Consider the following 72,089-nt stretch of genomic DNA (forward strand, 5'->3'; position numbering starts at 1 on the left):
ATCTATGGGTGGAGCCAGAGGACATCGGTAGAGTGTTGAACAAATACTTCACATCCGTCTTCACCCAAAGAATGAGGATGAAGGTATGGAACTCGGGGAGAGAGACTGCGAGGTTCTTGAGCAAATTGATATAGGGAGTGATAAGGTATTGGAGGTATTGGCAGGCTCAAAGATGGACAAATCTCCAGGTCCGGATGATTTGTGTCCCAGACTGCTGAGGGAGGCAAGGGAGGAGATCGCAGGGGCTCTGACTCAAATTTTTAATTCCTCTCTGGCCACAGGGGAAGTGCCAGAGGACTGGAGAACAGCTAATGTGGGTTCCGCTATTTAAGAAGGGTTGTAGAGATAAGCCAGGGAACTACAGGCCAGTGAGTCTCACATCACTGGTAGGGAAACTATTGGAGAAAATTCTTAAGGAGACAATCTATCTCCACTTGGAGAGGCAAGGTTTGATCAGGGATAGTCAGCATGGCTTTGTCAGAGGGTGGTCATGCCTAACAAATTTGATTGAATTTTTTGAGGAGGTGACCGGGTTTGTAGATGAGGGTAGTGCAGTTGATGTAGTTTATACTTACAGAATATCTTGGGATTTTCCTTACTTTTACCAGCAAAGCCTTTGACAAGGCTCCACATGGGAGACTTATAAAGAAAGCAAATGCACGTGGGATACAGGGTAATTTGATAAGGTGGATTCAAAATTGGCTTAGTTGTAGGAGACAGAGGGTGATGACAGAAGGATGCTTTAGTGACTGGAAGCCAGTGTCCAGTGGCGTACCACAGAGATCTGTGCTGGGCCCCTATTATTCGTCATTTATATAAACAACATAGATGACTATGTTGGGGATAGGATTAGTAAGTTTGCGGATGACACAAAGATTGGCCTTGTGGTCAACAGTGAGGTTGAGTGTCTTGGGCTACAGGAAGATATAGATGGGATGGTCAAATGGGCAGCTAAGTGGCAGATGGAATTTAACCCTTAAAAGTGTGAGGTGATACACTTTGGAAGAAGTAATTTGACAAGGATGTATTCAATGAACGGCATGACACTAGGAAGTTCTGAGGAACAAAGGGACCTTAGCGTGTGTGTCCATCGATCTCTGAAGGCGGAGGGGCATGTTAATAGGGTGGTGACAAACGCATATGAGACACTTGCCTTTATCAATTGAGGCATAGATTACAAAAGTACGGGGATCATGTTGGAGTTGTATAGAACCTTGGCGAGGCCACAGCTGGAGTATTCTGTGCGGTTCTGGTCACCACATTATAGGAAGGATGTGATTGCACTGGAGGGGGTACAGAGAAGATTCACCAGGATGTTGCCTGGGATGAAACATTTAAGTTATGAAGAGAGATGGGATAGACTTGGGTTGTTTTCGTTGGAGCAGAGAAGACTGAGGGGCAATCTGATCGAGGTGTACAAGATGATGAGGGGCATGGACTGGGTTGTTAGGGAGCACTGTTCCCCTTAGTTGAAGGGTCAGTCACAAGGGGACATAAGTTCAAAGTAATGGGCAGGAGGTTTAGAGGGGGATGTGAGGAAAAACTTTTTTACCCAGAGGGTGGTGACAGTCTGGAATGCACTGCCTGGGAGAGTGATGGAGGCGGGTTGTCTCACATCCTTTAAAATCCTTTAATTCGTTGCTCCCAATGCAGTTTCCTCTACATTGGAGAGACCAAATGCAGACTGGGTGACCGTTTTGCAGAAGATCTTCAGTCTGTCCACAAGCATGACCCAGACCTCCCTGTCGCTTGCCATTTCAACACTCCACCCTGCTCTCATGCCCATATGTCCATCCTTGGCCTACTGCATTGTTCCAGTGAAGCTCAATGCAAACTGGAGGAACAGCACCTCATCTTCTGACTAGGCACATTACAGCCTTCTGGACTGACTATTGAGTTCAATAATTTTAGATCATGAGCTCTCTCCTCCATCCCCACCCCCTTTCCAATACCCCCCTTTTTTTCCAATAATTTATATAGATTTTTCTTTTCCCACCTATTTCCATTATTTTTAAATGTTTTTCCATCCATTGTTTTATCTCTACCTTTTAGCCTGTTTCGATCCCTTCCCTTCAACAGACCCTACCCCCACTAGGGCTATCTGTACATTGCTTGTCCTACTTTCTACCCTTAGTTAGCACATTCCTTAGATAATATCACCACCTTCAACACCTTTTTGTCCTTTTGTCTATGACATCTTTTGGCTATCGCCACCTATCACTGGCCCTCTATCCAGCTGTACCTGTACCACCCCACCCCTTAAACCAGCTTATATTTCACCTTTTTTCTATTTTTACTTAGTTCTGTTGAAGAGTCGTATGGACTCAAAATGTTAACTGTGTTCCTCTCCGCAGATGCTGCCAGAGCTGCTGAGTTTTTCCAGGTATTTTTATTTTTGTTTTGGATTTCCAGCATCCGCAGGTTTTTGCTTTTATCCTTTAAAAAGTACCTGAATGAGCACTTGGCATGTCATTCCATTCAAGGCTATCAGCCAAGTGTTGGTAAATGGGACTAGGTAGGTAGGTCAGATGTTTCTCACGTGTCAGTGCAGACTCGATGAGCCGAAGGGCCTCTTCTGCACTGTGTGATTCTGTGAAGTTGGAGTGGCTTTTGGAGAGAATTCCAAGACTAGATCTTTGAAGATAAAGAATAGAATCCTTCATGAGAGACACAAGAGTTTCAGTGAGATTTTTGACTCACAATGTTTTACTGACATCTGGGTGGATTGCTGAGAATTCTGTGGGGTCTGTCTTGGTCATATTTGCCATTTATTGTGCAGTGTGGTGTGTTCAACCACAGTTAACCTGTTAATTCATATTAACCATGCATGTTGGATTACAAGATAGATATTGAAAATTGTTTTCTGACCTCATATAGTAAAGTTTATTTTATTTGTTCAAAAATTGTGGTTTATTCTTTCGGCAGGTATCTTGAATCTCAGACTTTGTCTATTTTAAATAAAATGTTACTGGTCCCTAACCAGATCGTACTTGTGGGCGGGGGGTGATGGGATCTGGTCCTGGACCATAGCAGGATAATCGGGAGACCTGTATGGTATATTGCAGTTAGCAGGACAAAGCTACATTGAAGCACTAGCAAATGCCCCATTTGTTTGTGTGGGGTATCACATTAATTTCCCTATACATCTGGTGTATCAGATACAGAGAGCCACAGTCTTTGCCCAATGAGCAGGCTTCTCTCAGGTACAACCCATGTTGCCATAAAGGCCCCAACTCAACATACGGACACCTTTGAGTGGAAGAATTTTCAGTTGACAATTTACAAGTCATTTGTGACCACCAAAAAGTCTTCCTTCAGGTATGTGCAGGTTCCCTGGCAGCTGCCACGACTCCTTCATAGTAAGGAATTCCCTTGGCTATTTCAGCCACCAACACAGATTTTTGGTTGGCTTCTCGGGAGAAGGGCTACCCCTTAAGGAGTTGGATGATGATTCCCCCTTTAAGAGCCCACAAACAGGCAGAAAGCAACTCCAACAATATTTATGTCATCACGAGGAGTACAATCAAGTGGGCAATTGGCATTTTAAAAGTGCGCTTCAGGTGCCTCAATTGGTGAGGTGGAGTTCTGCAATATGCCCAAGCAAGGGTATCAAAAATAGTATTGTTGCTGGACCAGTAATCCAGAGACCCAGGGTAATGCTCTGGGGATCCGGGTTCGAATCCCGCCATGGCACTTGGTGGAATTTGAATTTAATAAAAATTTAGAATAAAAAGTCTGATGATCACCATGAAACCATTGTCGATTATTGTAAAAACCCATCTGCTTCACTAATGTTGTTTAGGGAAGGAAATCTGTCGTCCTTACCTTGTCTGGCCTACACAAGACTCCAGACCCACAGCAATGTGGTTGACTCTTAAAATGCCCTTTGAAATGGCCTAGCAAACCACTCAGTTGTAACAAACAGTGAAAAAATCACAAAAAAGGAATGAAACCGGACGAACAACCTAGGCACCAGAAACGACAACTGCAATCTCAGCCCTGTTGACCCTGCAAAGTCCTCCTTATTAACATCTGGGGGCTAGTGTCAAAATTTGGAGAGCTGTCTTATAGACTAGTCAAGCAACAGCCTGACATAGTCATCCTCACGGAATCATACCTTACAGATAATGTCCCAGACACCACCATCACTATCCCTGGGTAAGTCCTGTCCTACTGGCAGGAGAGGTCCAGCAGAGAAGTCCTCAACATTGACTCTGGACCCCATGAAGCATCAGGTCAAACATGGGCAAGGAAACCTGCTGATTACCACGAGTCTCCCTCCCTCAGCTGATGAATCAGTACTCCTCCAAGTTGAACAACTCTTGGAGAAGCACTGAGGCTGGCAGGGGCGCAGAATGTACTCTGGGTAAGGGACTTCAATGTCCATCACCAAGAATGGCTCAGAAGCACCACTACTGACCGAGCTGGCTGAATCCTAAATGACATAGGTGCTAGATTGGGTCTGTGGCAGGTGGTGAGAGAACCAATGAAAGGGAAAAACATACTTGACCTCATCCTCATCAACCTGCCTGTCGCAGATGCATCTGTCCATGACAGTATCGGTAGGTGTGGCCGCCGCACAGTCACTGTGGAGACGAAGTCCTGCCTTCACATTGAGGATACCCTCCAACGTGTTGTGTGGCACTACCATTGTCCTAAATGGGATACAGTTCGAACAGATCTAACAACTCGAAACTAGGCATCCATGAGTTGCTGTGGGCCATCCACAGCAGCAGAATTGTACTCGAGCACAATCTGTAACCTCATGGCCTGGCATATCCCCCACTCTACCATTGCCATCAAGCCAGGGGATCAATCCTGGTTCAATGAAGAGTGCAGGAGGGCATGCCAGGAGCAGCACCAGGCATACCTAAAAATGAGGTGTCAAGCTGGTGAAGCTATAACACAGGACTACTTGTCTGCCAAACAGCATAAGTAACAAGTGAAAGACAGAGCTAAGTGATCCCACAACCAATGGATCAGACCTAAGTTCTGCAGTCCTGCCACATCCAGCTGTGAATGGTGGTCGACAATTAAACAATTCACTGGAGGAAGAGGCTCCACAAATATCCCAATCCTCAATGATGGAGGAGCCCAGCACATCAGTGCAAAAGATAAGGCTGAAGCATTTGCTACAATCTTGAGCCAGAAGTGCCAAGTGGATGATCCATCTCGGCCTCCTCCAGAGGTCCCTAGCATCACAGATGCTAGTCTTCAGCCAATTCAATTCACTCCATGTGATAACAAGAAACGCTGAAGGCACAGAATCCTGCAAAGGTTATGGGGCCTGACAATATTCTGGCAATAGTACTGAAGATTTGTGCTCCAGAACTTGCCGCACCCCTGGCCAAGCTGTTCCAGTACAGCTACAACACTGGTATCCATCAAGCTATGTGAAAAATTGCCCAGGTAAGTCCTGTAACAAAAAGCAGGACAAATCTAACCTGGCCAATTACTAATCAGTCTACTCCCCATCATCAGTAAAGTAATGGAAGGGGTAATGAACAGTGCTATCAAGCGGCACTTGCTTAGCAATAACCTGCTCACTGACATCCAGTTTGGGTTCCACCAGGGCCATTCAGCTCCTGACCAAATTACAGCCTTGCTTCAAACATGGACAAAAGAGCTGATCTCCCGAGGTGAGGTGAGAGTGACTGCTCTTGACATCAAGGCTGCATTTGACCGAGTGTGGCATCAAGGAGCCCTAGCAAACCTGGAGTCAATGGGAATCAGAAGGGAACATCTCTGCTGGTTGGAGTTATAACTAGCACAAAGGAAGATGGTTGTGGTTGTTGGAGGTCAGTCGTCTCAGCTCCTAGACATCACCGCAGGAGTTCCTCAGTGTAGTGTCCTCGGCCCAAACATTTTCAGATGCTTCATCAATGACCTTCCTTCCAACATAAGGTCAGAAGTGGGAATTGCACAATGTTCAGCACCATTCATGACTCCTCAGATACTGAAGCAGTCCATGTCCAAATGCAGCAAGTCCTGGACAATATCCAGATTTGGGCTGACAAGTGGCAAGTAACACTTGTGCTACACAAGTGTCAGGCAATGGTCATCTCCAACAAGAGAGAATCCAACCTTCACCCCTTGATGTTCAATGGCATTACCATCACTGAATCCCCACTATCAACATCCTGGGGGTTACCATTGACAAGAAACTGAACTGGACTAGCCATATAAATACTGTGGCTACAAGAGTAGGTCAGAGGCTAGGAATTGGATGACGAGTAACCCACCTCCTGACTCGCCAAAGCCTGTCCACCATCTACAAGGTACTAGTCAGGAGTGTGATGGAATACTCTCCCCTTGCCTGGATGAGTGCAGCTCCCACAACACTCAAGAAGCTTGACACCATCCAGCACAAAGCAGCCCACTTGAATGGCACCACATCCACAAACATTCACACCCTCCACCACCGATGCACAGTAGCAGCCGTGTGTACCATCTACAAGATGCACTGCAGGAATTCACTAAGGCTCCTTCGATGGCACCTTCCAAACCCACGACCACAACCATCTAGAAGAACAAGAACAGATAGATGGGAACACCACCACCTGGAAGTTCCCCTCCAAGTCAGTCACCATTCTGACTTGGAAATATATCAGCATTCCTTCATTCTCGCTGGATCAAAATCCTGGAACTCCCTTCCTAACAGCACTTTGGGTGTACTTACACCACATGGAATAGAACGGTTCAAGAAGAAAGCTCACCACCACCTTCTCAAGGGCAATTAGGGATGGGCAATAAATGCTGGTGCAGCCAGCCAAGCCCACATCCCATGAATGAAAGAAAATGCTGTATGCTGCACCACATTGCACAGTGGAGGAACTTACAAATTGATGACAATGACTCCATGGGCAGAGCTCCAACCTCTGAGGAGGAGGAAGATAAGGGAGATGAGAAGGAGAATATGAAGCCTCTGTCCATTGAGAAGATTCTGAAATGGATGTGGATGAAGAAGCCACTAATAGCAGAGCTGCTGTGAGACATAGCTGTGTACCAGTACTGACTCTGTGCAGGAAGGGATCATTACCAGATGGGTCCTTGTGCAAAACAGATTCTCATAAGGTCCAGCGGTATCACAGTTGCCATCAACCAGTTCCTGGTGACATACTTCCATCTAAAGAATCTTGTATATTGACTTCACAATTACTTAAGGGACTGCCCATCCCCCACAAGGGAGAGGATAAACATCAATGTGTTGGACTCAGTCACATTCATGTGGCTGAAGCCCTCACCATCATAACCATGGGCCTCATCATATTGCAACATGGTAATAAGTCATTAACAACCTGGCCCCTGCACACAAACACCAATGACTGGAAATAAGGGACCCAAGCTGCCAAATTGTCCATAGTCAAACCATGCCCACAATGCTGAGAGTGACACAATGTCAGATTTCAAACCTTATACATGCAGATAGGATTGTATGTTGCTGTATACATATAGATATGGCATCTTGCGCATGAGGAACACATGACTGTGCAACAAAGCTTTTTGAAATAGTTTGTACACCATCCATTCTGGCCAATAGTCCAGTTTCTGATGTGGGCGCCACATACAACATTCCTGGCTTCTATATACCTCTGTTTGCTGCACAAAGCACATCCTGTGACACCTGGAATGCAAACACAGCTAAAGTAGTGGGTACAACAGACGATCAATGTTGCCTGCGCGTTACATGGTTTCTCGAGCTGTAATGCCTACATCTAGGCCAATGTGCAACACTGCAGTGCAGATGAATGCCTTGCACCCAGCACACATGCTTGAGATGTACCTGCTGCCCAGCTTCTGTTGATGGAGTCTAATCATTGAGCCTCCCTTCAACTCAAGCTTGGATGGACAATGAAAGATACAAGGAGCATCTCAGTGCTCGAGCCTTTGAATATTGGAATCTTATGTGACACAGCAGAGAAGGAAGAAGCCCTCCGAAGCACCACAAATCAACTGACAATTTTGATCTTGCTGATAGCCTGTTGAGATGGGACCTCAGCATGCCACTCTCACTGACAGTTAAGAACCACCTTCATAACATTACCATTCTTCTTGAGCTCTCCAGTATACAGACACATGCCGAGTCATGGAGAAGTGTAAGTAAATATATTCAAGCAGTGCTCATAAGTTCTATTTACAATGTGAACAGTGTAACCATGGTAATCCCAATAGTTTTGTAGGCGAGATGGCGCCCTTCACTCTTGCACACTCCTACGAGGTGTCCCCCTTTGTTGCCTCAGAGGAGATGGAGGCAAGCTGTTCATTTCTCTATCTAAACAGCAATAAGGAGTCTGGTGGCCAGCCTTGTCATGCAGGTAACTGTTGGGGTCCTCCTTCAGACTGTGGCCTCTGCATCTTTGTATAGGCAGCTGTGGTCACTGGCACATGGGCAGTAGACAACTGGCAGAATTGTCCCAGATTTACACTAAATGCAGTAGCGGGCAGGTAAAACGTCATTTTACCCAGCAGCAGCAATGGTGGCTTCTCACGCCGTATCATCCCTAACCTGCCACCTCAATTATGCGTTTCTGGGAAACATGCCGCTTCAAAAGTGGGCAGGCTCTCATTTGCCCGCCATGCCATCACCTTGCTGCTTCATCATGCCAGACGCCATATTTAAAGTGCAGCCATGCGCACACCTCTCAGCGCTTCCAGCTCACAACAGCTGCATGGAAGACAGGATGGCCTAGAAAGGCAAAAAAGTCTGTAGCACCCAGCTCCATGTGTCCTGTTCACACTCTCTCCATCCATTTCCATGCAGGAGAAGCTGGCTCACAACAGCAGAGAGAGATCCCAGACTGATGGTGGAGTGGCACACATTAGGCCCCTTACTCGAGAAGTGTGCCATCATGCTGACTGGTGAGAACATGGACCATGCCTGCTGTGACAGTGAGATAGGTGCCAGATACTCTCATGAGCATCCTGCACTGCATCATTCTTCTTTCAATACTACTAGGAGTGCTCTCTCTCCTGCTTTTGACTCTGCTGACATGCACTAATTATCTCTACTTTGGTTCACAGGGACCTTTGCCAAGCAACCGACACCCTCAGCCAGCCAGTTCCCTCAGCTCCATCCACATCCTCACCTCCAGCTAAGAGGACACCTCCTCCTTTGAAGAACTAGAAAGAAGCAGTCTGGAAGACCTGTCACAGCGCTCACCCACACCCTGTGCCAGCGCAGAGACACACCTCAGTGGGACCTAGATCTTGAGCAAGCTCGGGTTCACAATCTGGTGGTCACCACATGGATACGTGTCCAATACAGGAGGCAGGTATGGCTGAATTCCCCAGCACTCAGAAGAACGCTGGGGAAGAGGCATACGTGAGGTCCCAGTCAGATGATGAGCCTCTGGATTTGGCATTCCAACTCATCCTGGATAGTCAGCAGAAGGTGTAGGAATATCACGCAGAGCTGTTGGAAGCCCTCAACAGAGTGGCCCATAAGTCGACATCCTTCCAGGTGCTCCTTCCCCTCAAGAGGTAAGGCTGGGTCCCCCGAACCCGAAGGGAGGAGGAGTGGTATCTGGACACCCCTGGGTCATCCACCACTGCATCTCCGCCCACCCAATGTCCACGCTCCCATGCAGCACCTGATCTCACCCACCACTACTGTCATTTCACTGTTGATTTAGACAGCATGGTCTTGATTCAGTTTCTTGTGTGTTCCCCCACCTTTTCCCCTCCCCCAGTCACCCTTTTCCTTTCCCCCATCACTGTTGACTCCTGGCACCTCCTTCCACCTCCCCTCCGTGACCTACCAGCCACAACCCTGTACCTTTGGGGATGTCCATGTGAACTTGCATGTTCCCTTCCTTCCCGAAAATCTCACTACCACCCACAATCACCACCCTTCCCTCCTCCTTCCCACCCCCAGGGTCCATGTCTGCCTCTGAGTCCACACCAACTACCCTCACTGTCCCTTCTACTGATGCCGTTGAAACATCACCCTCCCAACCTATGGCCTCACTCTGCCCTTGGCCATTCTCACCATTCCCTCATTCCACACCCACTTTCAGTTCACTCCTCAGGAGGCAGTCATGGACTCATCAGAGCTCTCCCTAGCATGCTCACCTGGGCAGTTCCTCCCCTCCGGACTCTTTCCTCTTTGGAACCCCTTCCCCCCTGGGAACCCCTTGTCCCTCCAGACCCCTTCCCCCCTTGGAACCCCTCACCACCTTGGAACTCCTTCCCCCCACCCTGGAATCCCCTCCTTGGCCTTCCCCCCACCCACCCCGGACTCCACCGCCGTTTAGTCCTTCCCCCTTCCTGACTCCTTCAGACACCCTTATTTCTTCCACCACTCTTAGTCCTTCCCCCCCTTCTGACTCTTTCCTCCAGCCTTACTCCTTCCCCTTTCCTGAGTCCTTCAGACACCTTTATTTCTTCCTCCAGACTTACTTCTTCCTGCACCTTTAGTCTTTCCCCCTTCCCAAATCCTTCCTCCACCCTTACTTCTTCCTCCAGCCTTACTCCCTCCCTTCTCCGCACTCCTCCCTTCTCCCGGACTCCCGCCCCACTCCACACTCTTTCCCCCCTCCAAACCCCTTCCCTTACACCTTCCACTCCCTTTACACCTACCTCCCCAGTTGCCATCTTCTCCCCTGTTACCTCCTCCCCATACTCCCTCCCCCTCCCAACCTGAACACATCCTGACACCTCTTCCTCTCCCCGTTGATCCCAGACCTTCCTCTCCCAAATACAGGGAGACCTTCCTCTCCACCCTCTTGACCATTATCCATTGTGAGCAGACCCTCAATGGTGACTTTTCCAACTTCTATGAGCTGCTTCGCAGCTGAGCCATGTCCATGAGGATCCAACCAACATGCCATGGATATTCCTCCAGTGTGCCTTTGCTGTCGTGCTTCAGCATCTTCTGCTCCTCAGACGTCTGTGATGTGAGCAAGGCCCTGGTGATAAGTCCCGACTTCTGCACATCACACTTGTCAAGATGTGTTCTGCACTGGTGTGCAATCACACTGACCGTGGGTGAATGATCCAGCGGGGGAGGGGATGATTCCGGCAGGCTGGCCTTATAGTGATAGCTGTATTATAATGAGGTTCCCGATGTCCAATGGCAGGGAACGTGGCCTGCCATCAATGGGCTTAGCGAACAATCACAAACTGGTTTCACAACATGGTGAAACAAATTTCTGGCCTTCTCACCATTTTGTCCGCTCACACCACCAAACATGCCTGATGCCAGCAGGCACGGAAAATTCGGCCTGAGGGATCTGCTGGTGTGGCTAGGGGGTTGGAGGAAGATGAGGGTGCTGAGGAGCTCTCAGTACCTTCACCTTCCTCAGTGCCTTACAGAGCCCTGGGTTGGTCTTCAGGTGGGGTTGATGGGGCTGCACTGCTAATGCACAGCAGATGCCCATTCCAACAGTGTGACCAACCTTTTAAGGAGGCGCAGCTCCTCATGTATTCCATGGATGTCGGTGCTCCTGCTCTGAGTGGCTTGATCCAGGCTACTGAGGGAGGCTTGCACCCTTTCCTGGCCAAAAGGATGCTCTTGCATCCACTCCGACTGCTGTTGTATGTGTCTCTGTCCATGAGATTGGCCAATCTCTCATGGTCAGAGCTCACATAGATGAACTCCCAGGACAATGTGGAGCTCATGACAGTGATAGACTCCTCCATTTACAGTCCAAAAGCTCCCACTGCCTCAGGGAACTCTGCCAGATGTCTACACTTCTGCTGCTGATTACCTAAATATTCTGCCGCAAATGGTGACCCCTGAGGCTCCATGTTCTTGCCAATGGAACATCAAGATGACTTTCCTTCCTTCTCAGAATGGAACTGTGTGCAGATGTCTCTGACTCAGATACCTTCTCCTGCAGCCTGTGCAGTACTCTTCACCCTATGCCACCAACTCTACATGTGCGCTACATCCCTCTGAAGGGCTTGTATCTGGATGGCAGAATGTGGGCTAGTATGATGTGATGCTGCTCCTTGGATATCTCTTCCTCCTTTTGACGTCCGAAGAATGATCCAGTCCGGATGCATTTGGGAGCAGAGCTGACACCTGTGTAGGACATGAAAGGAATTATTTAGGTCTCGTACTTCTCATTGTGAAAGCCCCGATGCACACCATTGCCTTAAACATGCTCTTATGATGCAGCCCTACCCTTGCACTCCCTCTCATGTCAACGTCTCCTTGTGCTTAGCAAAGTGACAGCATGACCTCCACCATAACCATCACATGCCAAGTTGATTTCAACACTGCCTTTCTCACTTGCTCATACTGATTCACCAATCACCAACAAACACCTTTCAGGCACCCTGTCAATCTCTATGGCCATCTGCTCCATGGGTTCAATGCATATCAGTGAGGCTGACTCATCCCAGTCTGGGCTAGTTCTGTGGCATTCTTTGTCCTTTTGTTCTGTAGCGCCAACATGAATTTACATTAGAGATAAAAACAAAAAACTACGGATGCTGGAAATCCAAAACAAAAACAGAATTAACTGGAAAAACTCAGCAGGTCTGGCAGCATCGGTGGAGAAGAAAAGAGTTGACGTTTTGAGTCCTCATGACCCTCCAGCAGAACTAGGTGAATCCAAGGAGTGGGGTGAAATATAAGCTGGTTTAAGGGGTGGAGGGGGGTGGGGTTGGGTGGGGGGAGAGAAGTGAAGGGGGTGGTGTGGTTGTTGGGATAAGCAAGCAGTGATAGGAGCAGATCATCAAAAGATGTCACAGACAAAAGAACAAAAGAACACAGAGGTGTTGAAGTTGGTGATATTATCTAAACGAATGTGCTAATTAAGAATGGATTGTCTCAATCTCTGGTGATAGACTGTCCACCAATATCCATTACAAACCTACCGACTCCCACAGCTACCTCGACTACAGCTCCTCACACCCAGCTTCCTGTAAGGACTCCATCCCATTCTCTCAGTTCCTTCGACTCCGTCGCATCTGTTCCGATGATGCTACCTTCAAAAACAGTTCCTCTGACATGTCCTCCTTCTTCCTTAACCGAGGTTTTCCACCCACGGTCGTTGACAGGGCCCTCAACTGTGTCCGGCCCATCTCCCGCGCATCCGCCCTCACGCCTTCTCCTCCCTCCCAGAAACATGATAGGGTCCCCCTTGTCCTCACTTATCACGCCACCAGCCTCCACATTCAAAGGATCATCCTCTGCCATTTCCACCAACTCCAGCATGATGCCACCACCAAACACAACTTCCTTTCACCCCCCCTGTCGGCATTCCGTAGGGATCGTTACCTCCAGGACACCCTGGTCCACTCCTCCATCACCCCCTACTCCTCAACCCCCACCTATGGCACCTTCCCATGCCCACGCAAAAGATGTAACACCTGCCCCTTCATTTCCTCTCTCCTCACTGTCCAAGGGCCCAAACACTCCTTTCAAGTGAAGCAGCATTTCACTTGCATTTCCCCCAACTTAGTCTACTGTATTCGTTGCTCCCAATGCAGTCTCCTCTACATTGGAGAGACCAAGCATAAACTGGGCGACCGCTTTGCAGAACACCTGCGGTCTGTCCGCAAGAATGACCCAAACCTCCCTGTCGCTTGCCATTTTAACACTCCACCGTGCTCTCTTGCCCACATGTCTGTCCTTGGCTTGCTGCATTGTTCCAGTGAAGCCCAACGCAAACTGGAGGAACAGCACCTCATCTTCCGATTAGGCACTTTACAGCCTTCCGGACTGAATATTGAATTCAACAACTTTAGGTCTTGAACTGCCTCCTCCAGCCCCACCCCCTTTCTGTTTCTTCCCCCTTCCTTTTGTTTTTTCCAATAATTTATATAGATTTTTCTTTTCCCACCTATTTCCATTATTTTTAAATCTTTTATGGTCCCCCCACCCCCACTAGAGCTGTACCTTGAGTGCCCTACCATCCATTCTTAATTAGCACATTCATTTAGATAATATCACCAACTTCAACACCTCTGTGTTCTTTTGTTCTTTTGTCTGTGACATCTTTTGATGATCTGCTCCTATCACTGCTTGCTTGTCCCTACAACCACACCACCCCCCTTCACTTCTCTCCCCCCACCCAAACCCCACACCCCCCCACCCACCCCCACCCACCACCACCTTAAACCAGCTTATATTTCACCCCTCTCCTTGGATTCACCTAGTTCTGTTGAAGGGTCATGAGGACTCGAAACGTCAACTCTTTTCTTCTCCACCGATGCTGCCAGACCTGTTGAGTTTTTCCAGTTAATTCTGTTTTTGTTTTGAATTTACATTAACCCGATATGTAGTGCATGGAGGGATATTGCTTTTCACTGTGCCTGTGCATCAGAGTGCTCATTCATATGTGTTCTATGCACACCTACATGAGCTGTGTATACATACAAGGCTCAGTGCTGAAGCAGAGATATGTGCCTTGTCTTGCACCTTAGCTGCAGCATATAGATATGACCCTTCCATGGGAGCTTTGTGTGAATGTGCTAAGTTACTTGCCTTTCTGGAATCCAGCAGGTCATTTAACCTTTTCCTGCATTGAATCCATGAGTGCTGATGGTCTCCTGCTGCACTCATTACAGCCGCAGCTTGAATCCAGATATTCTTGGTTCCTTCAGTGTCATCATGGTGGCCAGCAAGGTAGAGGACTGGTCTCTTCTTCTGGTCCTGTTCCACCAAAATATAAAGGTCCTAGCCAGAAAAGTATGGGGCAGCTGTAGAGTATTGGGTTAACATCAGAAGCACCTGATGCTGATGTAAACATGATGCAATTTTACATGACCAAGTAACAGTGATCTGGAGGAAAGGAGAAGTCTAATCTTGTGTAGAGTTACTGAGATGTACAAAGAGATTTAAATAGTAATGCATTTACAAACTACAGTCTTAGCTAGATTTCTTAGAGAAACAGTCAAACTCTGAAGAACCCCATCTATACCCCAAACACAAGATAAAACATTATGGCAGCAGACAGTGAGTAAAAGACTCAAAAAAACTCCAAGAGAAGACATGACGGACTTACAGATCCTTAGAAAATGGATAAAAAGAAAATTGATTGAAGACTCATTGAGAACCCGGATCACTGAGCAGATGTTTGGAAGTTAACTGTCAGTCACCATTAGCTGGTGCATTCTCCATGGCAATGCCTGTACCAATCAGAATCCACTTGCCAACAAATCAGCACTCTTTTCTCATACAGTATGAATATGTTGTTTCCCTGACATTGTATTTTCTTGTGAATTGCCCTGCTGAGTGCAAGATGAAAAACTTCAACAAAAATATCTCTTTGTTCAGCAATACTCATGATTATACATTGAAAAAATCTGGTGCCAAGGTGATTTCTAGTGGTAGGCGGTTGAAGTATAATCTGCCAAAGTGGGTAATGAATGTGGTTAGTCACCTGGAATCTTCAATTAGAAGTTGCCAAAAGCCAATGTTGGCATCCAATTTTGAAAGCACCTTGTCTTTAGGAGTTTAGTCAGGCTTTCGTCCTCTAACGTTATCAAGTGTACTTCTCTGGCTACAGCTTTATTGAGCTGTATCAAGTCAACGCAAATACGGATGGACCCATTCAGTTTTGGGACTGGGGCCATCCTGGAACACCATACAGTTGCTTGTGTGACCGGGGAGATAACCTCCATGTTTGTCATCTTGTCTAGCTGCTGCTGCACTTGCTTCATGAGTGGATGAGGAATCTTTCTGTGTCGTGAACAGGCACACAGGCTTAGCATCCTCCCTCAGTGTGATCTTATATGCATTCTTCAGTCACCGCAAAGCTGTAAAGAGCTTCGGGAAATTCTTTTTATACTTGGAGCCAGGTTCTTGTTGGTTGAGCTCATCAAAATTTTGTGAAAGGTTAAGGTCAGCACAAGCTTTCCAGCTGAGCAGTGAACAGTCCTGGTTGTGGACCATGAACGGGGTCTCTCAGATTGTTTCGCCTTAGTACCTGAGTGTTGCCTGCAGAGTACCTTTCACCAAGAGTTTGATGTCTCCTGCTCTGTACAGATGTGTTGTGTATCACTTGTTGGGTTACCAGCCACAGTTCTTCGTCCAATAGGACTGTAACACCGGCTCCCATGTCCAATTTAAAGTTAATGAGATAGCCATTAACTGAGATGTCCGCATTCCAGAATGAAAATCCAGGATCTTTGACCTCACCCAAGAAGTATGGTTGTGTGACTTCCTGATGTGCTGTCTCAATTGCGTGAATCATTTTGGGATCTTCCATATGGTTAGATGTTTTGGCTTTGTACAGCTTCCCGAAGTGTCCTATTCAGTTACATTAAAGCATTGGGCTAAAATTGTTGGACATCGGTCATGCATGTGGGGACACTTTGCTCCACAGCGCTGGCACGGTTGCTCTACTGATCGGTTAGGGTATTGCTACCCTTGGCCTGGAGTAGAATCAAAGACATTTACAGCACAGGAGGAGGCCATTCGGCCCATTGTGTCCACACCAGTCAACAAAGATCTGACCACAATAATCCCATTTTCCAGCACTTGGCCCATAGCCCTGGAGGTTATGGCAGTGCAAGTCAATATCTAAATACTTCTTAAATGTTACGAGTGTTTCTGACTCAACCACCCTTTCAGGCAGTGAGTTCCAGACTCCCACCACCCTCTGGATGAAAGAATTTCTCCTCAACTCCCCTCTTAGCCTTCTAACTCTTACCTTAAATCTATGCCCCCTGGTTATTGACCCCTCTACTAATGGAAGAAGTGCCTCCCTTTCCACCCGATCTATGCCCCTCATAATCTTATACACCTCTTTCAGGTCCCCTCTCAACCTTCGCTGCTCCAGGGAAAACAACCCCAGCCTATCCAATCTTTCCTCATAGCTCAGACCCTCCAGCCCAGGCAGCATCCTGGTAAATCTCCTCTGCACCCTCTCCAATGCAATCACATCCTTCCTATAATGTGGTGACCAGAACTGCACGCAGTACTTCAGTTGTGGCTTAACTTGTGTTTTATACGGTTCCAGCATAACCTCCCTGCTCTTGTATTCTATGCCTCGACTAACAAAGGCCTTTGTATCTGTCCATATGCCTTCTTAACCACCTTATCTACCTGCCCTGCTACCTTCAGGGATCTTTGGATATACACATCAATGTCCTTCTGATCTTCAGTACCTTTCAGGGCTCTACCATTCATAGCGTAATCCCTTGCCTTGTTGGCCCTCCCCGTTCCAATAGTTGTTTAGAAATGAAAACCAAAACCAAGACAGACTCCTTCAGTCAGAGTTTTATTGCTCGTCATAAAACTCTTCACAGGCAGCATCCCTTTTATACAACCAAATGGGTACTTTGTTAAACAATCTAATAATTAGCAAATTAACTCCTTTAACTGCTTCCTTCCCTAACAGATTCCCCTCTTTTTAAAAAGTAAGTAACCCTGTGTTTATATAATCACACAAAAAAGGTAATAACAAGCATCAATATAAATTTTTCATGCAATAATTTGAATCCCTATTCCCCTCCTTAAAAATAAAAAACTCACACAAAAGTAGAATTTTTTCTTAAAGAAAAGACGTCCCTCTTTGAGGATCTTGAGTAATTTCTTGGAGCTCACTCCTCTTTGGGTGAAGCAGTCCGATAACTGGTAGCTGCTATCAATCCATTTGAACTTGGCAATCTCCTTATTCTTGAGCATCTGTTTTAAGCTTGCAATGTCAATTCGCAATCTCTTCTCGTTAATGCACTTTGTAGAGTGAACATTTTCTCAAAGTGACTTGTTACCAATAAGACATTTAATAGGTACCATTCCTTAATACCTTTCTCCATTTAAAAAACTTCAGCCAGTATCTTTGATATAAAGAATGCCACATCTACCACCTCAACAAGGGTGAGAGTCTCCGCTGCTAATGTACTTTTAACAACTCTTCGTATCTTTTTAGTTTCCCATGCCAAAGGGCAGCATTTGCCTTTTACCCCATGAGAAATATTATAAATCCTCCAGCACTCAAAAATCCATCACATCATTTTGCATAAGATGCATCACCAAACACAATCAGTTTCATTTTTCTAACATCACCCAAAATTGGGAATTTCAAAACACACTACTCCATTTTTAATTTTGTCAATGTTTTGTTTGCCCGAATGATTTCTTCAACCTTGGGATCGTTCATTTTAGTACTCAATTCCAAAACTTCAAAACTGACGTCTGGTCTTGTTTGTTTGCCTAGCCAACTGAGTTGCCCAATTAGAATTCTGAGTTCCTCTTTTTCTGTTTCAGAAGCCACTGTATCTTTTTGGGAGGCCCTGCCATGACTAATTGCAATGAGATTGACGTTTCTAAATAGGATTGCTGATGTAAAAGGATGTGTGATCTACTCTGCCTGATTTCCAAACCAATGTACTTAAATGCACCAGAGCCTGACTTCCAATTTTAAACTCCATTCTGAGCCCATTAACAAAAACAGTTTCAAATTCACTACTACCATCCCACAAAAAATCATCTACATGCATCATTAACATGCCTGCAAATTTCCCTCCATGGTGCCAATAAAACATTGCCGGGTCTGCTTCCAGCTGAAGACTTCTACCTTAACAAAACTGACCTCACCAAGAAATACCAAACACCGGAGGGGTCATTTAGCTTCCCTTCTGAGTTTTGGCACCTCTTTGAGGACAAAGACTTCCCTTTGAAGTTGGTGCTTCTACAAAAAAGCAGCTTTAATATCAATGGACTTACATTCCCAAGCATTTGGAGCTAATAGAGCTAAAAAGACCTGTTTGTGGTTTATATAAATGATTTAGACTTGAACGTAGTAGTGTTGATCAGTAAGTTTGCGGATGACACGAAAATTGGTGGGGTGATAAATAGTGAGGAGGATAGCCTTAGATTACAGGAAGAAATAGATGGGCTGGTCAGATGGGCTGATTAGTGGCAAATGGAATTTAATCCAGATAAGTGTGAGGTGATGCACTTGGGCAGGACAAACAAGGCACAGGAATACACAATGAATGGTAGGACCCTGGGAAGTACCAAGGATCAGAGCGACATTGTGTACATGTCCACTGGTCCCTTAAGATAGTGGGAAAGGTAGATAAGGTGGTTAAGAAGGCATTGCCTTTATTAGCTGAGGCGTAGAATATAAGAGCAGGGAGGTTATGCAGGAACTGTATAGAATGCTGGTTAGGCCACAGCTAGAGTATTGCATGCAGTTCTGGAATCCGCATTATGGGAAGGATGTGATTGCACTAGACAGAGTGCAGAGGAGATTTACGAAGATGTTGCCTGGGCTAGAGAGTTTTAGTTATGAGGAAAGATTGGATAGACTGGGGTTATTTTCCCTGGAGCAGAGGAGATTGAGGGGGAACATGATTGAGGTGCATAAAATTATGAGCAGCATAGAAAGGGTAGACAGGAAGGAATGTTTCCCCTTAGTGGAGGGATCAATAACCAGGGGGCATAGATTTAAGGTGCCAGATAGGGGACAACCAGCTCTGTCTCATAGATGGATATATATGGAAAAGGTGCTTCCTAATGGGATTTATAAAGCTAAAGCCAGGCTCGTGGCACGAGAGTTTGAAGAAAAATTGGGATATAAGAGTAGATTCAACTGCAGTAGGGAAAGTGATGCTCAACATACAGTCATAGAGGTCGACAGCACAGAAAAAGGCCCTTCGGCCCATCGGGTCTGCGCCAGGCAAACAAGTGCCTAACTATTCTAATCCCATTTTCCAGCACTAGACCCATAGCCTTGTATGCCACAGCATCACAAGTGTACATCCACGTACTTCTTAAATGTTATGAGGGTTTCTGCCTCTACCACCCTTTCAGGCAGTAAGTTCCAGATTCCCACCACCCTCTGGGTGAAAAAACTCTTCTTCACATCCCCTCTAAACTTCCTGCCCCTTACCTTAAATCTATGCCTCCTGGTTATTGATCCCTCCACTAAGGAGAAAAGTTCCTTCACAGAGAACATCTTCTGTCTGGCGGTCACCCATTCCCTCTCTGCTTGCACTTCCTTAAGCTGCAGGGTGACCATGTCCTAAAATGTGTTATCCACAAACCTCTCAGCCTCGTGAATGCACTGTAGTGCCTCCAGCAGCTGCTGAAACTCCAAAACCCGGAGCTCGAGTTGCTCCAGTCGGAGGCACCTCCTGCACACATGGTCATCCAGAACACCAGGAGCGTCTAGGATTTCCCACATAATACAGTATGTGCAAATCATGGGACTGAGCTCCCCAGACATATCTTAGCTATATAGAGTATGCACCCTTGCTTTTATTTTACCCTTATTCCTACTTGAGTATGGACTAGATGCTAGATCCTCTAGGTGCTGCTGGCTGCCTGTCCCAGGGTCCTTTTCTCGCACTCTCCTTGGTGTCCCTGTTTCTGTGCTGTTTTACTTTGTACCATGGGTTGCTTTCTCTCCTTAATGTAGATCTGTGCAGGAAGCCAATTTCAAATTGCCTGGCAGTCTGGATGGCTTTCTCAAGGGTTAGATCTTCCTTCGCTTGAGGCAAGTTTGAGAGTGCATTGTCTAACACTCCTACTGTTGTAAAATTGGTACTTTAGATGTCTCAATGATGAGATCTTGAGACTTGTGTATTTAAACTTGAACCATTTATTGTTAATCTTTAACAATTTACAAATCCTAGGTCACTGTCATGCATGGCACTGTTACCTCCTTGGAGGCTGCTTCCAGAGTTATCTTTCTAGACTGTTCTCTCTGAGTCTATTACCATATGACTCTATACATCATACTGTGGGCAGTGCTATTTTCCAGTTCCACATTAAGTCTTGCTCTTCAGAGCACCTTTACATTAGCGTGGCATGTAGGCACACACAACATCCCCCTTTCTTCGTCTAAGAGAACTTTCCTTTCCAATGGAGTATTAATATAAATACAATTTTTATTTGCCATCCCTGCTCAAGTCTCTGACATGATAAATTCAGATGGTCTTGAGGCTTGAATGTTCTTCCACATCTAGGTCTGTCACCTTTGCAGGAATGGTAGTAGTACTCTATGGGCAAAATTTTACCCTTGGCGAGTGGGCTTGTCAGGGAGGTGGTCAGGAACCACCCATGACCAGGACCAGATTGTGATTTCACGCTGAAAGGCCAACTAAGGCCCGCTCAGCGTGAAACATGAGTGGCAGTGCTAAACACTGCCATTGTTGCGGGGAGGAGGGTGAGTGGGCTGAGCGCAAACTTCCCACATGCGTGCGAGTGAACACAGCATAATCTCCCTGAGGCATGGAGCTGCCTCAGGGAGATGAAGTGTTTTTAAAAAAGAAAATAAAGAAAATAAAAATGTAATAAAAGATGTCCCCTCATGACTCTGTCACATGAGCAAGGACATGTTATTAATTAAATTTTAAAACTTTCATTTATTATTATTTGCTTTTATTTGCATCCCTCCCGTGAATGAGGTTTCCAAAAATATGCAAAGGCAGCTTGGCCTTTTCACCTGCCCACCAACCATTAGGTTGGACGAAAAGCGAAAAATTTAATTTAATTGATTATTTAATGGCCTTAACAGGCCTTTTGATTGTTGGCAGGCGTGCTGCTGATTCCGGCGTGTGCCCACTGACCACGCTAGAGCATGAGTACGCATTGACGAGGCCACACTTGTCTGATGTCAACACACGTCATTTCACGCTCTAGTGGGTCGGGCGCACGCCCACCCCCCCGAGTGAAAATTTCTGCCCTATGTTTCTGGTACTTGGCTATCTTTATTTGATTCACTTTTTGCCTTCGAATTGCATTTCTCTTTATTTACAACTCGTCTGCTTTTTTTTTGGACACTGTGGGTTTGTCCCCTTCCTTCTGAAGGAAATGTGCACTCTGTCCACTCCTACAACAATTGGAAACATTGCCATTTGTGATGGCAATAGTCTTGAACTTCAAAAAGACATAAACATATTGGCGGATTGGGCAGAGAAATGGCAGATGAAGTTCAATGCACAGAAGTGTGAAGTGATTCGTTTTGGTAGGAAGAATATGGAGAGACAGTATAAAATAAAGAGAGAAACTCTAAAGGATGTGCAGGAACAGAGGGACTTTGGCGTATATATACATAACTCATTGAAGATGGCAGAGCATGTTGAGAGAGCAGTTAATAAAGCATATAGTATCTTCAGCTTTATTAATAGGGGCATTGAGTACAAGAGTAAGGAGGTCATTTTGAACTTGTATAAGACACTAGTTAGGCCTCATCTGGAGTACTGCATCCAGTTCTGGGCACCATACTTGAGGAAGGATGTGAAGGCAGTGGTGAGAGCACAGGGAAGATTCACAAGAATGATTCCAGGGATAAAGAATTGTAGCTATGAGGATAGATTGTGAGAGGTTGGGATCTTTTCCTTGGAGAAAAGAAGGCTGAGAGGAGACTTGATAGAAGCTTTTGAGATCCTGAGGGATATGGACAGGGTAAATAGTGAGAAACTGTTCCCACACAAAGGAATACAAAGAATTAGAGGGCATAGATTCAAAATAATTGGCAAAAGGAGTAAAAGTGATGTGAGGAAAATTTTTTTCACCCAGAGGATGTTTAGAGTCTGGAACGAATTTTCTGAGAGGGTAGTGGAGGCAGGTTTGATTGAGGTATTCAGAAGGGAATTGGATGGCTATGCGAAAAGAATGTGCAAGGTTATGGGGATAGGGCAGGGGAGTGGGACTAGGTAGAATACTTTTTCAGAGACCAATGCAGACTCGATGGCCTGAATGGCCTCCATCTGCACTGTAAAGATTCTGTTATAGAGTAGACTCAAATTTTCTTTTTTCATGGTGTCCGCCATATTTTTGATGAACGTATACGTTTCGCAAATGGAATCTTCATATCCACTTGCTTTACAATCTCAGCAAAACATTTATTTGCTGTTTTATTTTCAAATCATTTTGCAAGCATATGAATCTTTTCATTCAGTTCAGCTTTTTCTTCTTCTAGTGCCTTGCGCTTCAGTGTCGATTTACATTTTCTAATCTTATTTCTATCTTTTCCTTCTCTGTCCGCAACAGAAATTTGTCCTTGTCCTTCATTTTGGTTTCACTGTTGACCAGGTCTGTCTCTGGTGAAATCTTAACTTGTTTCAGTTCTGTAATTGTGCTATTCATGGCTTCCTTGTCTGCTCGCAGCTTGAAACGTTCTATGGTTTTTCCTTTCAATGCCTCTTCTTTTACACTCAACTGCTTCTTCAGCTCTTCAGTCTGTTTCCTGTAGCTGTTGGCTTCCTCCTGGAATATAGAACATTGCTGACTCTTCTCTGCCAACTTCAGTTTGGCCAGAGTGAAGTTAAATTCATTTTCCTTGTCGTCATAACTTTCCAAAAGAATAAACATTGTCCACAGGAATTCTTGTAGCATATGAAGGTCTGTTAGCAGGTTTTCCTTTTCTTTGCATGCTTCATCTCATGCTTTCCTGCAATTCAGCATAGTCTCCGAGTTTCTTCTGCAGTGCTTCCATTGGCAAAAGGAGTAAAAGTGATGTGAGGAATATTTTTTTCACCCAGAGGATGTTTAGAGTCTAGAACGAATTTTCTGAGAGGGTAGTGGAGGCAGGTTTGATTGAGGTATTCAGAAGGGAATTGGATGGCTATGCGAAAAGAATGTGCAAGGTTATGGGGATAGGGCAGGTGAGTGGGACTAGGTAGAATACTCTTTCAAAGACCAATGCAGACTCGATGGCCTGAACGGCCTCCATCTGCACTGTAAAGATTCTGTTATAGAGTAGACTCAAATTTTCTTTTTTCATGCTGTCCGCCATATTTTTGGTGGACGTATACGTTTCGCAAATGGAATCTTCATATCCACTTGCTTTATAATCTCAGCAAAACATTTATTTGCTGTTTTATTTTCAAATCATTTTGCAAGCATATGAATCTTTTCATTCAGTTCAGCTTTTTCTTCTTCTAGTGCCTTGCGCTTCAGTGTCGATTTACATTTTCTAATCTTATTTCTATCTTTTCTTTCTCTGTCTGCAACAGAAATTTGTCCTTGTCCTGTTAAAGAGAGTCTTCATTTATTCATGTAGCTGAATGATTATACATTCCTGTTGCATTTGATCTTGAATGACAATCAACTGTTCTTTCAACTGTTTACTTTCTTATTGCTCTCTTGCCAACTCATTCTGGGCTTCAGTGCATTGTTTTGTTGCTACTGTTAGTTCCAATGCAGCTTTTTCTGAAGTAATATCCTTTTCAGTTGCTCATGTTTTCCCATCACTACATATTTATTCTTCAAGGAGACTTTCAGGGTCACAACTTCGTTTCTGCCTGCTGTTTTGTCTGGCTGTACATCTGGTTGAGTTTTCCCAACTCCCACTTTGAGATGCCAACTGTGGAATTGAGGGTTGTTATTTCCTCCTGGTACTTTTGTGTTCTCTCTGAAATTTGATTGTTAAACTTTCGAACAGCTTAGTTCATTGAAGACTTCAGTTTATTGTGCATTTTCGAAGCTTTATACTCAGCTTGAATCTTGCACTTACAATCTTCCAATTCAGCTCTGATGCAAACATTTTCCTGTCAAACAGCTTCATTTACTTCTTGCATGTTTTGCTTCTTTTGAGTTAACTTCATAGCCATCTGCTCACTTTGTACGGTCATCTGTCTCTCTCACTCTGGGGTCTTTTGTTGCCCTTGGTGCTTTATTGGGGGGTGTGCTAGACTTTCTTCTATGGCCGGCAATCTCCACAACTTGGAGTTTGAAATGTCTGTCAAAGCCTTTTAATATCTCACCAAATGTTGTTGAGTATGGATTAATATGTTGGCTTGGAGTACTTCACCAGCAAATAAACCAAACATGAATAAAAACTTTTGTATCTGCTTCCTTATTTAATCCTGTAAGTCTCCTGTAAAGTAAAAATGACCTTCTCCAAGACTCCCACTCTTGATTCTGGTTTAGCCCTTTCCACAGCAGAAATTCGTCTTCAAATTTGCTGTCCATGGCCTTTTTTTTCTGTAGTTACAACTTTAAATTTCACTACCCCTTTAAAACTGTTAGTGAGATAACCATTTTTTTCCCACTCAGGTTGTCTGCAGCTTTTGGCTTTCTGTGCTGTGAGTTTCCTGCGCTGAATTTTCTGCACTTTTTCAGATTTTGGCAGGCTTTCCAGCGATCGTGGCTGCTTTTGTTTTTGTACTTCTAAACTTTAAAGGTGGGAGTATTGCTTTTCTCTGTGACTCTTTCTTTTCTTCTTCAGAGTTTTGACAGGCTCAGGTCCAAATGGATCTTTTATGGAACTTTTTTATATCTTAAAGCAACAGCACATTTCTCCTCTGCACTGTCTGCACTGTGTTTTTCTTTCAGGTAACTTCCTTTTCTTTCTCATTGAAGCTTCTTTACTCTGCAGTTTTTCTCCTTAAACTTTTGACTCTGTCAGCTGAGTTTTATTTAACTTCTTTTGTTTTTAACTTCAGTGCCACTGCTGCAATCTGCTAAGCCCTGGGACTGCCAACCATTCTATAATATAAGTACAGCTTTTCTGTAATTTTTGCTCACCATCTCTTGAGCAGGTTCTTTAACTCTGCATCAATCAAGATCTTGCGGTTTTTGCTCGCCCATCTCTGTGATCTGATCAACTTTTTTTTCCTTTTTGCAATAAACTTTCACTAACTCTGGTGGATTCCTTAACTTCTAAGGGCTTCTTCAATTGTTACTTTAATTTTTCTCCTTCAGTGCATGTTTCTCTAGTTTGGCTTCAGCTGCTTTTAGTGTTTCATACCTTGGGATACTTTTCTGGACTTATTGTTGAAAATGCTGTCACATTTCATATCACCACAGATCACCATGTTGGATTATGGTACTATCCCTGATGTGATATCTTGTAGGAGTTCCCACTACTGCTAAACATGCTGTAATATGGGTTCTTTAGCTGTCTTAATGATGAGATCTTGAGACTTGTACATTTAAACATGAACTGTTTATTGTTAATCTTTAACTATTTACAGATCCCAGGTTACTGTCATGCATGATGCTGTTACTTCCATGCAGGCTGCTTCCAGAGTGTTCTTTCCAGACTGTTCTCTGAGTCTATTATCATGTTACTCTACACATCATACTGTGGGTGGTGCTGTTCTCCACTCCCACATTAACCCTTGTTGTATGTGCCTGCATGCCATTACAGTGGCATGCCGGCATGTACAACATTATACAATACCTACAACTATTTCAAGTCACCATAATCACAGCCTTCAGCCATTCCATACAGCTCATTAATGAAGGAGCCGACAGGTTCTTCTGGATTCTGGACACATTTAGTAATTTTATCCCTTTCAAGGAGTTTGTTACTTATGAGGTTAAAATAAGCATTGAATGATTTTAGAACTTCATCAAGTTTTGCAGATGATTTGTTGATTCCTTGCCTATCTATGATATTGTTGGCTATATTTGGGCCTTCTGAACAAAGCAGTGTGTTAATTTGTTCAGCTTCTGTCTTTTTATCCCCACCTGAAGAAATCATGTATGTGTGGAATCTCTTTCTCCAAGGTCCCCAATTTTGTGATTGACCTGGGTCTTGGATAAGTCCAAATTCATCTGGAAGAGTGGATTTCTGATCCATGGTTAAAATTTTGAAAATGCAGTTTCAACTTTGTCATGAAACTATTAATCTATATATTATTATTGGAAAATATTTTTCTTTTAAAATAGAAGTTCAGCCTATGGTTGTGTCTTAATTGGATTAAAGCCAGCTATCTAGGTGCTTTGATGTATACTAATTTTGAGATGTAAGAGAGGTAGAGTGCATTTGCATTTTTTGAATAGAGCATTCGGTGGTGGGGGGGCGGTGAAATGTGGTACCTAGCTAGCAGAGACCAAGCAATATGTTTATATTACAAATAAAATTGGTACTATGAAAAGGGTTTTATTGTTAAAAGAAGCAGAGTTCAAAGGAGCTGGTGATACAATGAGAACTTACATTCAAAGAGCTAAGTTGGGTATAACAGACAGCAGTTGTGTATGTGCAGGGCAGAGGCATTTAACATCAAAGCAGCTGTAAGCCTACCATTGTCTGTACAGGAACCAAAGTGAAAAGAATCTCATTTTGAATTCTTAAGGTGAAAAAGCTTTGCCTGGTGTCTGCTGAAAGTCTATGGGTTGCTGTTGCCTTAATGGAGATTAGTTTGGGAATTTGTTAAAAGTTATGATAGTAGCAATTTGTAGCCATGTATATATATTTAACTTGTGTAAATTAATAAATGTCTCATGTATTTTCATATAAAACATCTTGAGAACTGATTGTCTGATTCCTGAATTTACAGCTGCATCTCAAACATACAAAAATAAAAATATAGGCTATGACAGTTGTTTAAAATTTCCCTCTGGGATTTTTAAATAACTCAGCTTTACCAACTACGGGATCATAACAAGCTATAAGAGGTTTTCAATAATCCAAGATGACACCACCATATGCTTCTTCACAAAGGGTTTACTTGCGTTTGCTAGTTTTGGCAGGGTCCTGCAGTAAGGGCATTAGCAATCTCAGCATCTAATTTCTTTCAACATTGGCTGCCTGAATTGACTGATTAGAGTCTTCCCCACTTTAGCCCAATGTTCTTGGATCTTGTAAGCATCGAATCCCAGCTTTTGCTCGGTTTTTTAAGCTGCCTACTCAGTCGTGATTAATTTTTATTTAATTATTTTTTTCCTTTATTCAGAGCAAATTCGGCCTCCAGGAATCTCATTTCTTGGACTGGGATTTAAAAAGCAATTTCAGACCACTGCATTGTTTAACTTCTTTAAGGACTCGTGTTGTCCAGGAACTTTTAAGTTTTTAGCTCACCACTGCTAGGTTTGCTGACACTGCACACTCTGGTTATTGAAGCTGGACTTCCATAGGTTTCAATGGAGTCTTCTGCTGCGGTGAGGAATTTAATTTTTGCCTTCAGCATCCAGCCTTTCTTTGGAGCTTTTCTCTGGTGATTTCCTTCTGTGCTTTCGCTTCTGGAGCTTTCATTACACCTGCATGCGGTGGGCAGAGAGACAGTAGTAATGGTGAAATTGGAGGCCCAATGCTGATTCTCTCAGGACAATTAATCACAGAGCAATCAACCAATGTTAGGAAAATGGCTACAAAGAAATCACACATTTACAAAATGATTTACCTCTGTAGCTAACTGCCCCAACCCCCCCCAAACCCCCTCCAATTTCCCACAAATCCCCTGCAATCTCTCCCTCTAACCACCCCAGCCCCTTCCAACACCCCTGCATCCACCCCTTAGCCTCCTCTCATACCCCTCCAAAACTTCCTTCCAACACCCCCTCAAGTCCCCTCCTAACCAACCCAACCCCTCCTACAATTTCCACATGTAACCTCCTCCCAAACCCTTCCAATCTCCTCAAAACTTCCCCGTTGATCTTCCCCCACCCTCCAACCTCTCCCACCCTCCTGCAACCTCCCCCCACACTCCAACCATCCCCAACCTCCCAACCCGCTCCAACATCCCACCCACTGCCATCCAACAGTCTGTCCATTCCCCTAATCACCCCACCTCCCCAACTCCCCCCACCCCTCTCCACCCTCACCATCCCCCAACCCCCTCCAAACTCCCCCCACTCCTCCCACTTCCTGTCCACCACCATCCAGCTTCACCCACTTCCCCAACCTTGACTCACCCCCAAACCATCCTCACCTCCCCCAAACTCCCACCCAACCTCCCCCAACCTGCCTCAAAACTCCACCCCCAACCTCCCGTCCACCCCCATTCAACCTCCTGCCCACTTCCTCAACCTCCCCCCACTCCCAACACCACCAAACCCCCACCGATCTCCCCATCCCCTCCAACCTTACCCCCACATCCCACCCCAACCACCTCCAACCTCTTCTCCATCACAAGTCTCACCCCAACCCATCCAACCTCCCACTTCACCTCCTACAACTACCCCCTCACCCCCAACACACCAGCCCCGCTCCAAAACACACACCATCGAATTGTTCCTAAAATTGCAGGGATCTCACTTGCCAGTTTTGAATGGGCAACGCTCTTAACAGTTGCTACGTTGCTGCTGCTGACCTTTGGGCAGTTTCATGGTTTTGGGACAGGCTATTTAAAAAATAAAATCGGAACCATGAAGCTGCCCGAAGGCCAAAACCAGTGCAGAGTATCCAGTGAAACTGGCCTGACACTGACAGACCTGCTGTAAAAAAAAAATTAGGAAATCAGTTGTAGTAGACTGGAATAGAACAAAGAAAAGTACAGCATAGGAACAGGCCCTTCAGTCCTTCAAGCCTGCACCGATCAGATTGTCATAGACAACCCTGACAGTCTGACAGTTCCGAATTTTTTAAGCCAGTCTTTAAGGTCTGAAGCTCTGGCAGGATGACTTGAGACCTCAGTTTAAAACCCCGCGGGCTCTGGTGTTTGGCACCATCTGCACCCCCCTCCCCAGGGCCCTGAGTAAAGGTCCAAGCTAAAAGCTGTCTCCATGGTAGCTTCTACACAGAGATCTTTCTAACACCACACTGACCCCTAGGTGCAGGTCATGTGTTCTCTTACATTATGGTGTGGGTGGTACTGTATTCAGTCTCATGTTATCCCTTTATACGCCAGACCCTTATACTACAGTTTCCACATGCTGCCAATGCTCAGCTTTCTTACCATCACTTCACTCGACCTTCCACTGCCTCTAAGTTGTAAGACTGCTTGTCCAACAGTCAGTTGGGTGAGCAGGAATTTCTTCTAATTAAATATTGGGAAGTCCAAAGCCATTGTCTTTGGTCCCTGACACAAACTCTTTTCACAAGCCACTGACTCCATCCCTCTCCCCGGTAATAGTCTGATGCTGAACCAGACTGTTCGTAACCTTGGTGTCATATTGACCCCGAGATGAACTTCTGACCACATTTTCATGCTGTCACTTAGACTATTTCCACCTCTATCATCGCCAGACTGCACCCTCCCCAACCCCCAACTTATCTACTGAAACCTTCATTCATGCCTTTGTTACCTTTGGACTTGACATTCCAATGCAGTCTTGGCTGGCCTCCAGCAAGTTGTTGTTGTTGGAACAATGAGCCATTTTATAAAGAGGAAATGGTTTGGGTCCAAGCTAGGTACATTTCCACAGGTGGAAAGTGAAGGCAACTAAAGTCAGACCTCCCTGGAAGATGGAGTTAGGATGTTGGATGAAGCAGAAAACAAAAGTGTATGACAGTACCAATTTGATAATATACAGGAGATTCAGACTGAATCAAAAATGTACAGAGGAGAAGTGAAAAAGAAACGAGTGGCAAAGAGTCAGTATAAGAATAGATTGTCAGCTAACAAAAAAGAGAATCCAAATGTTTTCTATAAACATATTAACAGTAGAAAGGTTGACAGAGGAGTGGTGGTGGTGGTGCCAATTAGGGCCAAAATGGAAATCCATTGGTGGAGGCAGATAGCACGGCCAAGTTATTAATGAGTACTTTATATTGGTGTTTACCAAGTGACAGGCTTTTGCCTAAGCTATGGTAAATTAGGACATTGCTGTAATACTGGATAAAAATGGATAGAAATAATGTACTATGAAGAAACTTACAAATGGATATGGACAGGTTAGGTGAAAGGGCCAAAATTTAGCAGATGGAGTTTAATGTGGATAAGTACGAGGTTATCCATTTTGGTCGCATGAATAAAAAGGTGACTTATTATTTAAATGGGGAGAAACTTCAGAATGCTTCAGTGCAGAGGGATCTGGGTGTCCTCGTGCATGAATTGCTGAAAGATAGTATGCAGGTGCAGCAGGTAATAAGGAAGGCAAATGGAATGTTGGCATTTATTGCTAAAGGAATAGAGTATAAAAATAGGGAAGTGTACAAGGCATTGGTGAGACTGCACCTGGAGTACTGTGCACAGTTTTGGTCCCCTTACTTGAGGAAGGATGTAGTTGCTCTGGAGGCAGTTCAGAGGAGGTTCACTAGATTGATTCCAGAGGTGTTGGGCTTGTCTTATGAGGAGAGATTGAATGGTTTAGGCCTATACTTGCTAGAGTTTAGAAGGATGAGAGGAGATCTAATTGAGGTATATAAGATACTAAAGGGGATAGACAAAGTAGACATGGAGCAGATGTTTCCCCTTGTGGGTAATTCTGGTTTGAGAGGCCATAGTTTTAGGCTAAGGGGTGGTAGATTTAAATCAGAGATGAGAACGAATTACTTTTCTCAAAGGGTTGTGAATCTGTGGAATTCACAACCTCAGAGAGCAGTGGATGCTGGGACGCTGAAAAAATTTAAGGAGGAGATAGACAGATTTTTAATTAGTAATGGGTTGAAAGGTTATGGGGAGAGGGCGGGAAATTGGAGTTGAGGCTGAAATGAGATCAGCCATGATTGTAATGAATGGTGGGGCAGGCTTGAGGGGCTGAACTGCCTACTCCTGCTCCTAGTTCTTACATTCTTATGAAGGCTGGCAGTACTAAAAGTGAATAAGTCACCTGGTCCAGATGAGGTGCATCCTAGATTGCTGGGGGAGGTAAGGGAGGTAAGAAATTGCACGGGTGCTGGCCACAATCTTCCAATCCTTCTTAAAGACAGATCCAGTGCCAAAGGAAGAGAGGACTGTAAACGTTGTACCTTTGTTCAAAACACAGGAGAAGGATAAGCCTGGCAATGACATCTCAGTCAGTTTAACGTGTATCGTGGGGAACTATTCTAAATAATAATGAGAAAAAAATAATGACCACTTGGATAAGCAATTCAGGGCCAATGAAGGAGAGCCAGCACAAACTTCACAGAATCTTAATGGCACAGAAGGAGGCCATTCGGTCCATCATGTCTGCACCAGCTCTCCAAAGGAGCATTATGACCTAGTGCCATTGCCTTTTTTGCCGTACCCTTGCACTATTTCTATTCTATTCTAAGCACTTTCAATTCAAATAATCATCTAATGCCCTCTTGAATGACTCAGTTGAGCCTGCCTCCACCACACTTCCAGGTAAAGCATTCCAGACCCGAACCACTCGTTGTGTGAAAAAGATTTTTCTCACGTCACACTTGCTTCTTTTGCAAATCACGTCAAATCTGTGCCCTCTTGTTCCTGATCCTTTTACGAGTGGGAACAACTTCTCCCTATCTAGTCTGTCCAGCTCACTCATGATTTTGAACATCTCTATCAAATCTCCTCTCAGCCTTCTTCTCTCCAAGGAGAACAGTCCCAACCTTTCCAATCTATCCTCATAGCTGAGTGTTTCTCATCACAGAATCACAGAATCACACAGTGCAGAAAAGGCCCTTCAGCCCATTGGGTCTGCACCAACACGTGTGAGACACCTGATCTACCTACCTAATCCCATTTACCAGCACTTGGCCCCTGGCCTTGAATGTTATGACGTGCCAAGTGCTCATCCAGGATGTGAGGCAACCCGCCTCCACCACCCTCCCAGGCAGCGCATTCCAGACCGTCACCATCCTCTGGGTAAAAACGTTTTTCCTCACATCCCCACTAAACCTCCTGCCCCTCACCTTGAACTAATGTCCCCTCATGACTGACCCTTCAACTAAGGAGAACAGCTGCTCCCTATCCATCCCGTCCATGCCCCTCATCATCTTGTACACCTCGATCAAGTCGCCCCTCAGTCTTCTCTGCTCCAATGAAAACAACCCAAGTCTATCCAACCTCTCTTCATAACTTAAATGTTTAATCCCAGGCAACATCCAGGTGAATCTCCTCTGCACCTCCTCCAGTGCAATCACATCATTCCTATAATGTGGCGACCAGAACTGCACAGAGTACTCCAGCTGTGGCCTCACCAAGGTCCTATACAACTCCAACATGACCTCCCTGCTTTTGTAATCTATGCCTCGATTGATAATTAAGTGTCCCATATGCCTTTTTCACCACCCCACTAACATGCCCCTCCGCCTTCAGAGATCTATGGACACACACGCCAAGGTCCCTTTGTTCCTCAGAACTTCCTAGTGTCATGCTGTTCATTGAATACTTCCTTGTCACATTACTGCTTCCAAGTGTATCACCTCACACTTTTCAGGGTTAAATTCCATCTGCCACTTATCCGCCCATTTGATCATCCCGTCTACATCTTCCTGTAGCCCAAGACACTCAACCTCACTGTTAACCACCCAGCCAATCTTTGTGTCATCCGCAAACTTACTTATCATACCCCCTACATAGTCATCTATGTTGTTTATATAAATGACGAATAATAGCAGACCCAGCACAGGTCCCTGTGGTACGCCACTGGACACTGGCTTCCAGTCGCTAAAGCATCCTTCTGTCATCACCCTCTGTCTCCTACAGTTAAGACAATTTTGAACCCACCTTATCAAATTGCCCTGCATCCCATGTGCATTTGCCCTCTCAGCCCTTTACACAGTCACTGTCCCGGTCTACATTTGGGTAAATAAAGTTCCCCATTGTAACTACTCTATAATGCCAGCATCTCAATGTAATTTCCCTGCAGATTTGTTCTTCTATGTCCTTCTCATTATTTGGCTGTCTATAGACTACACCAAGCAATGGAATTGCATCTTTTTTGTTCCTTAGCTCTCGCAAAATTGATTCTGTCCTTGAACCCTCTGACCACCCTCTTTCTCCACATTGCCACCCCTCCTCCTTTCCTATCTCTTCTGATCACCTTGTACCCGGGAATATTTAACACTCAGTTCTGCCCTTCCTTGAACCAGGTCTCTGTTATCGCCACAATATTATATTTTCACATGGCAATCTGTACCTTTAACTCCCCAATCTTATTTACTATATTCCGTACATTCACATATACACATAGTAACCCTGATTTAGATTTTGGTACTTTCTCCCTTACCCCAACTTTACCTATTAACTTACTATTCTCTATGCTAGTGATATCTGTCTCTCCCAGTATTTTGTGCACCCTGGTATTCCTCTCTAATATTTTCTCTAGGTTCCCATACCCCTGCCCAGTTAGCTTAAAGCCCTCCTATTAGCAGTAGTAAAACATCCCACAAGGAACTCAGCCCAGCTCTTGAACAGAGCGGTGCAACTTGTTTGGCTTGTACAGGTGCCATCACCCCCAGAGCCAGTCCCAGTGTCCCAGGAATCTAAAGCTCTCCCTCTTGCACCATGTTTCCACCCATGCATTCATCTGCCTTATCCTCCTATTTCTGTATTCACTGGCACGTGGCACTGAGAGCAATCTGGAGGTCATTACATTAGGAGGACCTCTACATTAGAGGTCCTGATTGCTAATTTTCTTCCTAGCTCCCTAAATTCTAATTACAAGACCATATTCCACTTCCAATGTAAGTCATTGGTACCAATGTGTACCACGACCTCTGGCTGATCACCCTCCCCCAGAAGAATGTCCTGTAGCCATTCTGTGACATCCTTGACCCTGACAATATACCATCCTGGAGTCACGTCTACGGCCACAGAAATGCCTATCTGTTCCCCTAACCAAAGAATCCCCTATCACTATAGCCCTTCCTTTCTTCTTTCTCCCTCCCTGAACAGCCACAAAGTCTGACTGCACTCCTCTGAGGAACCAGCGTACTCACCAGTTCCCAAACCAGAAAACCGATTTGTGAGCAGGACCCAGGAGACTCATTGCACTACCCACCTACTTCTCTTGGACTGCCTGGTGGTCACCAGGCTCTTAAGCTGACCACCTCTCTGAACGTGCTATCCATGTAGTTCTCAGCTCTCAGCCATTGTGCCATAGTGACTGCAGCCACGCTCATGCTCTGAAACCCGGAGCTCAAGTTTCTGACCACATGTGCACTTCTTGACTGAGTTGCCCTGCCTTGTCTTAATTCTATTTCCTTTACGTTATCATTATTCTACATTGGATTATTTATATTACTTTATTATAGTGGCAGTTAAATTTCCCTTATTCCCAATGCTTTACTGTTAAATCCAAGTATAGGAACTTTAAAAATATTACACTTTTCTAATTTACTCACCAGTTCCTACTTACCAAGGCCACCGTTCTTCTTTCTGAGCAATGGTAGAAAAAGAAGGGAGCACCTTCTCCCTTCTCACCGAACTCCCTCAGTCACCAAGCTCCAAAGGAAGCTCTCTACTGCAATCAAACACAAAACTCCTGTGCAAAGTCAGCACTATAAGGTAGCCTACTTTGATACTCTCTGAACCTAGCCTCTGAAAATCCGATTAAGCCAGTTATCTAATTAACTAGTTGCAGCTGCAAGCTGAGCCTGTATGAGCCCTTTTTAAGGCTGAACTAAAACTCACCTCCTTCCAACCCTAACATCAAACTTTTAGTTAATTGCTAAGTTAAAGAAAGACTACACTTTAGATAGAATTTAACCCTTAATTTAACCCCTAAACTCCATCAGTCCAAACTCCAACTGAAGCTCTCTACTGCAGTCAAACACAGCACTGCAGTGTTGTCATGCTTGATGAGGTAACAGGGTGTGGATGAGGGCAGTAGAGTGAATGTTGTGTATATGGACTTTCAAAAGGCAAGTATCACATATTAGCCTTATTTGCAAAATTGAACCCAATGGGATAAAAAGAGGCAGTAGCAGCATGACACAAAATTAGCTAAGGAAAAAAGCTAGGGTTGTAAATGGCTGTTTTGTTCTGACCGGTATACACTGGAGTTTCCTAAGGTTCAGTACTATGACCATTATTATTGGTTTGATATACAATAATGACTTGAGCTTGGTGGTTACCGGGTGCAATTTTGAAATTTGTGGTTGATACAACATTTGGAAGGGTAGTAAACAGTGGGGAAGATTGTAATAAATTTCAAGAGGATATAGAAGGGCTGGTGGAATGGATTGACATATGGCAAATGAAATTTGATGTAGAGAAGTGTCACGTGATACATTTTGGTAGGAAGAATGAGGAAAGATGGTGTGTGCTGCATGATACAATTTTAAAGGGGATGCAAGAAGAAACATAATATAATATTTATTCACATGTTTGAAAAGAAAAATAAAGTCTTCCATTTATAGAGGACCTTTCATGGCCACTGGATGTCCCAAGGTGCTTTAAAGCTAATTAAGTACTTTTAAAATGTAGTCACTGTTGTAATATAGGAAAAATGGTAGCCAATGTGTATACAACAAACTCCCACAAACAACAATGACCAGATCATCTGGTTTCATGGAGTTAATTGACACCAAGGATAACTCCACTGCTCTTTTTAAAAATAATGCCATGCTTTTACCTGAAAGGGCAGGTGGGGCTTCGGTCTAACATCTCACCTGAAAGATGGTACTTCCTGGAAAATCAGCTTTGATTTTTGAGCTCAAGTTTTGGAATGAGACTTGAATCCACAAAATTCTGACTCAGAGGCAAGAATGCTACCAAGTGAGCCACAGGTGACTTTACAAATGCCTGAGATTTCATAAATTTTGATCTAGTGGCTTACTGTCTTTTCATAGTAATAGAATGCTTCATCAACTTGCAGTTTCATTTTTCAACACAGAGCTGCAGAGCAAAGGTCAGGGCCGCAAAATTCAGCTCTGCGGCATCTGTAGTTTTGGTGATATAGGTTCTGTTTCATGCCCGTAATGACACTGCCACACACTCTGGTGCAGGCTATGCTGAATGCTATTTTGGGTAGGGGTTAGCATGAGTGCTGGGAATGTATGCTGTAAGTGTGCCCAGATCATGACGTCAGTCAGTGTGAAATGCTGATTTGATTCTCACAGTGCCATTTTTGAGCTCAATGCTGCAGCCAACACCCTCGCTTAACTTGCACAGCTGAACCAGTGGAAGAAAACCACAACGCCCACATTTGCCCCACACAACCTATTGCTATTTAAAGGATCATCAACCACTTTCCAGTTAGTTACTGATTGATTTTCCTGGGTGTTGCTGAATTAGTACAGCTGTTTGGTGGTTTGTATTGTTATTTAAAGTTGGTGAAGTCTAAAGGGAATGGTGCTGCACTTGGTAAAGGCTTGGTTCTCTCTTCAAGTGTTCTGCTCAGATCACTTGTTCCTGGTCATGGGTGCTGTAGTTTCCATCCCCCTTGGCTAGCAGCAGGACATGGAGAGTGAGCAGAAATGACATAGAGGAGGACAAATTACTTGAAGATGGAAGATGAAGAGGGAAAGAAGAACTCTCAGCAGGATATCTGCCCAAGGCCTGCAAAGAGCAATTCTCTTATCTCAGATTCAGCAAATAACAATGCATTAGATGCTTCTGTTTCATTATGCTCACTGAAATTTATCAGCTCTTGCATGCAGACTAGCAGTCTCAGAGCAAGATAAGGATATAACTCTGCAGGTGACCATAATCATGAACTTCTTTACTTTGGGCTCCTTCCAGATGGTGCAGGGGACATCTTCACATCTCACAATTTACCATCTATTATTTATAAGGAAGGTGACTGACACACTGAATGTGAAGGAAAGGGAATGCATTGCATTAGCTATTTCCATAGTGCAGGGCACCATTGACTGCCTCCAGGTTGTTTTGTAGACACTGCATATAAATTCACAGATGTCACAGTTGTAAAGGGCCCACTCCCTCAAAGTGCAGCTGGTGTGTGACCATACTCAGCAGATCATGCAGGTCAATGCTTGTTATCCTGGCAACAGTCTGTTTGCTGTGCTGTCGGCATTTAAGCCACAATGAGAGGCAGGAGGATGGTTACATTAGAGTAAAGGGTAACATGAGAAGCATAAATTATGCTAATGTAATAATGCTGTCAGATCACATGCCTGCAAGTAAGAGAGATCTGGAAAGAGGAGAAGTTCCAACCTTGTGTAGAGATTCAAATGTGTGAATATTTGCTGTAAATAAAGAGTAATGGTTCTGAAAGCAGGTAAAAGAAAAAGAAAACTCTCACCAGGAAATTGGAACATCATGGGAGTAACAGGTACAAGCTGAGACACAGACCCAGAGACTGGACAGCAGCGAGCACAGACTGGAAGCAGAAAACAGCAGCACAGAAGCGGGGTCAGTTCCAGGACTCAGCAGAAGCACGGAATCCACACTACCATTTCCAGAACCATTTCAGAGTGCAGGGGGCTTGCAACAGGCCCAGAGCTGGGACAATTGAAGTAAAAGGTTCACAAGGTACAGACCTGTTTCATGATTGCACAAAAAAGATCAAAAAGACCAGGTCAGTATACCACTTTATGCAGAACTTTTATTGATAACATGATAGCAGAGCAGGGGTTGATGAGACTTTAATTGCTTATGAAGAAGCCCTGCAAGCTTTTGACCTATATTTCAGCATCCACTAGAATTTAATAATAGAGGGATAAATTTAACAAAAGATTGCAATGACCCAACGAAAGCAAGGATTTGTTCATCAATGATCTCTATACTACAATTATGGAATTTTAAAGGATGAGCTGATTCACAACAGGGTCATGGTTGGGGTCCTAGACGAAGCATTATCAGATCTCTTATAGGCAAGAGAGGATTTAACATTAGTGAAAGCAATGCAGATTATGAGGCAAACAGAACTCAGGAAACTGAATCAGGTGTTTGTTCGTGAGGAAGGATAGGTTCTGTGGAGAAGATTGAGAGAGACAATTCAATTTCTAGGCCATAAAAGACAACGCAAACCAAAGCCTAAGCTTGCCAAAAGGGGGAAAAGCATGCTAACCACCATGTTGAAATGTCTTCGGGGTGGCGGGAACAAACCTCACAAGCAAGAAGAATGTTCAGCAGGAGGGCCAGAGTGCCACAACGGTGGAAAAATATGCCATTTGAAAACTGTTTGTCACTTGAAAATGAAGACAACCTGTAAAATGAGGGAGAAAATTTTAAAACAGTCACATACAAGAAGTGTAAGAACCACAAGCAAAAGAATTAACCTCCCTGGGGGAGGTAAATTATACTGAAAAAATTGGAGTATTAAACTCGAAGTGGATGGACATCCCAAAGAGGTTAAGTTAGACACAGGAATAGGGCATTCTGTTTTATCAGATGAAGCCAAATGGTTTACATTGCAATTCTCATTTATTAAATTACAAGGTCCTGGTGGGACAACTTTAAAAGTCAAATGCCAACTCATGGCAAAGCTGAAATATAAAGACTGAGAAATCCTTAAATATCTCAATGTCATCCAAAATCAAGAGTGCTCGCTACTAAGCAGAAAAGCTTCCAAAAACTGAAGTTAATCTACAAAGTGGATTAAGTTGCTGATGAAAACTACAACAGAACATTTTGAAATTAATTTCCAAAATTGCTTATGGTCCTAGGGAAGTTAAAGACTGAGTACCATATCACTCTATGAGTTGATGCTAAACCAATTTGCCTCTTCACACTGAGGAAAGCCCTTACCCACTCTTAGACAAAGTCAAGGGTGAAATTGAAAAGATGCAGAAGCAAGGGGTTATCTCACTGGTCACCATGCCAACAAAATGTCGTTCGGGAATGGTTATGGTCCCAAAGCCAAATGGCTCTATAAGAATCTGTGTGGATTTAACTCAACTAAACAAATCAGTGGAACGTGAGATCCACCCGATGGCCTCAGTAGATGAGAACCTTACGAAACTAGCCAAGAGTACTTTATTTACTAAATTGGATGTGAATGGTAGATTTTGGCAGTTGCCTCTGGACGCACAGTCTAGATTGCTGAGCACATTTATAATGCCATTTGGCATTAGTTATTGTTTCAATAGATTGCCCTTTGGCATGGCTTCTATTCCAGAAATTTTCCAAGGAACAATATCTCACACTCTAGAAGGTATGGAAGAGGCAATATGCTACATGAATGACATACATATGCATGGCTCCATGAGAGAAGAGCATGCTCGCAGAGTCAGAACAGTCCTGAGAGTCATACAAGATGCAAACCTAACATTGAATGAAAAATGTGAGTTCGCCAAACCTATGGTCAAGTTTCTAGATCACATAGTACAAACCATTGGAATCACAGTTGATCCATAAAAATCAAAAGTAATCAGAGAACTTCCACAACCAGAAACATAACTGAGCTTCAAAGATTCCTTGGGATAGTCAACCAAGCAGGCAAGTTCCTGCCAAATTTAGCTGAGGTTACTGAGCCCTTGACACAGCTGTTGAGACAGGGTGAATGTGGACCAGCAAAATACTTTTGAAAGGATTAAACAACCTTTAATCACTTCTGAATTCCTGGCACATTACTACCCAGAATTACGACCATAGTAGCAGCAGATGCATTGCCTACAGGTCCAGGGGCAGTTTTATTTCAAGTGCAAATATGGCAAGCATGGATCAGTCTACTATGACTCTAGGTCAGGAACAGAAACAGAACAACGATGCACCAAGATAGAAAAAGAAGAATTGGCAACAACGTGGGTGTGCAAAATGTTTTCGAACTATATTATGGGATTGTATTTCAAAATTGAAATAGTGCATAAGACACTAGTCATCCTTCTGAGCATGAAAGAAATTGTGAAGATGCCGCCCAAAATCCAGCGGTTCAGATTAAGATTGATGAGATATGACTCCATCACAAAGTATGTGCAACGGGAGGTATCAAACTACAGCAGACACACTGTCACGAATACCGAAGAAACGAAACAAGATGATTTATACTTCATTGAGGAGATTGAAGCATATAGAAACATAGAAAATAAGAGCAGGGCTAGGCCATTCAGCCCTTCGAGCCTGATCCACCATTCATTATGATCATGGCTGATCATCCAACTCAATAGCCTGCTCCTGCTTTCTCCCCATATCCTTTGATCCCTTTCGCCCCAAGAGCTATATCTAACTCCTACTTGTTTTGGCCTCAACTACTTTCTATGGTAGCGAATTCCACAGGCTCACGACTCTCTGGGTGAAGACATTTCTCCTCATCTCAGTCCTAAATGGTCTACCCTGTATCCATAGACTGTGATCCCTGGTTCTGGACTCCCCTACCATCGGGAACATCCTTCTTGCATCTACCCTGTCTAGACCTGTTAGAATTTTATAGGTTTCTATGAGATCCCCCCTCATTCATCTGAACTCCAACGAATATAATTCTAACCGACTCAATCTCTCCTCATATGTTAGTCCCGTCATCTCGGGAATCAGTCTGGTAAACCTTTGCTGCACTCCCTCTATAGCAAGAACATCCTTATTCAGATAAGAAGACCAAAACTGCACATAATATTCCAGGTGTGGTCTCACCAAGGTCCTGTATAATTGCAGCAAAACATTCCTGCTTCTATACTCGAATCCTCTGGCTATGAAGGCCAATATACCATTTGCCTTTTTTACTGCCTGCTGCACCTGCATACTTACCATCAACGACTGGTGTACAAGGACACCCAGGTCTCATTGCACATTCCCCTCTCTCAATTTATAGCCACTCAGATAATAATCTGCCTTCCTGTTTTTGTTACCAAAGTGGTTAACCTCACATTTATCCACATTATATTGCATCTGCCATGCATTTGCCCACACACTCAGCTTGTCCAAATCACACTGAAGCATCTCTGCATCCTCGTCACAGCTCAGCCTCCCACCCAGCTTTGTGTCATCTGCAAATTTGGAGATATTACATTTAGCTCCCTCATCTAAATCATTAATATATTGTGAATAGCTGTGGTCCCAGCACCGATCCCTGCGGTACCCCACTAGTCACTGCCTGCCATTCGGAAAAAAACCCGTTTATTCCCACTCTTTGTTTCCTGTCTGCTAACCAGTTTTCTATCCATCTCAATACGCTACCCCCAATCCCATGTGCTTTAATTTTACAAGCTAATCTCTTACATGGGGCTTTGTCAGGTGCCTTCTGAAAGTCCAAATAAACCACATCCACTGGTTCCCCCTCATCAACTCTACTAGTTATATTCTCAAAAATTTCCAGTAGATTTGTCAAGCATGATTTCCCTTTTGTAAATCCATGCTGACTCCATCTGATTCTGCCACTGTTTTCCAAGTGCTCAGCTTTTAAGTCTTCTATAATGGACTCTAGAATTTTCCTCACTACTGACGTCAGGCTGACTGGTCTATAATTCCCTGTTTTCTCTCTACCTCCCTTTTTAAATAGTGGGGTTACATTAGCCACCCTCCAATCTGTAGGAACTGTTCCAGAGTCTATAGAATCTTGGAAGATGACCACCATGCATCCATTATTTCTTGGGCCACTTCTTTAAGTACTCTGGGATGTAGAGTATCAGGCCCCGGGGATTTATCGGCCTTCAATCCTATCAATTTCTCCTACACCATTTCCCTACTAATATTGATTTCTTTCAGTTCCTCCCTCTCACTAAACCCTGTGTTCCCAAACATTTCTGGAATGTTATTTGTGTCCTTCTTTGTGAAGACAGAACCAAAGTAAGTATTTAATTGGTCAGCCATTTCTTTGCTCCCTTTTATAAATTCCCCTGTTTCAGACTGTAAGGGACCTACATTTGTCGTCACCAATCTTTTTCTCTTCACATACCTTTAGAAACTTTTACAGTCAGTTTTTTTATGTTCCCTGCAAGCTTACTCTATTTTCCCCTTCTTAATCAATCACTTGGTTCTCCTTTGTTTAATTCTAAAGTGCTCCCAATCCTCAGAGCTGTTGTTTATTCTGGCCAATTTTTATGCCTCTTCCTTGGGTCCAATACTATTTCTAATTTCCCTTGTAAGACATGGCTTGGCCACCTTTCCTACTTTACTTTTGTGCCAGACAGGAATAAACAATTGTTGCAATTCACCCATGCGCTCTTTGAACATTTGCCATTGCCTATCCACCGTCATCCCTTTAAGTAATGTCTCCCAATCCATCATAGCCAACTTGCATCTCATACCATCGTAGTTTCCCTTTTTAAGATTCAGGACCCTAGTCTCAGAATCAACTACATCACTCTCCATCTTGATGAAGAATTCTATCATAATTATGGTCGTTCATCCCCAAGGGGCCTCGCACAACTAGATTGCCAATTATTTCTTTCTCATTACACAATACCCAGTCTAGGTGATGGCCTGTTCTCTAGTTGGTTCCTCAACATATCAGTCCCGAAAAACATCCCGTATACACTCCAGGAATTCCTCCTCTACGGTATGGTTACTAATTTGATTTGCCCAATCTATATGCAGATTAAAGTCACCCATAATTACAGATGTTCCTTTATTGCATGCATCTCTAATTTCCTGTTTAATGCCATTCCCAACATCACCCCTACAGTTTGGGGTCTGTATACAACCCCACTAACGTTTTTTACTCCTTAATGTTTCTCAACTCTACCCATACAGATTCCACATCGTCAGAGCTAATATCTTTCCTCACTATTACGTTAATTTCCTCTTTAACCAGCAATGCAACTCTACCACCTTTTCTTTTTTGTCTGTCCTTCCTACATACTGAATACCCCTGGGTGTTCAGTACCCATCCTTGGTCACCCTGCAGCCATGTCTCGGTAATCCCAACTATATCATACCTGGTTACATCTATTTGCATGGTTAATTCGTCCACTTTATTGCGAATGCTCCTCGCGTTAAGGCACAAAGCCTTAAGGCTTGTCTTTTTAACATTACATCCCGTTCCCATTATTTTTCACTGAGGCCCTGTTTGATTCTTGCCCTTGATTTCTCTGCCTATCATTTTTCTTATTCCCCTTTCTGTCTTATGTTCTTGTCCTCAATTTCCCCTCCTCTGACGCCTTGCATAGGTTCCCACCCCCTGCAATTTTAGTTTAAACCCTCCCCAACCACTCTAGCAAATCTTCCCCCTAGGACATCAGTCCCGGACCTGCCCAGGTGTAACCCATCCAGTTTGTCCTGGTCCCACCTCCCCCAGAACCGTCCCAATGTCCCAGGAATCTGTAACAGCCCCCCCCCCCCACCACCCCACCCCCCACAACACCATCTCTTCGGCCACATATTCATCCAATATATCCTGCTATTTCTATTCTGACTAGCACGTTGCACTGGTAGTAATCCTGCGCTCACTACCTTTGAGGTCCTACTTTTCAACTTACTTCCTAACTCCCTATGTTCCTCTTTTAGGACCTCATCCCTTTTTTTTACCTATGTTGTTTGTACCAATGCGTACCACAACCACTGGCTGTTCACCGTTTCCCTTCAGAATGTCCTGTAGCCACTCTGAGACATCCTTGACCCTAGCACCAGGGAGGCAACATACCATCCTGGAGTCTCGATTGCGGCCACAGAAACGCCTATCTATTCCCCCTTACAATTGAATCCCTTATAACTATTGCATTCCTACACTTTTTACTCCTCCCCTATACAGCAGAGCCAACTGTGGTGCAATGAATTTGGCTGTTGCTGCTTTCCCCTGAGAGGCCATTCCCCCCCCAACAGCATCCAAAGCGGTATATCTGTTTTGCAGGGGAATAGCCACAGGAAATTCCTGCACTGTCTGCCTAGTCCTCTTGCTCTACCCATTCCCTTCCTGCCTGTGGACTTTACCCTGCGGTGTGACCACCTCTCTATACGTGTTATCCATGATACTCTCCACCTCATAGTTGTTCCACAGTGTCCCCAGCTGCTGCTCCAGCTCTGAAACGTGGGCTTCCAGGAGCTGCAGCTGGAGACACCTCCAGCACACATGCTGGCCCTGGGCACTGGAAATGTTCCCGGCTTCCCAAGTAGAGCAGGAGGAGCACACCACAGCTTTGAGCTCTCCTGCCATGACTTACTCCTTTAAATTAAATTAAACCTTTTGGAAGATACTTAATATCAAACAATATCAATTACTTCTTCCCTTCTCCCCTGCTCCTCATTGTTACAGAAGATAACCCTTAGAAATGATGAACCACAAAATAAGACCTTAAAAACTATAAGCAATAAAAGTAGTAAATACTTATCTGACCATACTCACAGTACTCAAAGCATCATTCCCTCCTCATCAAACTCCCTCAGTCACATCTGCTCTCCCGGCTCCTTTTCAACAACAGACTCTTCTCGCGCTCCTTTTCAACTCCCGACTCCTCTCGCTCTTCTCTTCCTTAATCCCTAATCACTCAGCACTTACCAGCTTCTGCAAAAAATTGCAGGAAATAAAACAAGCCCAGCAATGAGATGGAGAATGTCTTCAAATCCAAGATTATTGTCTGGAAGAATGGCCAAACTATAGCCCCATCTAATCTGATACTACGGCAGTACTTTGAACAACACCTGACTAATCTTCAATGAGAGAATAGTCATATCAAGAAAACTTTGTTTTGATATCCTTCAAAGACTTCACCAAGGTCATCTAGGAATACCAAAATATGCAAAAGCACAGCAATTAGTCTGATGGCCAGGCAATACTTGCTTCATAGAAGAAATTATTTCTAACTGTCTTACTAGTGACGTAGCAAAGAACAAAAGAACCATTATTACCTTCTATTTTTCCATCAAAGCCGTGGGAACACCTGAGAATGGACTAATTTGAATTTAAAGGGAAAACCTTCCTTATTGTCATTGATTACTACTCACAATGGATTGAAGTAAACAGCTTAAACAATATCTCAGTAGAAGCAGTCATCCAAACCCTCAAGAGAATTTATACAACACATGGCATTCCTGACATTGTAGTGTAACAATGGGCCACAATTTGCTAATGAGGTATTGTACAATTTTGCAAATGAATATAGCTTTATTCATATAACCAGTTCACTTCGCTATCCTCAAGTGAATGGAGAAGCTGAGAGGGGTACAAACTCTCAAAGATTTATTGAAGAAAAACAAAGGCCTTAATCTAGCTCTTCTGAGTTATTATAACCTTACCACTACAAAATGCTTTCTCACCATCAGAGTTACTAATGGGTGGGAGATTTCATTATGTATATAGCTTCCAACGCTAACGAAAAAACTCAAATACAACATCACCACGAATGACACAAGAGGGTAAAATAGTGTGAGGAAAAACAGAGAAACAGCCAGGCTCAGAACTTTAATCACAGGCATAGAGCATTTGAGTTATCAGTGCTGAAGCTAGGGGAGAGCGTATGGGTCCAAGACCAACAGAAGGAAGGCACAATCATTGAAAAAACTTCACAAATCTAGATCACACAGGATTGAGGCAGATAAGGGTATCGTAAGGAGAACTGGCAGAGTCCTAATATCCTTGGAGAGAAAACCAATAGAAACTTGGGCTTACTGCTCAAGTCCTGATGATGAAGAAGAAAGACTACAAGCTGTACAGCCACCCTGGAGAAGATCACTCACACTGACAGAAGGGCAAGTACAGAATATCCTCGACCTTAAAAAGTAAATCAAAATGAGATCAAGGAGATTGATCAAGGCTCTTCAGATCACTGAGGTGATTAACCAATGTTTCTGCTGCCTGAACCTTGTGTTTGAGGAGCCCTGCAGTACTCGAGAGAGTGCGAGTCATGATTCATTATAGCATTTTGCACAACTTCGCCATCATGAGAGCACAGCCCTTTACACCGGATATAAGATGAGCAGTGGTGAAGGAGGAAGAAGGGACAAGGGAACCAACACATACTCTTTCTTGTCAGGCTGCCCATGATTGACTCTTCTGACTGTGATATAAATGAATACAACCCCATAAACTCTGAGACTTTGGCGGGAGGTGCAGGATGATGTAAATATGATAGGGATAAAGACTTAGTGGGGAGATGTAGAGTAAAGGGTTAACATCAGAAGCATACATGATGCTGATGTAATAATAGTGTCAGATTACATGACAGAGAAGTAGGAGAGATCTGGAAGGAGGAGAAGCTCCAACCTCATATAGAGGTCCAAATGTGTAAATATTTGCTGTAAATAAAGAGTAATGGTTTTGAGAAACTACAGAATCAAGTAGCATACTTTGGGAGAATGGACAGTCCCCAGAACCATGTCTAGACGCACGCACACAATAAAACAGTTACTGGGTGGCAAGGTCTATCTGCTGACCACCTGGCACATGACTCCAGTATGTAACCTGTGCGAACATGTACATAATGAATGCTATGCTGCTAAACGGCATGTCATTGAGCAGATCACTGAGGTGATTAACCAATGTTTCTGCTGCCTGAACCTTGTGTTTGAGGAGCCCTGCAGTACTCGAGAGAGTGCGAGTCATGATTCATTATAGCATTTTGCACAACTTCGCCATCATGAGAGCACAGCCCTTTACACCGGATATAAGATGAGCAGTGGTGAAGGAGGAAGAAGGGACAAGGGAACCAACACATACTCTTTCTTGTCAGGCTGCCCATGATTGACTCTTCTGACTGTGATATAAATGAATACAACCCCAATTTCTAATTTACCAACAGTCTCACGCCTTCCTTTCATTCTGTTACTGATCATCACAACATCCTCTTGGCCACAATGCTAAAATAACAGCCACAAGAAAACAAGCATTCAAAACCAGCTTAATAAAACAAAATGTTCAATATTACAAACAAAAGTCAACTAATCACCCTTGTGCATTCCCTTAGTGCCTATCTTCTGTATGTATTTGCCTGGCCACTGCTCCTACACAGTGCAGCCCATGGCTGCAGCATAGTTGGTGGAAGGCTGCTGAATTTCAGCAGATGGCCTTGCAGGGCAACCTAGCATCACTCTGGCCTGAGAAGGCCAAGCTTTGGACTGTACTACCTTGGCATGGACAGCTGCAATCTGGGCTGGCTGGCTGACAGGCAGTGGTGGAGTGGCCATTGTGGGACGACGAATGCTATCATCCTGAGCACAGCAGGTTTATGTTCCATGGATCCACTGTCACTCCGCCAGGTGGTGCCTCAGCAATTCTAGTAATAAGCTGGAGCACAGATTGCTGAACTGCTGTGAGACCCCGAAAGCCTCTTTGAACACTGGTATCCACAGCATGATGGCATAAGTCAAGACTGTGCTCCAGTCAACTGGAAGTCACAGACTGGTGTTCCAAAGTGAACTGACTGCTTCCACTGCTTTTGCTAAGTATTATGTTTTTGTACTTATTGTAATTAACTTAATAGATTCTGTGAAACATGTGACAATATACTCATTCCCAATGTGGTCTGTAGCTAGTTGGAACTGCAAGTCCCTTTCAGATCCGCTCTCCCAACTCACTCTAACAATTGTAATTGACTTAAGCCTTACAATTAAGTTAAAGAGTACCCCAGATCTTACAAGGGTGTGCGGGAATGATGTGACCTCTGTCCTCTGAGGTCGACTGTCCACTGAGTGTTCACTGACATCATTCTCAGAGGTGGGGTTCTGGCTTGCAGCAGACTGCAGGCAGCATGTCTACTGACTGCAAGTAGCTGTAGTGGAGAACACAGTTAGCTAGATGTAATGCAAAATCCCATTTCCCAGTGCAGTGTCACACGTGTCTCTTGTATGCCCAGTTCTCCATACCAGGTTGGAGACATCCTCAATCTGTTGTCTTCACACTCTGGCCTCACCATCCATAACTAAGCACCTGCCCTGCTTTCCAGCCAGGTTGATCACCTCCTCCTCTGCAGGGGTCAATATGAGAAGTTCAGGGATAATGCCACCTGTCTTCAAGCGCTCCCTGGCGTTATGCACTCTTTTGTCCTTTAAGCAGACAATAGACAGCAAACCCCTTTAAGAGCATGCATGCCTATAACAATGAATGTCACTTCCTTAGTAAGTGTTCCACGTGGACTGTCCTACAAATGGCACAATTTTCACAGTATGAACTGGCACCCACACATTCACTGCACATCTCCCATCTGGTATTGAGGTCTAGAACCCAAACTCCTGCATAGTATATCTTTCTACTCACGAAGTTACATTGATGCCATCATGAGAACCATTTTGCAGTGACTACACCGTGTCACTTACCATTGCATGAGGTTTTTTTTTATTCATTCATGGGATGTGGGCGTCGCTGACTAGGTCAGCTAGCTCATCCCTCATTGCCCTTGAGAAGGGGATGGTAAGTTGCCTTTTTGAATCGCTGCAGTCCATGTGGTATAAGTACACCCTCAGTTCTGTTTAAGAGGGAGTTCCAGGATTTTGTCCCAGCGACAGTGAAGGAACAATGATAAATTTGCAAGTTAGGGTGGTGAGTGGCTGGGAGGAGAACTTCCAGGTGGTGGTGATCCCATTTGTCTGCTGCTTTTGTCATTCTAGATGCTAGTGATTATTGGTTTGGAAGATGCTGGTAAGGAGCCTTAGTGCTGGTACATATTGCTGCCACTGTGCATCGGTGGTGCAGGGAGTGAATATTTGTGGATGGGGTGCCAATCAAGTGGGCTGCTTTATCCTGGATGGTGTTATGCTTTTTGAGTGTTGTTGGAGATGCACTCACCCACGCAAGTGGAGAGTATTCCATCACACTCCTGACTTGTGCCATGTGGATGGTGAGCAGGCTTTGGGGAGTCAGGAGATGAGTTAATTCTGTATAGAATTCCTAGCTTCTGACCTGCTGTTGGAGCCATTTATATGGCTACACCAGTTCAGTTTCTGGTCAATAGTAATCCCCAGGATGTTGAAAGTGGGAGATTCAGCAATGGTAATGCCATTGAATGCCAAGAGGTGATGGTTAGATTCTCTCTTGTTGGAAATGGTCATTGCCTGGCACTTGTTTGATACGAATGTTACTATCCACTTGTCAGCCCAAGCCTGGATATTAGCCAGGTCTTGCTGCATCTGGAAAACTGCTTCAGTATCTGAGGAGTCGCAACTGAACATTGTGCAATCATCAGTGAACATCCCCTTCTGACGTTATGATGGAAGAAAGGTCATTGATGAGGCAGCTGAAGTTGGCTGGGCCTAGGACACCACCCTGAGGAACTCCTGCAGTGATATCCTGCAATTAAGATGATTGATCTCCAACAGCTACAACCATCTTCTTTTGTCTAGGTATGACTCCAATCAGTGGAGAGACTCCAGTTTTTTAGGACTCCTTGATGCCTCACTCAGTCAAATGATGCCTTGAAATCAAGGGCAGTGACTCCCACCTCAACTCTGAAGTTCAGTTCTTTTGTCCATGTTCTTATTTGGAGCTTCAGGAGGAGGAAATTTAAACTGATACAAGTGTATAGATGTAGAAAAACGTGATGTCCAAATGCCTCACCTGAAGTGTGATGCACGTATACCATTTCTGTTATATTACTAGCATGTTCCCAGTTATGTTGCTCACAGTGGCCCAAATCTTCTGGACTCCGTATCATTGGAGCACCTGACTACTACTCCACAGCCACTTGACTATCTGCATGAACCGAAGGCCACTCCGATCTGAACCGACTACTGCCTCAAACCATCTACCCCAACCCATCCCAGCTACCCGCCGACCACCCAACTATCTCCACAACCCAACTACCACCCCAACCCAATTCAACTACCTCACCAAACCAACCTGACCCAATCCAGCTATACCCCTGAACCAACTACACCCTGACCACCCACTGATCTATCCCGACTAGCTCCTGACCACCCTTCCCAACCTCCCAATTTCCACTGTGACCCGACTACCCCGACAGGACCAGACTCCTCCTGACCACACTAATACCCCCAACCCGTCCCAAGTAGCCCCTCAACCACTGAACTAATCCCTGGTCCGACTCAACCCGACTCAATCCGATTACACTCCCCAACCATCTGAAAAACCCCCTGACCTGCCTGCACCCACAACTATCTCCACAACCAGACTACCCCCCCCAACCCAACCATCCCCCAAACCAACCAGACTATCTGAATACTCCCTCGACCACCTGACAACCCTCTGACCCAACCCAACTACACACAGACCCAACTACTCCCTCATCCACCAGCCTATGCACTCAGCTCAATCACTAACACTCATCCACCTCATCCACTCAACCACCTAGTCACTTACCCACCTACCCACTCATCCACTAAAAGACTGGACCTTTAAATACTTAACACAAGATGGCAGCTAGTGCCTAAAAAGGGTGCATATCCCCTCTTCCCCAACTCTAATCCACTCCAACCGAGTTCCCTGGCATACACTGTGCTGTAATTTCCTTGACAGCCAGGATCAGAAGATCCCGAAAGAAAAGCACAGCAGCATTGGGTCAGGAGAACCGTCATGTGCAGCTTTAATGCTCAAAAGATTCAGGCCAGATACCCGCTGCTGAAAGGGTAGGAATGTGTAGCATATATTGCATATTGTGTTATTCTGTTACTAAGTTGAAGCTATGGGCGGAATTTTCCAAGCCCGCTGGCGGTGGGGCATGATAGGTGGCATGCTTGGAAAATATGGCACAACCTGATTCACAACAGTGTGAAGGCAGGTCACGATCATCCACTCAGCCCGCCAATGGTGGGCCGCGTTTCCTGCCATCGGTCGGTGGGGAGCTAATTGTAATACATCAGCACTTAATTAAAAGGCCATCCTGCCAGGCTCTTGGAACCTCACTGTATTGTCAGTCCTCCTTGGTGGGAAAGCATGCCGACATGATTCACAACAGCACGTGGGTGATGTGCACTTCGTGGCCTTCACTTTGGGGAGCAGAGGTGAATTTAAAATTTTTTTAAAAAATTACAAAAAGAGTTTAGAAGGATGAGGGGGGATCTGATTTAAACTTACAGAATACTGAAAGGCCTGGATAGAGTGGACGTGAGGAAGATGTTTCCATTAGTAGGAGAGACTAGGACCCAAGGGCACAGCCTCAGAGTAAAGGGAAGCCCTTTTAGAACAGAGATGAGGAGAAACTTCTTTAGCCAGAGAGTGGTGAATCTATGGAATTCATTGCTACAGAAGGCTGTGGAGGCCAGGTCATTGAGTGTATTTAAGACCGAGATAGATAGGTTCTTGATAGGTAAGGGGATCAAAGGTTACGGGGAGAAGGCGGGAGAATGGGGTTGAGAAACTTATCAGCCATGATTGAATGGTGGAGCAGATTTGATGGGCCAAATGGCCTAATGGGCAGGGGCAAGTCCTGGTCAGCCTGCTGAGGGTGGGGGGGTGGTGTCCGGGAGTGTACTGGCCAACCTCGGAGGCAACTGCTGAATGACATAGGGTGTCCGGGGGCAGGTGCTGGCAGCCTCAGAGGCAACTGTTGTCAGTTGGGGGGGTCAAGTGCCGACCTGGCGCTGCAGTCTGTGCACAGGCAATCGAGTGGGGGTCAGGGTAAACAAGGGAGGTGGCCCACGCATTAGGATCAACTGTATAAACTGACCATGCCTCTGAAACTGAGACAAATCAGGTGCAGTCACAGTGATATGAATGGGGTCAGGCTGCTAGCCTGCCTGCCCATGGAAGCAACACGGAGGCACCAAAGAGCCACCAAGCACTTCATGCCTTACCCCCACCCCCCCAACTTTCCAGCACAGATTTTGAGTCCACCACCACTTTATTGGACTGTGGAGCAGTTGGACTGCACACTTGTACAATCTTCTCGCCAATGCTGGCCTTGTAGCAGTCACTGCTGGAAGTGCTCACAGCCCCTTGCAATCTGGTTAGGACCTGTCTCCCCCATGTTGCAGGTTGACAAGCCCAAGGGATGACCAGCACTCTCCGGGAAGCATTAGGAGGAGGTCACACAGGGCCAGGAAAGGTGCTAAGTACAGCCATGATAACCACATCTCTCTCTCTCTTTCATGCTGGAGAACCATGTCAGGATCACGGATTTTGGTGACCTAACTGCATGCCTGATGGTCTACAGAGATTGTAGAAGACTGAGGAGAAAGCGACTGAGGCTCCTGACTGCACAAAGGCAGGAGCAGCAACGGCTCCCGCACACGCTGCCCAGGAGTGACAGCAAGCTGTGGCTGGTTGGTGCCTAGCGACTCCCAGGGTCGAGAGATGCCGCCTTCCATTCCTGAAGTTGACTGAGAACCAGTGTTGCTGATGACTCCACATGACTTGGTGGGCCCCAGCCTGTTTTCGGGGTCCTGCTGTGTGGGCAGTGGCACCCTCCTCGGCCTGTGAAGCTGGAGCTGTGGAGTTCACGGGAAGTGGGGATTTGGATGGGCCAGTCACTACCAGAGTCACCAGGGTGGATAGCACCGGAGTGTGCACCTGCTAATCCTCCTCCCTATGTTGCCCGATGGTCCCTGGCTGACTCCATGAGCGGAAGGGGCAGCAGGAGCGAGATTGAGCTGCCCAGCACTCCTCTCGCATACACATTGTTGGAGGCCAATTATGTCATCAGCAATGGAGTTCAGCCTGCAGAGCAATGACATCCTGGACCAAGGCAACCATGGCAGCCGCCATCCCGCCAGTGTTGATTTTGGTGCATTGCAATACCGATGCTATCACCTCAGCCTGAAGATGGACAGACTCTTTCATTGTGCCTTTCAATCTGAGGAATGCAGGGGACATCCCTTCCTTGCCTTTGCAGCTCCAGCAACTGTGACATGACCGAGCCCAGTGGCTCTTCATCTGACTCAGACTCAGCAATGTTCTGGCCTCTAGCAGTCCTCGGAGTGCCAGGGACCTGGGAAGTCCCTGCTTCCGCCTGCTGTGGATCAGAAAGTGCGAAGTACTGACCAAATTGTGATCCCAAGGCTACCCTAAAGCTAGGTCCCACCGAGGTGTTTGTCTCTGTGCTAGTGGAGGATGTTGTTGAGAATGGTGTTGGGACTTTAGGGAGGGTGCCTCCAGGTTCCTCTTCTGAGGTTCCTTCAGGGCTTGATTGGAGGACCTGGATCATGGACTCTGTCAGCTGTTGGCAGGTGTGCCTGCAAAAGCAAGGGGACATAATTAGTGCATGGCAGTGGCCTGTGAAAGAGGACATATCACTCACGGTATGGTTGTCTGATGGACGTTGCACTGCTGGATCTTCACTTGGTAGAGCAGCACTGACAACACCATTAGCACAGGACCAGTCCCAGTCATCGCCGGCCAGCTGAAAGGCTTTGTCTTCGAAATCTGTCAGAACTTTGATCTCCAGCATCCCTCCACTTGTCTGTGACCTTTCCCTCCTGTTGTGTGCCAGTTTGTCCTGCATGGGTGGAGATGGGGAGACTGTACCAGGACGCTTGCCAGGCCAGATGATAAATATGTCTGGCTCATGGGTGGTGAGTGGTCCCATGGACGGGCTGAGGACAATACAGGTGTGTGTGAAAGAATGAATTGTGATGTCTCTTGCACTGGCAATGAGTGAGGGCCCTGTGGATGTGTGATGGGTTTGTGAGTGTGTGAGTTGGGAGTGATGAAAAGAGTGACTTACCTGGGTGGAACAGAGGACATAATTCATCCTTTTACAGCACTGGGTAGCTGTCCTCCTCTACAGGGTAATTGCGCTGACCACCATTGCCACTGCCTCCCAGTCGGGAGCCGGGTTGGTGATTTTGCTGTCCATCCTGCAGCCAGAGTGGGGGTGGAGCACATCCTGGTGGGCCTCCACTGCATCTAATAGTCACTCAAGGGACCCGTCATTGAAGTGGGGGTCTGCGGTCTTTTCTCCTTTGCTGGCCATGTCTCCTGAGCAGCAGTGGTGAGTTGGTGGCGATGAGCACTTTGCTGGCGGCTGCTTTTTAAAGATAGCGGCCGGGCAAATGAGAGCCTGCCTGCCATGTTTCACGGGAGTGAATAACTAATGAGGTGGGCTCGGAACGTTACGGCATGAAAATCTGCCATTTTCATCGGCGGATAGGACTTCATCTTACCCGCCCGCTACTACACTTAGTGCAAATCTGGGAAAATTCCACCCTATGTCCCTAGAAGGCCATAAAATCTAATTAAGTCAAAGGGGTTGTGAGCAGAATTTAATTGCTCTCCAGGCTCAGAGCTCTAACATTTTATACTCTGCTTGGTAAATTAAGTCAGACATTACTGGTGTTCTGGCACCTAGGTCAACCAAAGTGTTTTCAATTTCTAATGGACTTTTTCTGTACTTGTCTTGTTTTTCTAGTGAAAATTGATTGAAGAATTTAATTTGTGCAAATTGCCAGTTGCTAGTGTCCATTAAAACTAAACAAAATAGGCTCTCCCAAAAGCAAATTTCTCCAGTCGTTCTGGGGATGGATTGGATCCTTTCATCTACCATTCAAGTTTGCCTTCTAGAGGTAGGCTATCTCTCTCACACCTAAAAAAAGGTTAGCATAGATATGGGAGGCTAATCTAGCAAGGAAAAGTGTAAAATTAATCATCCAGTTTGCATATTGTCATTAGTAGACAAATACAAATAACCAAGCTTTAAAATAACTCTGGAAACTTCTATTCAGTTGTGATATAAATGTATATTGCCTGCTCCTTATCCAGCCTGTTCACTTTTTGTTTCACTTTTCCAAAATCGTACTAATTCATGAAGATGAAGCCAAAATGGCTATTATACTGCAGTAATCAACAGCAGATTAATTTTATGAGCTGTGTAAAGGTTAGATAAGTAGGTTCCGTATTAACTCATTATTGCTGATTATGCATTAAAGATAGAAATAATAAATAACTGGGCTAGATTTCCTAGCCTGAGAGTTTTTCACCAAGTGTAATGTTTTGGATTGACTAAAATATATTTATATTGTAACTAAGTGGGTTATTTTTATGTACATCTGTTAACTTGTTCTCAGTTTCTGAATTATATAGATAATACGTAACAAAAAAGATATTAAGCATTTATCAAACCCTACTAATCTTACTAGGTCTAAATTGTGTCTGTCTAAATATTACAACCACTGTTTAATAGAACAATGATTCTCTATTATTTTATTATTTGTGTTAAGGCAATATTTCATGACTTTGGACATGATATAAAAGAAGATAGTTTCCAAATAGGGCAATTAATCAGCAAGCCTAATGCAAATTGTTGTTTTAGTTTATATTTCATAACAGTATATTTTGTTAATTAAAAAAAAAACAATCACCGTGAACTATTTGCAAGAGCAGAACCGGTTATGCTGTTAGAGTATAGTGTCACAAGAATTTTGAAGGCTGGCATGGAGCATGAGCTGCATCAAGGTGAAGGAACAAGGTCCATAATGCTGGATACAACCAAAGTTAAAGCTAAAAGAAGTTGAGGTTAAACAGGGAATCGGTAATGTATATTGCAGTGTTGTGTTGGTTATGACTTCTCTTGATTTGGTTGTTATTCCACTCTCATTCAATGAACCGTTGAAGCATAGTTCATGTATGAACACACCCTGCAGGTACAATCATTTCCTGTTAAATGACTAATCTATTTACCAAGTATAGATTCATGTAATATGCATGAATGCATCTGGAATTGTAAATACCATAAAGTACTATACATCAGATGCAATGGTGCAAGTAAGTGATAAGTGAAGATACGAATTGTTGGATTTAATTTAATTATACATGATGAGAAAAACCTAGGATTTTAAATCACTGGCCAGTACTCATTAGGGTAGATTTTTCACTCCATTGATTTCAATGGAATGAATATCAGGTAGATTCTAGAATGGACAGATGATCTGCTCTGTTAAATTATGACAATTAGGTGGTGAAGAGTAAAATCTACTTCATTATTTCTTGAAACACTGTTCAGGTGGGAAAATTTTTTTCTTGCCTGTATACCTTCTCACCACAATTTATTGATTTTGGGTTAGATTTTCATGGAGTTGGGGGAACTCCACAGGAGCTATAAAATGGTGGATGGAACCTGTATTTGGAAGTCCCAATCCATTTCTGGCATGCAACATTTTCACAGCTGGGGAAAAGGGGGCACACAGGCTAGGGGAAAGTGAAGCGTAAAGGCACCATTTACAAATCGGCTGCACCATTTAAGCATAGTATAGAGAAGCTATGTAATTTTCGCTCCAAGAATGTCCTCAACTTGCAGTGTGTGTCCATGATTTTGTGCTGGAAATGTGAACAGCTCTAAAGGCCTTAGTGAATGGTTCTTAAGCCTTAGTGAGAGCTGTACAAAGTACCATCTTAAAAGCTGTTCTTGCCTCTGGGATTGAGGCTGCAGTCTGACCTGCAGTCAGTGACAGTAGCCCAAGTAGCTTTGGCTCAGAGCCATTGAGCTGGAGGCTAAGCTACAGACACTGCAATGCATCAGGGAGGGGCAAAGTTACAGCGAAACTTTGCCTGCTGGGACAATCATACACCTTAGGATAGAGTTCTCTGATTTGGTCCAGGACCAGGGACAGGAGGATATACTGTGAGTGAGCCAGGTAATGGGACCAAGAAGGTAGAAGTGGAGGAGCCTCAGCCCTCGCAATTGCCCAACAGGTTCAATGTTCTTGCAGCTTATACGATTGAGAGCAGGGGTTGCAAGGTGATGAGCAAACTGACCATGGTACCGTGGTACATGAAGACATTTAAGCAGGGGAAGTAATTAGCAAAGTAATGGTAGTAGGAGGTAGTATGAAGATAGATGCAGTTCTGTGTAGCCGAGAGTGAGAGTCCAGAGGTTGTATTGCCTCTGGTGCCAGGGTTCGGGACATCTGAGGCTGGAGAAGAACGTACAGTGGGAGGGGAAGGATCCAGTTGTTGTGGTCCATGTATGTACCAACGATGTAGATAGAACTAGGAAAGAGGTTCTGTATCGGGAAAATGGGCAACCAGGGGCCAAATTAAAAAGCAGAACATCAAAGGTAAAAATCTCTGGTTATATTACCTGAGTCACGAACAAATTAGCATAGGGTAAATGAGATTGGAGAGATGAATGCATGGCTCAAAGACTAGTGTGGGAGAAATGGGTTTTGATTCATGGGGCACTGACACCAGTACTGGGGAAAGTGGGAGCTGTACCATTGGGACAGGCTTCACCTGAAATGGAACCAGTGTCCTGGAGATTTGCACAACTATGGGGGTAGAAAACTAAAAAGTGGGGGGAAAGGATCATATTAGAAGAGATGTGGTAAATCAAAGGAAAATAACAAGGTAACAGAGCAGAGGAGCAATTTGGGTAATGATAACCCAAATGAGAGTGTGGCAGGAAGGGTCAGAGCACACAAACTTGAGAGCGTACCAGCAGATAAGGCCAGACTTTGCAAACATGGTAGGTAGACAGAGTTAAAGGCTCTCTGAATGCGCATAGCATTTGTAACAAAATAGATGAATTGTTAGTACAGATTTGCATGACCTGATGGCTGCTACAGAGACATGGTCACAAGGTGACTGAGACTGGGACCTGAATATTAAAGGGTATTTGACATTTTGAAAAGACAGGAAGCTGGGAAAAGGTGAGTAACTCTGTTGATTAAGGATATCATTAGTACAGAAATGAGAGATAACCTTACCTTGAAAGAGCAAGATGTAGAATCAGTTTGGGTAGAGATAAGAGATTCTGCTGAACCCCCTCCCTCCGACCACCAGTCTCCCCACTGGACCCCTAGACTACCCCACTGATCTCCTGACTACACCCCTCCCCAACCCCTGACTACCCCTAGCCACCCAACCACCACTCTGAAAGCCACCCCCCCCCCCACCTGATTGACCACCCAACCCAGCACCCCTGATTACCCAACTTCCCTTCCAAACTAACCAACCTCCGACTGCCCCCCCCCCACTAACCCTAACTACTCCCTGATCCAACTAAGCTGACCACACAACTACCTGACCCACCCTACCTCCTCACTCACCCAACTGTTATCCTACCTTCTCACCTACCCACCTGCCACTCTACCACCCACATAATTTCCACCCTACCCCCCTCATCTACCCACCTTCCATCCTATTCCCTCACCCACTTACCTTCTATCCGTAGCTTCTCAACATGGTTTTGGGACCTTTAAGCTCTCTGCTTACCAGAATACATCAGCTAGTGCCATTAAAAAGAGGTTTAGTGTTGTAAATTCACTGCTTATTCACTGAGTACAAAGGGAATATGGAGCCACTCTTGCCTTAACTTATGTTTGTTCACAAAACCCCAGAGAACACAGGCACAGATTTCCTTTTTCCTTCCCGCACACAAATGGAAACCAGTTCTTATATATACTTAAGAATAATGCCCTAAGCTTTCCCCAATTAGTAACAGCTGCTGTCATTTACAACTAGAACATGCACTTCTTTGTGACAGGATTACAACATTTAACATTTCTTAAAGAAAAAAAAAGTACATATTTACAGATAAATTTTCAAAACAACTGAAAGAGAAATAAATTGTACACTCTCAAGACTCGTATCATGAATCAACCTTCTTCTAAGACACCCAGTAACTTCTTACTGGAAGTGTTCCTTTTTGTAAAGCAATCAGACAACTGAGGGCTTGTGTCAACCCATTTAAGTTTGGAGATCTCCTTTTCTACAACATCTGTTTCAGACTTGTGATTTCAATTTTTAATCTCTTCTCATTCGCACACTTTGTGGAGTGCACATTATCCCAAAGGGAACAATTGTCAAGATAATATTCTATTGGTACGGTTTCTTCGGCATATCCCTGATATCCTAATATCTTTGATAAAAAGAACGCCATGTCAATTTCCTCAACAAGTGCAAGAGTTTCAGCAGTCAGGGTACTTTTTACCACTTTCTTTTTTGTTGGCTTCCCAAGCCAAGGGACAACATTTCCTATTTTCTCCCATAAGAAATATTATAAAACCAGCTGTGCTTGAAAACCCATCACAAAGGTTTGCATGAGAGGCATCACGAGAAACGATCAATTTTATATTCTTAGGGTCACCCAAAGATGGAAATTTTAAGCACGTTTCTCCATCTTTAATTTTTAAAATTTTTGTTCCTCCATAAATTTCCGACCTTTGGATGTTTCATTATAGTACTCAGTTCTAAGACATAAAAACTTGCATCTGGCATTGTCCATGTGCTCAGCCAATTCAGTTGCCCAGTTAAAATTCGCAGCTGGTCTGTCTCAGCTTTGGAAGCATCTGCGTCTTTTTGTGAGGACCTGGCACCTGTGATGGGGTTAATACTTTCCATGTAAGATTGTTGATGTAAAGTAACATCAGACCCACACTGCCTTATTTCAAACCCAATACATTTAAAGGTCCCAGAAGCCTGATTCCCAATCTTAAATTCTGCTCTAATTCTGTTAATAACATTGTCTTGGAACTTCCTAGTACCACCCCATAAGAAGTCATCAACATGCATCATAAATATCCCTGACAGCTTCCCACCGTGGTACCAATAAAAATGGCAGGATCTGCCTTCAGTTGGAGACAACCCAACCTTAACAAAACTGATCTAACTGAAAAATATCATGCTCTAAAAGCATTGTTCAAATCATAGATACACTTACTTAACTTCCAAAGTCTTCCTTTAACATCTGGCACCTCCTTGGGAGGTTTGAGAAACACTTCCCTCTGGAGGTGATCCCCCTGCAGAAATGCCGCTTTTATGCCTATTGACTTACATTCCCAAGAAAACATTGCTAAAAGGGCCAAAAAAAAATTCAATATTACCTTTCCTGCTGTGGGCTTGTCCACACTGACATCTTTATCGCCAAAGCATTCTTCAAAACCCTTGGCTACATATCCTAGCCTTAGCCTTATAAGTTCCAACCAGTAGAACCTTTTCTACTCCCTATGCCACTCTCTCTTGCAATGAACTAGATCACAGGAAATAAAGTCTACGTCAGAGGGTCTTATGCGATGTTGCACCGCTCTCCAAATTCTTTCCAAAACTTCAGCCTTGATAAAAGCTTTCCTGCCTGCATGTAATGCATTCAAGTTGGCAGAGAAAATAGAACAAATGATGCTTCCCCCTGTCCTAGGAGGAACTATCAGAAAGCACTGGGCAACTTTGGATTCCTTTCATATACCAATTGGTACAGGTTATACACCCCCACCCCCAACCATCTCCCATGCCAGTACCATTTGCAACTTGCAATCCGGTTGACTGCCAGTATCTTATGCAAATTACTGTGTGATTCCTCTCACACAAACCATTGCTGAACAAGATCTCAGCTGCATATTCATGCATATAATAGTCAAATTCCCACATGTCCTGAAATCCATCATTTCTGAATTCTCCTGTTATCCATCAAAAATTTCATTGGCATTCTTAGTCCAGCACCAACCCACTTCTCCATGGCCTTGTCTATGATGGTCTGCTTGTCCTTGCCATTTATCACCGGAGATAGGCTGAATCTAGTTGCCACATCCAGAAAGTGTAACAAAAATTACCTCAATCATTGTCCCATGTCTTCTTGTCCATAGCCACTATGTCATTAAATTATCTGGCCAGTGGAAAACTTACAACAGGAGGTGTTGGTGTCCCCCGATATTTGACACAAATGTCACATTGAGACATAACTTGCTCAATAAGAGTTTTATATTCCCTATCCAGCAGCAGAACTTTTAATTTATTGACTAAGGATGTGTGAATTGTCTATGTAATTTCCAAATAATTCTTTTCCTGTCAGCCAAACTCTTATTCCCTGAAGTCAACAATACTGCCTGAACTTCTTGGTGAGAAACATCTGGTTTCCTCAATGGTATACAATAATGCCCTGATCGAATGAAATATAAATACACAGCTTTCCCAAATACAAGAGCCTTGATATTTTCCATATCTTGTTTCAACAGTGTTTTTTTTTCATTGGAGGACTTTCTCAATAATAAAGGTAACTGACTGGAGACCGCATCACAACTAATGAAGAGACTTATCCCAGCTATCTTGAATGGGGAAAACACTCTTTTGAAAGACTTTAGCATATTGTCGTCCTCAAACCTAAAGCAGGCAAAACAAAAACAGAAAATGCTGGAAAAACTCAGCAGATCTAACAGCATCTGTGGGCGGAAAAAAATGTTAATGTTTTGAGTCCGTATGACTCTTTAGAGCAGACTTGAAACGTTAGCTGTTTTTTTCTCTCCACAGATGCTGTTAGACCTGCTGCGTTTGTCCAGCATTTTCTGTTTTTGTTTCAGATTTCCAGCATCCACAGTATTTTGCTTTTATTTAAAGCGGGTGAAGCTTTCACACTCTTTATCCATATGCTGAAATTTCCTGTAAAGAGATTCCAAGTAGCAACTCAGCCAGTACACCCCACATACTGTAGAGATACAACTGCTATCCAACACTGCACAGTTGAACTAATCAGCAACCAAAATGCTCAGCCCTGGGCTCAAGCTTCCAGTAATCAATACAATTCCTTCAGGCCAGTCTTCCTCATCATCTTCAGCATCAGAATTGTCTGTTTCATGCGTTACCTCAAAGATTCAATTTTTGTGCTTCGGGCAATTCATTGCATAACAATAGTTGGAAACACAACAAAAACATGTTTAAGCATTTCCCATGCATTTCCACGGTTCAAGCACCTACAGTCACCACCCAGACCCGGTTTGTCTTAATTCTCAGGTGGACTAAAAGTGTGGCCCTCTTCAGACTGCCTATCAGCAACCCCATTGTCGTACCGATGTCTGTGTCTAGTATTCAGGCGATCTCAAAATTCAGCAACCATGGAGTCCTCCGTTCTTTGCATCACTGCATAGTTGCCTGTATTTGATCTGGAAATAGCTGGAAAATGGTGCTTTCCCAAAAAATCTTTTTAGGGCAGCAGCCTTTTGGTCTAGAAGAGAGTCTTTTCCATGAAACTGAACCCCTGTCAATACCAGAAATCTATTTATATGCAAAATCTGTGCATAATTCAGTAACTTGAATGCAAGCACAAACTTGGGGATCTTTAGGTTCAACTTTGTCAATTTCCTATACAACCTATCAGAGTTCACAGCCGGGGTTTTCCATGCCTGCCAGCATTGGGCATGTTCGGTGGCGTGAGCAGACAATATGGAGTGATCGGTTTCACAAAGTGTGAAACCAGTTCGCAATTGTCTGCTTAGCATTCTCCACCATTGGATGTTGGGAACCTCATTGTAATACATCAGCATATCATTATTAGGCCCGCCCCCATGGAATTGTTCTTCCCCTGCTGGATCGTCTGACCATGTCGGCGGGAAAGCACACCTGTGTAGAACACATCTTGAGAAATGGGACATGCAGAAGTTGGGCTTTTCTCATATCGTTGCCATCTGAGGAGAGGAAAATGCTGAAGTCCGACACCAATGGCATACTGGAGGAATGTCCATGGAGGCTGGGTTGATTCTCATAGGCATGGCTCTGGTGCGAAGCAGCTCATGGAAGCTGGATAATCATCGCTAATTTTGTCAATGGAAAGCTGTACAGCAAGATAAAGAAAGGCTGCTATTTGTGATGTCTACCGCTCCCGCAGTGTTCCAGGGCATCATGGATCAGGTACTAACTGTGATGAAAAGCAGCGTGCTGATTCTTAGATGAATTCTAATTAGAAGTAAGACAAAGGAAGAGCACATTGTAAGTTTGAGCAAAATCCTAGATCGCCCTCAAGAGTATGGCATCAGAGCTAAAAAGTACAATTCATGGTGTCAAGTGTAACACACCTGGGTCATCAATTAGATGGTGAAGGTATCTACCCAACACAGGAAAAAGTTGAGGGGATTTTAAAGCAAAGAGGACAGAGCACAAATAAGAACTTAGAACATTCATATTGGTTGTTGTGTATTATTCTAAGTTCATCCCTGACTTAGTTAACATATTCGCTCGATAGCCTACCAACTCCTCAAAGATTAAATAGCTAAGGGGTGGTCTGTCGAGCGTCAGAAAGCATTTGAAGAAGTGAAGTTGTTATGCCCAGTGAAGGCATGCCCTATTCATATGGACTGTGTTTGCATGGAACATAGCTGCAGGAGTAGGCCATTTAGCCCATCGAACCTGCTCTGCCATTCAATACAATCATGGCTGATCATCCATTTCAATGCCTTTTTCCCACATCAACACCATATCCATTTATGTCATTAGTATTTAGAAATCTGCCAATCTCTGCTTTAAACATACTCAATGACTGAGCTTCCACAACCCTCTGGATAGAGAAATCCAAAGATTCACAACCCTCTGAGTAAAAAAAATTCTCCTCATATTAGTCCTAAGTGGCTTTCCCCTTATTTTGAAATTGTGTCCCCCAGTTCTAGATTCCCCAACCTGGGGAAAACATCTTACCTGCATCTACCCTGCCTATCTCTAAGTATTTTAAGGGTTTCAATGAGATCACCACTCATTCTTCAAAAATATAGGCCCAATTTCCCCAATCTCTCTTCATAGGACAGTCCCGCCATCCCAGGAACAAGTCTGATGAACTTCCGTTGCACTCCCTCTATGGCAATAATATCTTTCCTAAGGTAAAAGGAACAAAACTGCACACAGTTACTCCAGTTGCGGTCTAACCAAGGTTCTACACAATTGAAGCAAGACTTCACTACTCCTGCACTCAAATCTTCTTGAAATAAAGACTAACATACCATTAGCTTTCCTAATTACTTGCTGTATCTGCATGTTAGCTTTCAGTGACTTATTGATGAGGACACCCAATCTCTTCGTACATCTACACTTTCTAATCTCTTACGATTTAAGAAATACCCTGTACGTCTGTACCTCCTACCAAAGTGGATAATCTCACATTTTTCCATATTATATTTCATCTGCCATGTTCTTGACCCCTCACCAAGTCTGCCCAAATCCCCTTGAAACCGCTTTGCATCCTCCTCAGAACACACATTCCCAGTTAGCTTTGTGTCGTCCGCGAACTTGGAATATTACATTGGTCCCCACATCCAAATCATTGAAATATATTGTAAACATCTGGGGCCCAAGTACTGATCCTTTTGGTACTCCACTAGTCACAGCCTGCCAATGTGAGAATGACCTGTTTATTCCTGCTCTCTGTTTTCTGCTTGTTAACCAATCATTAATGCATGCAAGTATATTACCTCCTATCCTGTGTGCTTTAATTTTGCTAACCAAACTTTATCAAAAGCCTTCTGAAAATCCAAGTATATTACGTCCACTGACTGCCCTTTATCAATTCTGTTAGTAACATTCTCAAAAATCTCCAATAGGTTTGTCAAACATGATTTCCCATTCATAAATCCATGTTGATTATGCTGAATCAGATCATTATTATCCAAGTGTTTTTTATCACATCCTTTAAAATAGATTCCAGTATTTTCCCTGCTACTGATGTAAAGCTAACAGGTCTGTAGTTCCCTGTTTTCTCTCTCTCTCCCTTCTTAAATAGTGGGGTGACATTTGCTGCCTTCCAATCTGCAGGAGCCATTCCAGAATCTATAGAATTTTGGAAGATGATCTCCAATGCATCCACTATCTCCATAGATACCTCTTTCAACACTCTGGGATGTAGAATATCAGGTCCTGGGGACTTGACAACCTTCAGTCCCAACAATTTTACCAATACAGCCTTCTTACTAATACTAATTTCCTTCAATTCTGCATTCTCCCTAGTTCTTTGCATCTCTAATTCTGGGAGATTTCTTGTATCTTCCTCAGTGAAGACAGACAGAAGGTAATCATTTAGCTTCTCTGACATTTCTCTATTCTCTATTATAAATTCTCCTGACTCTGCCTGTAATGAAGCCACATTTGTCTTAGCCAAATGCTTCCTTTTAATGTACCTTTTACACTCCGTTTTTGGTTTTTGCTAGTTTACATTCATATCCTATTCTCCCTTTCTTTATCAGTTTCTTGGTCCTCCTTTGCTGTATTCTAAAATCCTCCCAATTCTCAGGCTTACTATTATTTCTGGCAACTTTTTGGTGTTTTCTTTTACTCTTATACAATCCTAACTTTCTTTGTTAGCCATGGGTTGACTGACTTTTCTTTTTGGGTTCTTGTGCCTTGAAGGAATGTATAGTTGCTGTAGGCTATGTAATCATTCTTTAAAAACTATCCATTGCCTATGTACTGTCACACCTTTTAATGTATTTTCCCAATCTAGCTCAGCCAATTTGCCTCTCATGCCTTCTTAATTTCATTTGTTCAGGTTGAACACCCTGGCTTCAGGTTGAACTACCTCACTTTCAAACATAATGTAAAATTCTATCTAATTCTGGTCACTCATCCCTAAAGGTTCTTGTGTTTTCATTACATACTATTAGATCTAAAATAGCCTGTTCTGTAGTCGGTTCCTCAACAGACCGTTCTGGAAAACCATCCCTAACACACTCCAGAAACTCGTCCCCCACAGCATTAGTGTTCATTAGGTTTAGCCAATCTATATGTAGATTGAAGTCACCCATGATTACTGTCTTACCCATGCTACATGCTTCCCTAATCTCCTGTTTAACATCATGCCCCACTCTACCACTACTGTTCGGTGGCCCTTGCTGTTTCTTAGCTCCACCCAAATAGATTCCACATTTTGTTCTTCCAATCTGAGATCCTCCCCAACAGCACTAGCAAATGTCTCTTCAAGGATGTTAGCCCGGTCCTGTTAAGGTGTAACCCATCCATCTTGTACAAGGCTCACCTGCCCCAGAACCGGTCCCAATGCCTCAGAAATCTACTGCCCTCCATCTTATACTAATTCTCCACCCATGTGTTCAATCAATCGATCCTCTTATTCCATAGCATGTGGCAATGGAAGTAATCCTGAGATTACTGCTCTTGAGGTCCTGCTTTTTAATTTCTTTCATAGCTCCCTAAAACCTGCTTTCAGGACCTCATTCCTCTTCCTAGCTATGTAATTGGTATCAATATGGGCCACAACCTCTGGCTGTTTGCCCTCTCCCACATGTTTGCCTCGTCTTGGAAGGTCGCAGTCATTGTGGGCCCATTAAAGAAAGGTAGTTGTAATTTAGATGGGTTCAAATAGCTGGAGCCGGACATCATGATTATTGCAGGGTTCCCTTGAAGAGATGATGCTTAGCAGGTCATGAAGTTGGGCATTTGTGGTTTTTGTACCAGGAGGTCAGATTTCTTCAAAAGTAGGCGTGGATTTAGGAATCAGGCTGGGAGGCTTTTTTTTAAGATGTAGCAGCCGCTATGTTTAAAAAGGCTTCGATGTTAGTGCCTTGGTCTGCAGCTGATATTCTGCAGTGGTGTTCTTTGCAGACTGCCCATGTCTTTCTGGGTCTTTGGATGATAAAGGACTTTGATAGCGGAAGCCAATTTTGGTTGCGTGATCAACTGCTATTGTCCACCCAGAATGGCTTAAAGTTGAGAACCACCGCAATATAATGGAGATAGATATAGGAACAGCATTATATTTCCAAGTCAGGATAGTGAATGACCTGGAGGGGAACTGGCGGTGCTGTTGCCATATGTCTGCTGCCATTCTACTTCTAGATGGTAGCATTCTTGGATTTGGAAGGTGCCAAGGAGGCTTGGTAAGTTCCTGCAATGCATCTAGTAGCTGGTACAAACTGTTGCCACTGTGCATAGGTGGTGGAGGGAGTGACAGTTTGTGGATAGGGTGCAAATCAAGCAGGCTGCTTTGTCCTGGGTGGTGTCAAGTTTCTTGGAGCTGCACTCATCCAGCCAAGTGGAGAGTATTCCATCACACTTCTGACTTGTGCCTTTTGGATGGTGGACAGGCTTTGGGGAGTCAGGATGTGGGTTATTCATCACAGGATTCCTAGCCTCTGACCTGCTCTTGTAGCCACAGTATTTATTTGGCTAGTCCAGCTCAGTTTCTGGTCAATGGTTACCCCCAGGATGGGGGTGATTCAGCGATGGTAATGCTGCTGAAGGGCAAGGGGCGATGGTTAGATTCTCTCTTTGGAGATGATCATTGCCCGACACTTGTGTGGTGCAAACGTTACTTGCCACTTGTCAGCCCAAGCCTGGATATTGTCCAGGTCTTGCTGCATTTGGACTTAGACTGCTTCAGTATCTAAAGAATTACCAATGGTTCTGAACATTGTGCAATAATTAGCGAGCCACTTCTGACCTTATGATGGAAGGAAGGTCATTGATGAAGCAGCTGAAGATGGTTGGGCCTTAGCCTTTGGAATTCCTGCAGTGATGTGCTAGAAATGAGATGATTGACCTTGAACAACCACAACCATCTTCCTTTGCACTAGGTATGACTCCAACCAGTGGAAAGTTTTTCCCCCTAACTCCCATTGACTTCAGTTTTGCCAGGGCTCCTTCATGCCACAACTCAGTCAAATCTGTCTTGATGTCAAGGGTTGTTTCTCTATCCTCACCTCTGGAGTTCAGCTCTTTTGTCCATGTTTGAACCAAGGTTGTAGTGAGGGCAGGAGCTGAGTGACCCTGGTAGAACCCAAAATGAACACCAGTGAGCAGGTTACTGCTAAACAAGTGCCACTTAACAGCACTATTGTTGATCCCCTCCATCATTTTACTGGTGATTGAGGCTGGACTGATGGGGCAGTAATTGGCCAGGTTAGATTTGACCTGCTTGTTGTTTACAGAACATACCTGGGCAAATTTCCACATTGCCAGTGTTGTAGTTGTATTGGAACAGCTTGGCTTGGGACATGGCAAGTTCTGGAGCACAAGTCTTCAGAACAATTGCTAGAATATTGTCACAACCCATAGCCTTTGCAGTATCCAGTGCCTTCAGCCATTTCTTGATATCACTTTGAATTAATCGAATTGGCTGAAGACTGGCATCTATGATGCTGGAGACTCTGGAGCAGGCCTAGAAGGATCATCCACTTGGCACCTCTGGCTGAAGATTGTTGCAAATGGTTCAGCCTTACCTCTTGCACTGATGTGCTGGGCTGCCCCATCATTGAGGATGGGATATTTGTGAAGCCTCCTCCTCCAGTGAATTGTTTAATTGTCCACCACCATTCACAACTGGACATGGCAGGCCTGCAGAGCTTGGACCTCCCTTAAGGGGAGGCAATGGTGTAGTGGTATTGTTGCTGGACTAATAATCCAGGGACCCAGAGTAATGATCTGGGGACCAGGTTCAAATCCCGCCATGGCAGATGGTGGAATGAATTCAATAAAAATCTAGAATTAAAAGTCTAATGATGACCATGGAACAATTGTCGATTGTTGTAAAAACCCATCTGGTTTATTAAAGCCCTTCAGGAAGGGAAATTTGCCGTCCTTACCTGGTCTGGCTTACGTGGGACTCCAGGCCCACAGCAATGTGGTTGACTCTGAAATGGCTGAGCAAGCCACTCAGTTGTAACAAACTGCTACAAAGTCACAAAAAAGGAATTAAACCAGACGGATCGCCTGGCATCAACCTAGGCACCGGAAACAACAACTGCAACCTCAGCTGTGTCGACCCTGCAAAGTCCTCCTTACTAACACCTGGGGGCTAGTGCCAAAATTGGGACAGCTGTCTAACAGAAAAGTCAAGCAACAGCCTGACATAGTCATCCTCATGGCATCATACCTTACAGATAATTTCCCAGCATCACCATTCCATGGGTTTGTCTTGTCCCTCCGGCAGAGGTGGCAGCACAGTGGTATACAGCCAGGAGGGAGTTGCTCTGGGAGTACTCAACATTGAATCCGGAACCCATGAAGTCTCATGGCATCAGGCCAAACATGGGCAAGGAAACCACCTGCTGATTACTACATACCACTCTCTCTCAGGTGATGAATTGGTGCTCCTCCATGTTGAACACCACTTGGCAGAAGCACTGAGGGTGGCAAGGGTGCAGAATGTACTCTGGGTTGGGGATTTCAATGTCCATCAACAAGAATGGTTTGGTAGCACCTCGACTGACTGAGCTGGCCGAGTCGTAAAGGACTGGGTCTGCGGCAGGTGGTGAGGGAACCAACAAGAGAGAAAAACATACTTGACCTCATCCTCACCAACCCGCCTGCCGCAGATGCATCTGTCCATGACAGTATCGGTAGGAGTGACCATTGCACAGTTGTTGTGGAGACGAAATCCCCCTTTTCACATTGAGGATACCCTCCATCATGATGTGTGGCATTACTGCCACGCTACATGGTATAGATTTCAAACAGATCTAGCAACTCAAGACTGGGCATCCATGAGGCGCTGTTGATAAATGCTAAATGAGATAGATTTTGAACAGATCCAGCAATTCATGACTGGGCATCCATGAGGCAGCAGCAGAATTGTACCACGACACAATCTGTAACCTCATGGCCCGCATATCCCCCACTATACCGTTACCATCAAGTCAGGGGATCAACTCTGGTTCAATGAAGAGTGCAGGATGGCATGCCAGGAGCAGCATCAGGCATACCTAAAAATGAGGTGTGAACCTGGTGAGGCTACAACACAGGACTACTTGCCTGCCAAATGGCATAAGCAAGTGATAGACAGGGCTAAGTGATCCCGCAACCAACAGATCAGATCTAAGTTCTGCAGTCCTGCCACATCCAGTTGTGAATGGTGGTGGACAATTAAACAACTCACTGGAGGAGGAGGAGGCTCCTCAAATATCCCCATCCTTAATGATGGAGGAGGCCCAGCACATCAGTGCAAAAGATAAGGCTGAAGCATTTGCTACAATCTTCAGCCAGAAGTGCAGAGTGGATGATCCATCCCAGCCTCCTCTGGAGATCCCCAGCATCACAGATGCTAGTATTCAGTCAATTCGATTCACTCCAGGTGACATCAAGAAATGGCTGAAGGCACTGGATACTGCAAAGGCTATGGGGCATGACATATTCCGGAAATAGTGCTGAAGACTTGTGCTCCAGAACTTGCCGCACCCTTAGCCAAGCTGTTCCAGTACAGCTACAATACTGACATCCACCCAGCTATGTGGAAAATTGGCCAGGTATGTCCTGTACACAAAAAGCAGGACAAATCTAACCCAGCCAATTACCTCCCCATCAGTCTACTCTCGATCATCAGTAATGGAAAGGGTCATCAACAGTGCTATCAAGCGGCACTTGCTTAGCAATAACTTGCTCACTTACGCCCAGTTTGGATTCCGCCAGGGTCACTCAGCTCCTGACCTCATTACCAATTAATCCCAAATTCTGACCACTTAGTTCAAACATGGACAAAAGAGCTGAACTTCCAAGGTGAGGTGAGAGTGACTGCCCTTGACATCAAGGCAGCATTTCACAGAGTGTGACATCAAGGATTCCTAGCAAAACTGGAGACAATGGGATTCAGGGGGAAAACTCTCCGCTGGTTGGAGTCATACCTAGCACAAAGGAAGATGGTTGTGATTGTTGGAGGTCAGTCATCTCAGCTCCAGGATATCACTGCAGGAGCTCCTTCGGGTAGTGTCCTCGGCCCAACCATTTCAGCTGCTTCATCAATGACCTTCCTTCCATCATAAGGTCAGAAGTAGGGATGTTTGCTGATGATTGCATAATGTTCAGCACTATTCGCGACACCTCAGATACTGAAGCAGTCCATGTGCACAATGTTCAGCACCATTCGCAACACCTCAGACACTGAAGCAGTCCATGTCCAAATGCAGCAAGACCTGAACAATATCCAGGCTTGGACTGACAAGTGGCAAGTAACATTTGCGCCACACAAATGTCAGGTAATGACCATCTCCAACAAGTTCAAGAAAGCAGCTCACCACCGCTGTCTCAAGGGAAACTAGGAATGAGCAAAAAATGCTGGCCCAGCCAGCAAAGCCCACATCCCGTGAATGAATAAAGAAAAATGGTGTTTGTTGTGGAATTGCTTAGCTCTGTCTATCGCTTGCTGATTATGCTGTTTGGCACGTAAGTTGTAGCCTCACCAGGTTCACACCTCATTTTTATGTATGCCTGGTGCTACTGTTGGCATGCCCTCCTGCACTCTTCTTTGAACCAGGGTTGATCCCCTGGCTTAATGGTAATGCTAGAGTTGGAGATATGCCAGGCCATGTGGTTACAATCTGAGATTGTGTACAATCCTGCTGCTGCTGAGGCCCACAGCACCTCATGAATGCCAAATCCTGAGTTACCAAGTGTGTTTGAAATCTATCCATTCAGCATGGTGGTAGTGCCACACGTGATGGGAGGGTATCCTCAATGTGAAGATGGGACTTCTCTCTACAAGGACTGTGCAATGGTCACTCTTACCGATACTACCATGGACAGATGCATCTGTGGTAGACAGGTTGGTGAGGATGAGCTTTGTTTTTCCCGATTGTTGGATCCCTCACCACCTGCTGTAGACCGAGTCTGGCAGCTGTGTCCTTTATGACTTGGCCAGGTTAGTTTGTTGTGGTGCTACTGAGCAATTCTTGGTGATGGATTTTGAAGTCCCCCGCCCAGAGTACATTCTGCACCCTTGCCACCCTCAGTGCTTCCTTCAAGTGCTATTCAACTTGGATTAGCTGGTGGGAGTGGGGTGGGTTTACATGGTAATCCCAGGAGGTTTCCTTGCCCATGTTTGACCTGATGCCATGAAACCTCATGGAGTCCAGAGTTGATGTTGAGGACTCCCAAGGCAACTCCCTCCTGACTGTATACCATTGTGCCACCACATCTGAAGGGTCTGTCCTTTCCTAGGCCAGAATGGAGATGGTGGTGTCTGGGACATTATCTGTAAGGTTAGGATTCCATGAGTATGGCTATGTCAGGGGGTTGCTTGATTAGTCTTGGGACAACTCTCCCAATTTTGGCACAAGCCCCCAGATGTTAGTAAGGAAGACTTTGCAGAGTTGACATGGCTGAGTTAGCCATTATAATTCCCGGTGCCTATGTTGATGCCGGGTGGTCCGTCCAGTCCCATTTACTTTGAGACAACAGAGTGGCTTGCTAGGCCGTTTCAGAGGGAATTTAAGAGTCAACCACATTACCGTGGATCTAGAGTCACAAGTAGGCCACTAATGAACCAGATGGGTTTTTACGACAATCGACAATGGTTTCATGGTCATCATTAGATTTTTTAATTCCAGATTTTTATTGAATTGAAATTCTACCATCTGCTGCAGTGGGATTAAAACCTGGAGTATTACCCTGC

The sequence above is a fragment of the Carcharodon carcharias genome, chromosome 20, assembly GCF_017639515.1.
Source record: "Carcharodon carcharias isolate sCarCar2 chromosome 20, sCarCar2.pri, whole genome shotgun sequence".
NCBI lineage: Eukaryota > Metazoa > Chordata > Chondrichthyes > Lamniformes > Lamnidae > Carcharodon > Carcharodon carcharias.